The following is a 72,089-nucleotide window of genomic DNA, read 5'->3' as shown; positions in this document are numbered from 1 at the left end:
TGAAGATAGCAATATCTATCTAAAATCAAAAGGAGACCAGATTCTGATCTGTGAAGTGTTTGCTGATGACATAATTTTTGGTGGAGATGACAAGATGAGTCATGCATTTGCAGATGAGATGAAGAAGGAATTTGAGATGTCACTAATTAGAGAGATTAAGTTCTTCATTGGACTACAGATTCAACAAATGAAAGATGATATCTTTATCACTTAGTTCAAGTATGTCAAAGAGGTGTTGAAGACCTTTGGCATGGAAGAAAGCAAACTGGTTGGTACATTGATGGTGACTAGTTATAAATTGTCAAAAGAAGATGACTCAGCGTTGGTAAATGAGAAGGAATACCAATCAATGATTGGTAATTTGCACTATGTAGTACACAATAGACCAGACATTGCACATGCAGTGGGCATTGTTGCACATTTCCAGAAAAGTCCAAGAGAATCCCACTTGGTAGTAGTCAAGGGGATTCTTAGATATCCAAAGGGAACTATAGACTATAGATTGTGGTATCCATGTAGTAATGATTTCAACCTCAAAGTGTTTACGGATGCCGATTTGGCTGGTAATGTGGATGATCGGAAGAGCACAACTGGTGGTGTATTCTTTCTTGGTGGTAGACTAGTCTCATGGATGAGTAAGAAGAAGAGTTGTATCTCTTAGTCTATAGTAGAAGCAGAATATGTAGCAGCATTTATGAACTGTACTCAGACAATTTGGATGAAGCATGTATTAAGTGGTTTCAAAGTCCCTGTATCTGAACCTGTGAGCATATTTTGTGATAACACAAGTGCAATTAATATCTCCAAGAATCTGGTATTGCATGCTAGAACTAAGCAGTTTGAGCTCAAGTATCATTTCTTGAGGGCAAAATTTTAGAACAAAGAGGTTGTATTGGAACATGTTTCCAGTAACGAGCAATTAGCAGACATATTCACCAAGCCTCTACCGAGGGCTACATTTACCTATTTAAGAGGTAAATTAGGGGTGTTTCCCCTTCAAGAGGTGAACTAAAGGTATGTGCTCCACATCAATTAGGTATTGCATTGTCAAAACTTTTCAGGATTGGTGTGTTGAAGGATGCTACTCCTCATGGGGAGCAACATAGTGGAACTTGGATGTCTATGCCTCCACTTTGGAATTGTTGTCAAAGGGGGAGAAGATGTGAAGTAGAGAAGATATCTACAGTATTGGGGGAGAAGATGTGAAGCATTGGGGGAGAAGATGTGAAGCAGAGAAGATATCTTTGTATATTGCCATCAATGCCAAAGGGGGAGATTGTTGGGATATGTACAGAGTGTGATAGCATGATGATATTGTATGTTGTCATTGATGTCAATATGCTGAAGTATGAACCAGTACATTAAAGTAAGCAAACTAGCAAGAGAACCGGTATGATGATGTGAACCGGTTTATGTAAAAAAGTGAAGTGGTATGATGGAATGTGAACCGGTATATGGAAAGTTTTGTATCGGGGTTTTCATTTGGTATGACTACCGGTTGGTAGTCTTAGCTTCAAGGTTTTCGGTTAATGCATTTCAATTTTGTGTGATTTGACTGAACACATTCGGTGATGGGTTAGCATTGAAATGAAGACCAAATCATGTTGCCACATCAGCCTTCTGTGCATGAAGGATTTCCTTGAGGATCTTGCATGAAGAAGATTGATCCTATCTACATCGATAATTTGCAAAGTCTCAATAAATGGTGGAGAGCGCATGATGGGTTATCAGCTTCCAGAAGTGGCAAGGAACAAGCGATGGAGAATGTCTTGAGATTTGTTCAAGATTATTTTACACTATGCAAAGTGATTGAATGGTCAGGATTTGACCGACTATGTTGATAACCTAAATGTTTAGGGTTTATGGTTTATGCTACCGACCTATCTATTTCCTATAAGGTCGATGATGATTTGCATTGTGAAGTTGTTGGCAAATGTTATATGTGTGTATCCAAGTGAAGAGATACTTGATTCTTGCCAGACCAGAAAAGTGTGTTGATACCTACAGAGTGTGATTGTAGAAGCAAAGGAACTAAAGAGGATCTACATTGGCATTGAGTGTTGTTATTAGATCAGTGTTTTACCTGTTGACTTCTAACCATTTTAGGAGTGGGAAAATCCCTTAACCGGGTAGCTTTAACAGGTTTTCTATAAATCCTTTAACAAGGTGACTCAAATTCATTGAGTTCTTCAAATCCTCTTGTGAGGTAACCTTTAACAAGGTTCTAACCTTTAACCGGGTATTTAGCCATTCCTTAACCACGTGATCCCTAGCAAGATCAATTCCTAGTAGAACCTATTGTAAAGTCCTTAATCAGACTAGGCTTCTAACAGAGTAGACTTCACAAGAGTTCAAGAACAACTTGTGGGTATTCATCCCCACTGTGGTTTTTCCCTGTTGGGTTTCCACATGAAAAATAAGTGGGTCATGTGTGATGCTTTTTCATGTGATGATTAGTGTTTTCTGTTAAGTGGTAAAAGCATGCTGATCTAGTGGTCTTTATATTTTTGATGTATTACTTTCTTATACATATGGGTGAAGTGGGAATGAGTTATTAGGTTTTATGAATATCTAAGTGTTACCGGTTTTTGTGTTTCCTAGTCTCACTATATTTTATTGGTAATGCCCTAATTTAGATCGGTGATATTGTTTACCAATTAGTGCAGTCTTTGCAGTCAAAGTGGTTTAAGGAATTTTTTGTCTATATTGATTCACCCCCCATCTCAGTATCTATTGAGTACTCATTGTTCATCATTATTCATCATTTATATAGGGTTAGCTAGGTCAATTACCAATTAGGTCCACCTCAAATGATCATGTAGAGCTGAAAACTTCATTCCCTACTGGAGAGATAGGGCCTCTATGACACTTTAAAATAGGGCCTAGCTAAGGGGGGCCAAGGCACTAGGTAGTTTGGCCCTAGGACCAGGGCACCCAATGCCCTAGTCCTCCTTAGTTAGGGACAATAGTTTAGCCCAAGAGAGAAGGATATCCATCTAGGAAATCAGTTAGCAAGAATACATGGTATCATAATTAGATTTAAGGCATTGAACAAACCCAAATAGGTGATGAGAGGGGGACACACTAAGGTAAGGGCACAAACATGAGGTGTAAATTAGCCTGGTGACAATTTAAAATGATAGAGTTTCCTTTGTCATTCACACCTACTACAAATATGACATTATTATCAATAAAGTCTTGAATCCAACTCCTTAAATAATAATACTTTCTAGAGTCGTGACTAGGTTGACGATGATATTCACAAAAAAAAATTGAATCAGGAAAAGGTGGCAAAGGTTTGGATGTATCAATTGGGTTGATGGGAGGAAGTTTCAACATACTTTTGTTCAAAAATCATGTTATAATATTGTGCAAAGATTCATAAAGAGGAGTAAATTATTTTCTAAAGTATATGGATAAAGGAGGCACACTTGATGTCGTAGCTACCATTCGGGTATTGATGTTGTCATTGAACTTTATGTATTCCTTGTTCAGTTTAAACTTCAGAAAAGATTGTTGAGCACTTTCACTCTTATCAACTAGAGCCATTGAAGGATATTGTTCAAAGTGACTCATTTGAAGCTGATAGTTATGAACTACTACGCACAACTGCGTAAAGGAAGTAAACTTAGAAAATCGAAGCTTATCACTAATTTCTCTTTGTAAATTAGCAATAAAAATTATTTGAAAATCTTGATTAGGCATAAGCAATGTGAGAGTGTAAATTTTTATATCTACCAATAAAATTAGTCACTTTTTCTATAAAAACTTGCTTACAATGAATCAAAATAGTCAAAGTAATCTTAGGACCAATATTATTTTGAAAGTGTTGAATGAAAGAATTAGCTAATTGTTGAAATTATGTAATAGAATAAAGATGCAAATAATAATACCATTTTAATGATTTATCCCTAAAGGTTTGAGTAAACAATTTATCCATAAGTCTTTGTTAATGAGAAAAGTCACTACACAATGTTTGAAATATTTTCACATGAGCCAGGGGATCAATTTTTCCATTCAAAATCTCCAATTAAGAGACTTCCATATGTTTAGAAGGTATAACATGGACAATTCCATCCAATAATGAGCTCTCTACATCAAATGTGGCCACATTAAACTTAGATTGCCTAATGGAAGCTATTTTTTGTTGTAAAGATGAAAAAAATTGGGCTAAGTTATTGATGATTTCTCTAGTGGATGGATTGAAATTGGACATATTAGATTGAGATGAAGGAATAAAAATTTTGTATGAAGGAAGAGTTTAGAATAAGGAGGTGGAACACTATGATATGTAGGCATGGGAGATGATTGGGTCACAAATGGAAGACTCATGCAAGGAGGTATGAAAGAGTTTTGATTAGAAAAATTTTCCTCTTGACTAACTTGTGTAGGATTAACATTTTATGTGGAAGTATCCATGATTGAAGATGTGAATGTAGGAACACTAGATATGGATGTAATCATAGGAATGGAATGATTAACTTAGCTAGGAGCTTTAGTATAACCAAGGACTTTGGAATAACTTTTCATAGGCATGATATTGGCATCAACAATATGAGAAAGGCCATGCAACAAATCAACATCAATTTTATCACTTTGAACCATTCTTTTTACTCCTTGAATCAATGGGATTTCCTCACTTTTTAGGTATTGTTGACTCATTATTTGTTGAAGATTTTTAAATTTATTGTAAATATTCTCCAATTGATCAACTAAACTTATATAGTGATTCATCGACATCATGAGAATTATGGAAAGAATGAGGATAAATAACATCATTTGTTGGATTAGAGGAACCGCCAATATTCTCATGAAATAATTTATCCAAATTAGGCTCCATATCCTTAGTAATTAAACCTTGGGAAGCCTTAATTATACAACTTCTCCTTATGGGAATATTGTAGGTAAGACTAATGGTAGTAAAACTCATTCACAAAGGGGCAAATTTAGAATTTAAAATTTGAAAATTATGATTAAGAGTACTAAAGTTTATAAAAATTATTGATTAACCAATTAATTAAGTGATTTGATTTATGAATTTGAAATATAAATTAATTTACATCATAACATATTATATCATAAAGAGAAGATCTGAAAATTGATTTGGAAAATTATGCAACCCACAAGTAAAGCTTAGAATAATTAATTAGGGTTTTTGTAAAGTCAACCACTAAATTTATGTAATTCAATTAAAAATTAGAATTATGAGTGCAAATTTGATTGTTAAATTACATGAATAACTAGATCTAAAATAATTAATCCAAATTAGGCAACCCACAAGCTCAATTTCAAAATAAAAAAGTAGGGTTTTTGTCAATTTATCCTCTAAATTTTTGAATTTCAATTCAAAATTAAACTTGTAACTATAAATTTAAATTTTAAATGCATAAAACTTATATTTCAGAACATAAATTATAAAATAAAAGTGTAAGATGTTAGATTCACCTAAATGTCATGGTGAAAAATTAGGGTTTATGCCATTAGATGTATGAAGAACACTAATTTTTTCTTTGGGTTCACTACATTAAAAGAGTGGTGAACCTATTAGATCTAGCCACAAATCAACAAGAATAGGGCTCAAAATTATTATTAGATTCACCTTTGGGGGGTTCATAGTATTTTCTTTTAAGTTAAATTGTGAAAATATTGAAATTAGGGTAAATATGTTGGAATTGAAGTAATTTTACACAAATAGTGAGCTACATTTGTTGGGTAGAGTTGTAAACCTAGATTTGAGTAATATGAGGACTAATATGCCTGTCACTTTGGTCCTCTAAAATTTTTGCCATCGAAAGGGGATCTTGTTCATCTTTGTGAATGATGTTGATCCTGAAAATCACAGCTCCATACCTTCTCCTACACACAATAGAGAAGGGAAAAAGGTTGGGAATAGGGATTTGCCTTAGGTCAAACCCCCATTTTGGAATGAACCATGAAGTAGAAATGAAATGTAATTGAATTGTTGTAATGAAAGTAATCTCCTTTTGAGGGAAATGATGAATAATTTCTAAAACACTAATGATATTCCATTTTATTAATTTTATTTGTCTCTACATGGAATCAGGGTTTCATGTAATTTTTATAAACATAGAACATGAATCTCAACTCCAATGCTTGAATCTTGACCTTACTTCTTCTACAATGCTTGAAGGAAGACTAATTTCTTGCTCACTTAAATTCAAATACTTGATTGCTTGATGTCAGATTGATTTTATGTGTAGGGATTGTTAAAATGAGATGGGTAGACCTCCTTTTATACTTTTCATTAAACAACTTAATGTTTCTATTGGACATTGTTGTTGCTAGGATATGTTGTTGTCCTTGATGTCAACATATTTCTGTGGTTTATTGCTCTGGTGGTTACAGATTGGTTTATTGGGATCACGGGTCTATATATGAAATATTTCTTGTATCATTATATTGTTATGTATTATTTTCAGTGATCTGAGAGCTTAATTTATCATATCATATGATCTGGTTTATAGTTTGGTTATTTTGATCAGTGCTTTGCAGAGTTTGATATTTCCTCTAGTATATTTTGGTGTCATTAGATCTTGAGTTGATATTTTGGGAGATTGTTTGGGATGTTCTTGTGTATCTTCATTTCATATGGTTTGTGATTTGGTGATCTACAAGTTATCTTTCCTTGTGGCAGATGCTATTGTTTGAGTGTTCTTGAGTTTCAGATGTTGATCGATGAAGATTTGATAAGTAGTGTTGGTGCAGTTGTTACAGATGATTCTAACATGCTTGTTGGTATTTCCTAATTATATTCTATTTGTTTTGATGATCTACATTGATTGTTGTGCATGGTTTTGGTGTTTTATTTATCCGGTAGTGTTGTTCATGCTATATGAGATCTATTTGGTGGTGTAGCATGTTATGATTGATCTTGACATGATTTCTAGTGGTGTTGGATGTTTGATCTTCTCGTTTAGGTATATTTTATGTCATGTATATCATAATATTGGTCTGGTGGTCGATCTTTGTATCATGCAATGCAATTTTGTAATTGTGAGTTTGAGGGTTTGGTCGACCTTGTAGTCAAGGTTGATGATTTGTATAAATAGGTGATAAAGTCATGTAAATTTTATAATCGATGTTATGTCTGCATTAGCAGAGAATGGTAAAGGTATAGAAAACAGAATACATCCTTTGACATTGTGATTGAGAAGAGATTATAGTGTTGCAGAGAAAACAAATGTACTTAACTGGAACTGTCATTAGGAATTTGGAGATGCTATTCTTTCAATTCATTTGATTCTGAATTGTTGTCTAAATATTTTGTAAGTTAGTGAGACTTCCTTGTAAGGTAGTGAACCTTTCCTAAGGGTTATAGCCTTTTGGGTTATTGTATTTTGAGCAGTGAGCTCTAGGCAGTGAGCCTGAATGCATGTGCATTTCCCATTGTAATTATTTTCACATACTACTATAGAGTATCATCTTATTGTGGGTAGGTTCCCACTATGTTTTTTCCCTTAACAGGGTTTTCCACATCAAAATCTTGGTGTTGTGTGTTGTGGTATCAATTTGCTTATCTTTTTTGTTGTTGTAGTTAATCAAATTTGTATTTGAGGTTAAGTTTGTTAATTCGGTGAAAACTGATTCAGCTCCCCCCCATCTCAGTTTTCCTTCATTGTTGTTGCCAACAATTGGTATCAAAGCTAGATCCTTTGAAAGAAGCTTGACCACTTGAGGTGATCTAGGATGGCAACTAGAGGTGTTATTTTTAAGAAGGAGAGTCAGAGAATCATTGGAAGTAACTATGCTATATGGATGAACCGAATGGAGATGCACCTAAGATGTCTTGGAGAGGATTACTGGAAGATTACGAAGGATGCCTATTCTATTCCTCAAAATGGACTGGTTACTGCTGTCAAGATCAAGGATGCTTAAAATAACATTAGAGATAAGGAAGCATTATGGAGTGCCCTAAATGATTCAGAGATGACTAATGGAATCCACTACTGCATAAAATATTATATGGTTTGTGACCCAATGTGATGCCCAAAATTTTGGACAAAAACACAACAACAATTTTTATTTTAAATAACACTAATTTACTTGTGATCTACGTTCAGTTAGATGTGATAGTTCAATTAGTTTCACTAAAAAGATATCCTAAATGTCAATTGAATTGGGTCTCTAAAGCGAGCGATAAATTATTTTATTTAACTACGAGGTTTAGAAATTTTCCCAAGCTCCTAAGCGATTTAGTAATAAAATTAATTAAATTCTATCTAAGAGTTGAAATCCATCCAATTTATCTTAAATATAATTCCTAATAAATTATATTTCAATTACTTAACATTTACTAATAATTCCCATTAACTAAAGCTGAATAAAATATTCCTATAAAGTCAACACAACTTTATTATTAATTAGTTCGCCCAATAACAATCTTCAATTTTTACCACGCTTAACAAATCATGTCGGGAGTGGGAGCAGGAGTGGGAGCTCAAAATTCAAATTTCCAGCAAGGCAGGAACCCTAGTTCCAATGGTGAGAGAGGCCAGATCAATGGCGCTGGTCCTATTGACAATAAGGACAAGCCCCCGGACTTCCTAGTTCCTGTTGTTGACTGACAGTCCGATGGTACTCTGTTTACCATGACAACAGATTCTTCTAGGCATCTGGGGGAGGGGTCCAATGGGGGGCCCATGCCACTAGTTGACCTCATGGATAACGGGAGGGAGGGAAAAAAATGGTCTTCCCCTTTTGGAACTAGACCAACTGGTAAATCCTCCCTTCCTCCTATTAAGAACATTTCTGACACTTCTGGTGGTAAGTTTGCTATCTCCATCCCTGACCAGGTTCTGGACCATAATATCAATAGTATGTCGAACTCCTTGGTAGGGAAATTTATGGGTCCGTGCCCAAACATTGAAGTTGTTAGGGCCTTTGTTAATCGAAAATGGGCCCTTAAAGGAAACATTGAGGTCTCGGCACTACCCAAAGGTCTTCTGTCTTTCTCTTTTTTGTGCGAAGAAGATAAGGTTAAGATCTTGTGCGGGAGTCCCTGGATGGTGGGAAAGATAGCCCTGGTTCTAAGAAAATGGCATCCAAAGTTGAACATGAATGATTCTCTTCTGGCGCAGGTTCCAATTTGGATAAAACTCCCAGGATTGCCTCTTGAGTACTGGGCAAAAAGCATCTTCTCTTGAATAGCAAGTTCTTTTGGTGAGTTGCTCTCTATAGACCTAGTCACTACCTCAAAAAGAAGATTAACCCATGCAAGGTTTTGTGTTGGAGTAGCCCCTAAGGCAGATATGCCAGAATAGATTGATCTAGTTTCAAAATTGGGAACTTGGAAGCAACATATAGAATATGAAACTATTCCTTTTGCATGTTTCCACTGTAAAAAGGTAGGTCATTGGGCAAAATCTTTCCCAAAAAAGAAAAAGGTGGAGCCTAATCAGTTAAAACCTCAGATTGAAAGCCAGAATGTGCGAGAGAAACGGGTGTGGCAAGTTAAAAACACAAAAAATAAGGAAGAAAATTCCAATCGTTTTTCTCCTTTGGGGGAATAGAAGGAAGCCTCAAACTCTATCTTCAGTCCCACGGTACAGAAAGCAGATAGAAATGAAACAACCAAAGCTAGTCCCATAAAAACAACTCAGAAAAAGGATTTGAATGATTAGAATGATCCTCCAAATGCGAAAGATGAAGTGGTTGATGACACATATGAAAACAAGGCAGTGGAAGCTAGAGACTATCAACCTAAGGAAGGTGAAATCCCAGATCCACAAGTGGAAAGGATAGACTCTTCTGTAGCAATACCTAGTTCTAAAATTCAAGAAGCCCAAAAGTGTGCAATTTTGGGATTGAGTCTTTTGGATTTGGATCAGAATTCAATAACAATAAACATTATTTCAATTGAGTCCAGAACTCCTAAATGGGGTAATGAAGATGAAATTTCCAAAATCCTCATCAATCCGGAAGTGGCTCCTGTGTCAGAAATGGAATGGAAGCAGCCTAAACACAGGAGTAAGAAAGCAGCAACACCCTCGACATCCTTGATTAGGAAATCTAGCAGAATAGCTCAAGTTGATGTGGGATATGTCTCCTCTTCCCTAGGATGACCCTCTAACCACAAAGTTAGAGATATAGAGGCTAGCAAGAACATAGCAGATGGAAATCAAAAGACTCTCAAGGAGCTGGGAATTCGTAAGTAGCTATGAAGATAATTTCTTGGAACATAAGGGGTCTAAACAATCCCCATAAACATGATATTATTAGGAATATGATAAGAGATAGCAATCCTGACATTTTTCTTATTCAAGAAACCAAAATGAGTAGAGAAAAAGTTGAATCTTTGAAGTTCTTCAAAAATGGTAATATTAGTGGGGGAAGTTCTGAGGGTGCTTCTGGAGGCATTGCAACCATCTGGAATCTCAACACTGTTAAAGGCCAGGTCATTATTCAAGAAAGTAATTTTTCTTGTATTAAATTTGAGAATCTTAAAGATGGCTTTTCATGGGTTCTCACAAACATTTATGCTCCTAATACCTTAAAGGCTAGAAACTCTTTTTGGAAAAGGATTAGACAAGCTAGGGAAAGTTTGAAAAATCTAAGCTGGATGGTTATGGGGGATTTCAATATGCCTTTGAAAGAGGAGGAAAAATTTGGAGGCAGTCCTCCTTAGCTGGAAAGTAGGATGGCTCTTATGGATTTTATTTATTCCTTAGCTCTTAATGATTTGGAGATATAGGGTTGTAATTACACTTGGACTAATAGAAGAAATGGTAATGACCTTATTCAAGTGTGCCTTGATCAAGCTCTAATTTCTGATGATTGGTATAGTCAGTATTTCTGTTCCTTGTCTGCACATATTTGGGTTGGTTCTGATCACTTTCCAATCACTTTCAATGCTGATCCGATCAATAGAAGAAAAAACTATCCCTTTAGATTTGAAAAAATGTGGACTCTTCACCCCGACATTAAAAAATATTTTCAAAAATGGTGGAGTATCCAAGTTGAGGGAACGACAATGTTCAAAGTTGTTAAGAAGCTCAAAAGTGTGAAAGACAACATTCGAATCTAGAATAAGAACAGCTTTGGGAATATATTTGAGGCTAAGAGTAAAATTTAGGAAAACCTTAAAGAAATACAGGACTAGATCCAGAAGGATGGTTTCAGTACTATTTCTATTGCTAACGAGAATGAGATTCTTAAGAAATACCATGACATTATTGCTAAAGAGGAAATGTTCTGGAAGTAGAGATTGAGATGCATGTGGCTCAAAGAAGGAGATAGGAATACAAAATTCTTCCATATGTCAACCATCAAACATAAAGCAGCCAATAGGATTAACAAGTTAGTTGTGGACAGTGGGGAGTTGGTCAAGGAAGATGAAATAAGGAATGAAGCTAAGAGGTATTTCTCAGACCTCCTAACAAGGGATCAAAGTCTGGATGCTGAAGCTCAGTCCTCTTTTCTCTAGAACATTCCTCGTCTCATTGATGCCCAAAATAATGTATTTCTCTCTTCCATTCCTTCCACCTTAGAAATTAAAAATGCTATTTTCTCCTTTGATGGAAACAAAGCTCCTGGTCTTGATGGTTTCCCAATGCTCTTTTTTCAAGAGTTTTGGGACATTATCAGGACTGATGTTGCTAATGGGGTTAAGGAATTATTTGGGGCTAGAAAACTCTTGAAAGAAATCAATGGTACTTTTATTGCTCTCATCCCCAAGACTCAAGGTGTCGACTCTTTGGATAAGTTCAGACCTATTAGCCTCTGCAATTCCTTTTACAAGATCATATCTAAGGTCCTGACTTCTAGACTCTTGTCTATTCTCCCGACTTTAATTAAACACTAGCAGAATAAGTTTGTTCCTGGAAGACAAATTCTCGATTCCATTATTATTGTTCATGAGAATATTCAATCTCTTGATAAAGCAAAGAAGCAGGGCCTCATCCTTAAGCTTGACCTCTCCAAAGCCTATGATAGGGTTGACTAGTCTCTTCTTTAGAAAGTTCTCTCTTCCTTTGGGTTTGCCCCAAGAGTTGTGGATCTTTTCTCCCAACTTACTACTTCTGCGTCCTTTGTTTTCCTTGTCAATGGTTCCCCTTCAACCTTTTTCCAAGCTTCGAGAGGTCTTAGGAAAGGATATCCTATCTCCCCCATCCTTTTCATTATTTTGGCAGAATGCTTTGGTTGGACCATGGAAAACTTGGTGCAGATAGGATCCTTTAAGGGCCTCAAACCTTCTTCTGCTGACCTTATTTGTTCACACCAGCAGTTTGTTGATGATACAATAATTATGGGGGAATCAAGCATTTTAGAAGCTAAAGTTTGGAAGAGTAATTTGTGTAAATATGCTTCTGCTATGGGGCAACTTATTAACTAGGCCAAAAGTGATTTTTTTTCATTAATACTCCGAAGAGAAGACAACAAAGGATCAACAAAATTCTAGAGTGTAAAATTGCTGACCTTCCTACCACCTACCTTGGTCTCCCCATGGGGATTGCCCCTCCTGACTCCTATTGGAGTTCGCTGGTTGATAAATTTCACAAAATACTTGCAGGTTGGAAATGGTCTCTCTTAAGTCAAGCTGGTAAGCTCCTTCTCCTTAAGGCTACTCTTCAAAGTATTCCCATTTATGCTCTGACCTTATTCAGAATTCCAGTCAAGTATGTTGAAGATATTGAGAAAATTCAAAGAAGATTCCTATGGTTTGGGGCTGAGGAAAAGTAAAGAATGTCCTTGGTGGCATGGGATCAGGTCTGCAAGCCAAAAAGCAAAGGTGGTCTGGGGCTCAGGAGGATTCGCACTTTAAATGAAGCTCTCTTGTCTAAACAAGCTTGGAGATGGTTTCACTCTGATTCTGAATGGTGCAAAATTTGGAGAAGTAAGTATTCTCTTCTGTCATCTTCTCTTTCTTCTTTTCTTAATTCGAACATTAGTATAAATGGATCACATATCTAAAACCATGTTTCTAAATGTAAAGATGTGATTGCTAAAGGGGTGACATGGAAAATTGGAAATGGTAGAAAAGTTAGATTTTGGGAGGATCCTTGGCTTTTTGACAAACCCCTTTTGGATTTCTATGAGTGGGCTTCCCATGCCCCCTCCTGTATTGGCTCTTTTGGTACCTTAGTGGTAGATTACTGGAATGGGAACAACTAGCAAAACATTGATAGTATTCATCTGAGTCTCTCTAATCTCAAAACCCAATTGTCTGCTATTTGGCTGAATAAGGAAGAGGATTCCCCGATCTGGAAATATAACCCCAAAGGTATTTTTACTATATCTTTGATTTATTCTATCCTCTCCCCTTCCCCTCCTATGAATCCCTTCTGGTCTAAAGCCTGGTTAAAAGGTCTCACTCCCAAAATCAATTTGTTCTTCTGGACTATTCTCTAGAATAAGATCCTTACTATTGACAACCTTAAATGAAGAGGTTTTGCCCTTCCAAACAAGTGTGTGTTGTGCTTTCAAGAGGAAGAGTCAGTGGACCATCTTGCCCTCCACTGTTCTTTCTCAACCTTTGTTTGGGAAAGCTTCCTCAAGAGCTTTAGTCTAGCTTGGGTGTTTCCCAGTAACATTAGAGATTTGTTCTCCTCCTGGAAATTTCATTGGACCAACTCTTTTCTGAGATGTATGTGGCAGCTCTCTCTTCCACACATTTTGTGGGGTCTTTGGAAGGAAAGAAACAACCAAATATTCAGGGATGTGTCCTTAAATCAAGACATTGTTTTTCAGAAAATTTAGAGGGCTATTTAGGAAAATATGGGAACTATGGAGGTCTCTTGTTACTCTAACAACTCCTTGGAGTCAAATATCTTAAGATCTTGGAATATGAAGATCATTGATGGTCATAATATCAGTTATAATAAAAGGCTTGAAGTTAAATGGCAAACCCCTCCCCAAGGTTGGCTCAAAATCAATTTTGATGGAGCAGCCAAAGGAAACCCAAGTCCCTCAGGCTGTGGAGCTATTCTTAGAGATGACAGAGGCATTTGCAAAGGTATGATTGCTGTCCCTATTGGCATTCAAACCAATCATAAAGCGGAAGCTATGGCAGCCCTTCAAGGCATTATTCTAGCCAAAAAATGGAACTGTCCCTATCTCTGGATAGAAGGGGATTCCAATAATATAATTAAGTGTCTCAATGGGACATCAAAGCCCTCTTGGTTGATTCACAATATAATTTTTTCTGCCATTGATATCATTAGAACCTTCAAAAAATGCCACATATTCCATATTTATCAAGAGGCCAACTGTTCTGCTGATTGGGCTACAAACGTGGTGATTAAGAATGAGACGATTACCACATGGATAGGTGAGAGCAGTCTCCCCAAAGATGTCAGACAAATCATAATTAATGAAAGATATCAAAGTACCCCAAAGTCTCTTGATTGATAGGGCAATTATGATAAGTACTGAAGTAAGCACTTTGAGTTACTTCTATAATGAGGGAAGTACTCATTATAATATCAAAGCCAACAGAACATGTGTTATAACCCATCAAATCATAATTGCTACGCATGCTTTCCAGGTTTTTGTTTTAACTTAGAAAAGCTTTCTTTTTCACCAGTTCTGTAATCTAAACTTGACTATGAGAAATGACACCATGGGTGAAAACAAAAGAGGATATGAGCCAAGCAGTTGCAAGGAGTGGAAACAGAAAGAAGAGGTGTGGGAAATTTTGTAGAAGGGTGGTCTTTCGAGCTTCATTGAGAGACTCCATGGTCAGGATGGAAAGATAACTAGCTTCTTCAACAAAAATTGGAAGAAGGGCATGCTTAAAATGGGCGACCGACTGGTGGAAATTGATGAAGACTTAATAGCTAAAGCCACGGGGCTCAAAAGGGAGGGCTACAACTTCTACAGAGATAGGAAGGTCAGCAGGGAGGCCATTGAAAGGTACCTGGTCATAGAGAAAGAGAAGAAAAGACTGGTAAAGTTGAGTAAAACCTATTACTCGCCTAGGGCTTTTGCAAAACCCTGGCGGGAAATTATCTTTGTTTTAAAGAGGTATAACGCTAGATGGTAGGTTTACGAAAGTGTATGGGCATCATTTTGTCCTCTTAAATCATTTTAGGCATAATGATAAGGTGAATTTCCCTTACTTCTTGCTCTATTCTATGAATGCCTCCCTAAAAGCCTATAAAGAAAATCCTCAGGGTGATACTGCAATGCACTAGGGACTTATGGTCCTCATTTATGACCATTTAAAGGCTAGTAAAATCAACCAAATGCAGCTCTTTGTGGATTCAGAAGATGATTTGTTTGATTCTGATTTCTTGGAGGAGGAGGAATCAGACAATGATTTCTTGACTAATAATGAGGAAAGCTCTGATGATTCAGAGTATGAGAGTAGTAAGAAGAGGAAATCAAGACCCTCTTCTCCTAAGAGCAAAAAACCCCAAAGCAAACCCTTGATTAGTATTTCTTTAGAAGAAGAGTACTCTGATGTCCTCGAGGAGAAGAAGAACCCTAAGGGGGTGCTGAAGGAAAAAAGTAAGAACCAAGCCCAGCCAAGGAAGAAGCAAAAGAAAATAGAGGAGACTGGAAAAGAACCGAAGGAGACCAGCAAGGAATCGGAAGAGGACAAGCAAACGAGGGCCCTAGAAGCTGAACAAAGCATGGATATGGAGACTATGGAGGAGACTCTCAGGGCCACTGATAATATTTCTGCCCTCCATATCTCTAAAGATGAATAGAAAACCCTTGGAAATGTGACTCCTTCTCCTGGTCCACCTCCCGAGGCCTTGAAGGGTTTTATGAAAACCATAGAATGGCTTATTGATGGGAATAAGAAAACTGTGGATGAGTACAAAAAACTCTGCAACAGAGTCCTGATACTGGAGACTATTAACATTGGAGAGGGGAACACTATGGCTGATTATATTGAAGATCTGAAGAACATAATTGCTAAAGTAGAAGACATCAGAGATGCCTTTAATCCCCGGTTTGAGAAAATTGAAAAGGAGATACAGGATAGAAAGACCCTGGAGGAAACAAGTGACAAGATAGAGGAGTGCCTCAAGAACATTGTGGAGCAGAGCCTCAGCATTCTGAAAATCTCAGCCAACAACACCCATACCCTCATCAGCAAACTTGATGACGAAAACGAAACCCAGGAAATTGACCTGGATGTAGAAGGAACAAGGGAAGCCCAAGGTCCTAGAACCCGTACCCCAACCTAGGCTACAAAAGGCCACCCCCAAGCTAGGAGAACCAAGAAACACACTCAAAACACAAATACAAGGAAAACATATTTTACAAGAAAATATCTTAACAAAGAACTCCCAACTCAAGGCTTGCACATAGTCACCAAGTGACTCAAAACAATGGGGTGAAGGTAGACCAAGTATCTAAAGGGAGAAACTGCATTTCAACCATTGATAACCAAATGCCTTCACAAGGCTAAAAATATCCATCTACTTGGTCTCTCACATGACCAAAACAATCCTTATGACCCCCAAGGCTTCAAGACAAACACCCCTCAAGACAAACACCCCTTATGACCCCCATATGTTATCTATGTTGGTATTTTGGTATGGTTTTGTCATTGATGTCAATACTTACTGAAAACAAGCACTTTGGAGATCCAGCAACATTCACCAGCAAGCAAGTAACTATTGCACAGTTACTGGTATATAATTCACCGACAGGATATAATGTTCACCGGTATTTGGAATGATATGGAAGACACTTGGTAATGTCAAAAACATTCTGTGGACACTTTGTTTTGAAGAATTAGTCATTGGTATATTCATATTTGCATATTTGATTTTACCGACAAATAGGTCCAGGTTATCTAGGGTTACACTGGCAGGTTTATCTTTTCCAGATCAGCATGGCATGCTATGGAGATGATTTAATATTGATGTAAATGCATTAAGCTAACATGTTTAATTGGTTATTGCATCGGATATTATATTGTTTGTAAAATGATTTTATTGTAATATCTTGTAGAGCCGACCTACTAAAATTGGTCTTAGTGTATGGTATAAATGTAAGATCTTATTTGTAAAATCAAGTGGGGAATGCAAAAAAGAATTGAGTGAAGGAATATGCGAGATTAAGCACAGGTATACACAAAGACATCATTTGAAGGTGAAGCTAGGTTTTTGTATAAGCATACCAGCATTACACCAGTACTGAATCCAGCATATGAAGATGCTATTTTGTGCAGTACATTCTTATTGGATTTAACCATCCAACTGTAGTCAGTGTGACTCCCATTTTGTGATTGAGCAGTGAGCTCTATGCTATTGGCCTTTGTGCATGTGCAGACCACATTTATGTACACTTACTATCTACAGTAGTATCATCTGATTGTGGGTAAGGTTTCCCATCATGGTTTTTCCCCTTACAGGGTTTCCGCGTACAAATATTGGTGTTATGTGTTGTGGATGACTTTATGTTTGTGTTTCATGCATTAATCTTTACCGATATAGCAATTTACTATTAACACTATCTACTGGCATACTTAACTGGTTTACCAGTATTAAGCATTAAGTTGGTTAGTTGGTTTTTGGTTTGAATTGATTAGACAACTAATTCACCCCCCCCCCCCTCTAAGTTGTCTACAAATTACTTCAGGAAGGATAGTCCTAAACTTGATGGAACCAACTATGGAATATGGAAGATCAAAATGGAGACACATCTGAATTACATTGGTAAAGATATCTGGGAAGTTACAAAGAATGGTTGTACTGCTGCTATAGCTGGTCAGACTGCTCCAACTACCTTAGCCAAAGATGAAGAAAATGATTGCAAAGCAAGAGAAGCACTTTTGAGCGCATTATTAGATGAACAAATCATGGGATTATCAGATAGGTCTACTGCTAAAGATATTTGGGATCATTTGGAAACACTGAATGAAGGAGATTCTAGAGTCAAGAGTACAAAACTTGAAAGCTTTCGAGTCAGGTATGAACATTTGAAAATGGAAGAAGATGAAAGGATTTCTGCTTTTATGGAAAGAGTAAATGAAATTGTTTTGGGTATTAAATGTTGTGGAGGAACTCTGAGTGAGGATGAAATTGTTTCAAAAATCTTAAGAGGTTTGCCACCAGCATATAAAATGAAGGTTACTGCTATAAATGAGTTGAGAACAATGCCTAATACATCAGTAACTAGGGATACATTGATTGGAAAACTTTCAGCCTTTGAAATTGAGGAATTTGGTTTTGTTGCTACTATAAAAACTGATTTAGCCTTTAAAGCATCAACATCATCTACTCCATCATTTGACAAATTAGGCTGGAGATCCTTTTATGCAAGAGAACTTGAAGAATCCAGAAAGGAGAATGAAAAGCATGAAGAACTTGAAGCACTATTTGCAAGAAAAATGCCAAAAGGTCCAACTGGAAGTAAGTATGAAGATAAAGCACCCTTTAAATGTTTTAACTACAATAATATTGGTCATATGGCTTCAAGATGCCCTGATAGACATGCTAGACTAAGAGAAGAAGCTAGAAGAACATACAAGCCTAATATTGAATATCAGAGATATAGATTTAAGAAGAACAAAGACAAATCTTGTTACATTGTTGATGAAGGTGTGACTTATGATTGTGATGAGGATCCAATAGAAAATGGATGGGTTTTTTTTGCTATAACAGAAGATCAACCGGCACCTACTGCTCAACTGGTAGAACAAGCCCTAGAAGCTAAAGTTGAAACAAAGGATGAATGGATAATTGATTCAGGATGCTCACATCATATGACTAGAGACAAAGGTAAATTCTTAAACTTTCAAGAATACAATGGAGGTTTAGTAAGATTTGGAGATGACAAAGCCTGTTCAATCAAAGGTAAGGGTTCAATATCTCTTGATGGTAAGCATAACACTGACAATGTCTACTATGTTGAAGGATTAAACCATAATCTTTTAAGTGTTGGTCAATTAGTTGAGAAGGGATTTCAGTTACAATTTAAAAATGGAAAATGCAAAATCATGAATAGAATTGGTTTGGAAATTGCAACTGGTAATTAGACTAGAGGCAATATCTTTCATTTGAATAACAGTGAAAAGGCATGCTTGATTGCAAATATGGATGAAAGTTGGTTATGGCATAAGAGACTATGTCATGTAAACTTTGATTGCATTGTAAAAATCAGTACTTCTAAGGCAGTTAGAGATCTACCTAAAATTGTGAAACCTTGGAATACAATTTGTAAGGAATATCAATTTGGAAAACAAGTTAGAGCTAGTTTCAAAAGTATTCCATAAAAATCCAATAATGCTCTTGATTGAATTCACATTGATTTATGTGGTCCAGCTAGAACTAAAAGGTTACAAGGTGATAGATATTTCATGCTAATTATTGATGATTATTCTAGATTGTGTTGGGTTACTTTTCTCAGAGAAAAATCAAAAGCACTTGAGAAGTTCAAACTGTTCAAAGCAATGGTTGAAAATGAAACCGATAAGAAAATCAAATGTTTAAGATCAGATCAAGGAGGAGAATTCACATCTAAGGACTTTAATACATTTTGTGAAGTGAATGGAATCAGAAGACAATTATCAGCACCTCGGACACCACAATAGAATGGAGTTGTTGAAAGGAAAAACAGAACTATCTTGGATGTAGCAAGAAGTATGTTATCAGAAGAAAATCTATGACGTGTATTGGAGAGAGGCAGTTAGCACTACTATCTATACATTCAACAAAGTTCACATCAAAGGTGAAACCAGTAAGACCCCTCATGAACTATGGTTTGGTAATACTCCTACTCTTAAGTATTTCAGAAATTTGGGAAGTAAATGTTATATTAGAAGAGATGAGTATGTTGGAAAATTTGATCCTAGAAGTGATGAAGGAATATTACTTGGTTATTCATCTAAGAGCAAGGCATATAGATGTTTTAATAAGAAATTGCAGAAAATTGTTGAGAGTACAAATGTAAAGATTGATGAACAATTCAGAGGAACTTCAAGGTATATAGACTCTGAACCGGCAACAGAAATTATGACAAATGAACCTATACTGAATCCACCGGTATAGAATGAAGATCTAGTTACTCCGGTATCATCGGAGGATTCCACAGTAATTGAAGAACAACAGCAAACTAAGACACTCTGGTATGTAAGACTGAATCATTCTGAAGATCAGATAATTGGAAACAAATTTAAAGGAGTTATGATAAGAGGAAGATTATCAAATGAAGAGGTATGTCTTATTTCTCAAATTGAACCATCATCTATCAATGAGGCATGTGAAGATAAATTTTGGATTAAAGCTATTGAAGAAGAATTAGGACAAATTGAGAAAAATAATACTTGGACATTAGTTCCTTGGCCTAAAGATAAAAATGTAATTGGAACCAAATGGGTATTTAGAAACAAACTTAATGAAGATGGTAAGGTTGTCAGAAATAAAGCAAGACTAGTGTGTAAGGGATATTCTGAGAAAGAAGGAGTTGATTACAATGAAACCTTTGCACCGGTAGCCAAAATTGAGGCAGTTAGATTATTCTTGGCTTTGCAGCTCACAAGGACTACAAAGTTTATCAAATGGATATTAAATGTGCATTTTTGAATGAAGATCTTGAAGAAGAAGTATATATTGAACAACCTGATAGATTTTCTTTAATAGATGACAATGATATGGTTTGCAAGTTAAGAAAAGCTCTGTATGGATTGAAACAAGCCCCAAGAGCTTGGTATGCAAGGTTGGAAAAGTATCTTTTACAGATTGGTTTTACTAAAGGAAATGCAGATAGCAATTTATATTACAAAATAACTAATGATGGCATCTTGATTATTGAAGTATTTGTTGATGATATAAACTTTGGAGGAGAAGATGGATTATGCAAGGAATTTTCTATTAAAATGCAGCAAGAATTTGAAATGTCTATGATTGGAGAAATAAAATTCTTTTTAGGTTTGTAGATTTCACAGACTGATAAAGGTATATTTTTGAGTCAATCCAAGTACTTGAGAGAATTGCTAAAGAAATTTGGGATGAAGAACTCTAAACCAGTAAGCACACCTATGACTACAAATCACAAATTATCTCAAAGGGATGAATCTACACCTGTTAATCCAACTATATACAAATCTATGATAGGAGGTTTACTGTATTTGACACAAACCAGGCCTGATATTATGAATGCAGTATGTATTGTTTCTAGATTTCAGAGTAATCCTAGCGAAAATCATGAATCAGCAATGAAAAGGATTTTCCAGTACTTACAAGGCACAACAAATCTTGGATTATGGTATCCTAAAGATGAAAATTTTGACCTATGTGCATACACAGATGCAAATTAGGTAGGAGATGTGGATGATAGAAAGAGAACCACTGGAGGAGCATTCTTTCTTGGAAAGAGATTAGTTTCTTGGTTGAGTAAGAAACAGAGTTGTACATCTTTATCAATAGAAGAATCAGAATATGTTGTAGTAGCAACTAACTGTACATAGGTATTATGGCTTAAGAAAATGTTGAAAGACATAAAGGTAAAATGCAAGGAACCCATTACTATATATTTTGATAACACTACAGCAATTGATATATCTAAGAATCTGGTATTACATTCTAAAACTAAACATGTTTCTATCAAACTGAATTTCTAAGGGAAAAAGTTGAAGAAAAGGAGATAAAACTAGTTTATGTGAATACTAAAGAACAACTTGCAGATATTTTCGCAAAACCTTTACCTAAGGAGACTTTTGAATATATCAGAGATCAACTTGGAGTCATACCACCACCGGTAGAGACTTAGACAGTTGATGATTGTCATCAACCAACAGAATTAAAAAAAAGACAAATCTTTATTCCGGTATTTGATGAGGAAGCTACTTCTCAGGCGGAGTAGTTGGTATTTTTGTATGGACTTGAATTTTGTAGCTTTGGCATTTGATGTCAAAGGGGGAGAGATATCTATGGAAAAACACATTATCTTTTAAGGAGATTTGGTATTGAAAATAAATCTCTGGATAAACACATGTTTCTCCTAGGGGGAGAAATGGAGATTGTTGGTTTTTGGTATTTGGCATTTCTGTTTTGGCACTTTGATGGTTTTTCCATCTCGTATTGCCATTAATGTCAAAGGGGGAGATTGTTGGTATTCTGGTATGGTTTTGTCATTGATGTCAACACCTACTAAAAACAAACACTTTGGAGATCCAGCAACATTCACCGGAAAGCAAGTAACTATTGCACAGTTACTGGTATATGGTTCACCGGCAGGATATAATGTTCACCGGTATTTGGAATGATATGGAAGACACTTGGTAATGTCAAAAACATCGTGTGGACACTTTGTTTTGAATAATTAATCATTGGTATATTCATATTTGCATATTTGATTTTACCAAAAAATAGGTCCAGTTTATCTAGGGTTACACCGGCAGGTTTATCTTTTCCAGATCAGGATGACATGCTATGGAGATGATTTATTATTGATGTAAATGCATTAAGCTGACATGTTTAATCGGTTATTGCATTGGATATTATATTGTTTGTAAAATGATTTTATTGTAATATCTTGTAGAGCCGACCTACTAAAATTGGTCTTAGGGTATGGTATAAATGTAAGATCTTATTTGAAAGATCAAGTGGGGAATGCGAAAAAGAATTGAGTGAAGGAATATGCGAGATTAAGTAGAGGTATACATGAAGACATCATTTGAAGGTGAAGCTAGGTTTTTGTATTAGCATATCAGCATTACACCAGTACTAAATCTAGCATATGAAGATGCTATTTTGTGTAGTACATTCTTATTGGATTTAACCATCTAACTGTAGTCAGTGTGACTCCCATTTTTTGATTGAGCAGTGAGCTCTAGGCTGTTGGCTTTCTGCATGTGCAGACCCCATTTATGTACAATTACTATCTGCAATAGTATCATCTAATTGTGGGTAAGGTTTCCCATCATGGTTTTTCCCCTTACAAGGTTTCCACATACAAATATTGGTGTTATGTGTTGTGGATGACTTTATGTTTGTGTTTCATGCATTAATCTTTACCAGTATAGAAATTTATTGTTAACACTGTCTACCGGCATACTTAACTGGTTTACCGGTATTAAGCATTAAGCTGGTTAATTGGTTTTTGGTTTGAATTTATTAGACAACTAATTCACCCCCCTCCCCTCTTAGTTTTCTCCAGGACCTAACAATATATAAAAATAAATAGTAGCAAGGCACTTAAACATTGTTTATCCCTCTCTTCCAAGAAGTGAAACTCTACACCCTTAGACTGTCCTAAAACCCTCCAACCCAAGACTACTCTTCCCTCCCAAGGGTGAGTTTAGTCTTGACTCCCATGTATAAACACAATTAAAAACCAAAGGAAAACAACTAAAAAAAATTCCAAAAACATGGTTTTAAGAACATAGAAACATATTCATTTCACAACAAATTTAGATTTTACCATTTCACAACATGAATGAAACTAACTACTAGAAAGGATTAACACCAAACATTACTCCTACTATGGAATGTATGTTTTAGAAGAGCTTACCAATTCCCTTACAATCTTCTTACTTAGCAAAAATTCTACTCTAAAAATTCCAAATCCAATACTAGAACTTGTCTCCAAGATTGGAGAGTGGGTGATCAAATTCTCAAGTTTGAAAATCTCCCCTATGTAGGCTCTCCTCACACTTTCAAACTTCCTTGGGAAGGATGTGAGCTCTAATAGGTTTTTCTTCCGAACCTTTTACATGGTTTCTACAAATGAAAACTGAAAATGATGGTTGCAAGATGGGGAAGTGCACCTAAACACTAAATAGAAGGTTGTCTACCCAAGAGTCAATCTTCTAGAAGTTGATTTTCGTCCATCTTGGAAAACCCACTTTTGAAGTGACTCCACAATCACATGTGAGTAGGAACATGGCTAAAAATGATCCTTACCCATAGGTATATCATATGGGCCCTTCAAAAGTTACCTAAACTCAACCCTAGGAGTTAGTTTGACCCCCAAAAAACCCACCTAAAGTTTGTGTATGGGTCAAATTTAATTTGACCAAACTAATGGCTCTCTAACCAAGTTATCTTTTGGGTCCAAAAAAAGATATTTGAAAATACATTAGGTTACACACTTTCCCTCCTAAGGACATGTCATTAGCCAACTTACACACATCACAAGTGTCAAGTGACACCATAAAATACACATCACAAAATACACTTGGCATTTTCTTTTTTGAAGAATAAAATTAGCAATTAAAAATATGAACTTACACTCAAGCATCACTATTACGAAATTAAACACATCACATACGAGGTATTATCTCTCCAAATAGACAACCCTTGGCTTTACTATTTCACATTGGTTTGGCCTTAGTTCTTTGTGTATTTCCATGGTAATGTGGATTAATTTCCTACACATCTCATTTCACACATTAGTAATTTAAAACCACATGCATATGTAAGAATATGAAAGAAATACACATCAGACACATAACATAAATTTCACAACATCTCATCAATTGTTCCAAATCAAAGAGCAATAGAGATAGTATCCAATTAACAATTTTTTCCTAGCCAATCCATATGAAATCAATTTCTAAATTGCATCATCATAAGCATCATATAAATCAATTTTCCATAAGACATGTATAAATTATCATATAATCATCACAATAAGTACTGAAATCAATGTAATATGGAATACATCATATCCAATGATATCAAATCACCTGTCAAATAGTATCTAAATCCATAATGTATCAAGATAGTGTATCAAATAATAAGTCTAACATGAAAAATGAAAGTAGTTCTATGACGAGCTTGGGGTAGGACTTGACACCCTCCCCCTCTAGGCATGAACTTCCTCCTTGAGTTCATAAAAAAAATGGGGATACTGAGATCTCATCCATGTTCCATCCTCCCTTGATGCTCTAACCTCGTCATAACAATCTCATTGGACACTAGCCTGGTCCATCTCTCAGCCTCAAAGAGCCATCGTCCGATGAGCCAAAATATGAATGGGCTCCAAAGCGAGCTGCTTGTCTGACTCCACCTGCAAGGCATCACAATATAGAATATGAGACACATCATAAATATACTTCCTTAGTATAGACACATGAAATACATTGTGGATGCATGATAGGCTAGGTGGCAAAGCTAGACGATATGGAACTGGTCCTATCCTCTCAAGGATCTCAAATGGTCCAACAAAGCATTGTGAGAGCTTAGAAACCTTTCCATAATGGATTAGACTCTTATGCGGTTGCACTCTCAAAAAGATTGTCTCCACCCATGTAGCTACAATCTATCCTCTTCGCATCCGCATACTTTTTATGTCTATCCTGTGCCCCTATGAGGTGTTGTCTAATAGAATCCACCTACTGCTCTATATCTTTAACTAACTCAAGACCAATGGCTACTATATCCTCAATATAGTCCTAACACAAAGTTGTCCTACAAGGTCTACCTTACAATGCCTAATAAGGTGGCATCCCCAAGGAAGTGTGATGCTCGTTATTATAGGCATACTCTACCAAGTGAAGATACTCTTCCCATCTAATTTGATGATCCATGACATACATATGGAGCATATCTTCCATTACCTGGTTCAGCCTCTTTGTCTATCCATCTATTTTTCGGATGATAGGTCATGCTAAAGTTGAGTTTGGTACCCAACGCTGCTTGTAATGCTTTTCAAAAGGAAGAAGTAAAGAGGGAATCCCTATCTAAAAAGATCTTGCATGGATTGCCATGAAGTCTGACAATATCCCACAAGAACACTAGTGCCAATGTTGGTGCTATGAAAGTGGTTCGGACTAGTGAGAAGTGAGCTACTTTGGTCAACTTGTCAACTATCACCATGATGGCATCATGATGGTGAGATGACATAGGGAGACCAATGATGAAATCCATCAAAATCGTATCCCACTTCCACTTTGGTATCTCATGAGACTAGAGAAACCCACCTAGATGGTGATGCTCTACCTTAACTCTCTAGCACTCAAGGCATCAGGCTACTAATTGTGCAATGAGTTGCCACATACCCAACCAATGATACAACTGTCTCAAATATGCATGCACCTTCTTAACCCCAAGGTGTGATGCATAAGGATATCTATGAGCCTCTATTACAATGAATACAGGCAATTTCTCGGAAGAAGGTACATAAATGTGCCCTCTATGGTGTAGTAGTCCATCAGACTCCAATGAATAATCTGCATATTTCCCTTCTAGGGCCTTTTGACATCATACTACCTGACACACCTCTAAATACCACTCATCCTTAGGCAAGTGCTGCAATATGTAATCTCTCAAATCTATATCTATAGACATGGAGTATATCTCATGACGTCTCCTACTCAAGGCATCTACAACTAAGTTCTCTTTCTCCTTGATGTAGTGAACATCAAAATAATACTCACACAAGAACTCCATCCATCTCCTCTAACGAGCATTAACGTTAAGCTGAGTAAAAGTATACTACAAGCTCTAATGATTAGAATGAAGGTCAAAATGATGTCCTAAAAGAATGTGTCTCCATCTCACTAGAGCATGTACCACTGCTGCAAGCTCAAGGTCATGAGTATGGTAGTTAAGATCATGAGTCTTAATTTTCCTCGACTCATATGTAATAGCTCAACCATCCTGCATAAGTACTTATCCCAAACCATCAAAGGAAGCATCTATGGATACCACAAATTTGGCTGAGGTATTAGGCACAACAAGAATAGGTGTGCTAGTAAGTTCTTTTTTGAGATCCTGAAAGGCCCTCTCACACTTTTCTATCCACTCAAATTTCTTTCCCTTTTGCTGAAGAGATGTGATAGGGTGTGCAACCATAGAGAATCCATCAATGAAGCATCTATAATATCATGCTAAGCCTGTTATGTGCCTATTTCTCCAAGAGAAGATAAAGTAATGAAATACCCCTTTTAGAATTAAAAATAGAGATAAAAATAAAGGATATTATAATCCTTTGGTTTAAATTAATATTTATAAATAATGTTTATGACAAACTCTCTTAAGAGAGAGAGGAATAATTATAATTATTAAAGGACAACTAAAGGTGACCTTTTCGAAAGGGGGTGATGGTTTGGTAACTACCCTTGAAAAGGTTATATACATCATTTATGTGAGATTTGGGAGAGGGGATGGAGATCACTCAAGGAAGAAGAAGAAGGTGGCTTGGTGGGTTATGGGTATCAGAGGAAATATAGGAATTTAGAGGGCACAAAGGAATGAAGGTTAATGTCATTGGTTGGCATGAGCATTGGAGAAGGGACACACAACTTGTGTCCAACTCGAGGTATGGTGTACACTCGGGAGCGCCATGGCCAAGGCTGTGTTTATTTCGTTTTGTGAAGGCATGTGAGGTTCTGTGTAAGAACATGTCCTCTTGGAGAGCTTACTGCCATAAAAGAGCCTAGACCTGTGACTATTCCTTTGAATTGTAGATAATATGGTTGGTTCTGTGTAAGAACCGGTTTCCTTCATGGGGTGTCATAGACATAAAGGACCCAAGGCCACTAGAATCTTCTAAGAGTTAGAATGACTATTCCAAGTGCTCAAGATTAAGATAAGTATTGGAAAACCTTGATGCAATAAGATATTGAGAATGCTTTATATACAATTTTCCAATAATATGGTTGAATTAAGTGTCTATGTTATTCCATTTATTATATTATTAATTTACTTTGTAATTATTATCTTTTATATATAATTTAATAAAATTTATATTAACATTTAATCTATTAAGTCCGCTACAAATAATTAATTAAGGTTGGTTGAAAAGTGTCATTACATTTGGTATCATAGCCTAACATTGATCAATCCTTCCTACCTTAAATTTTCTTTAGGTTTTGAAATTTTATATTAACCAATCTTAAAAATGCTCCTTGTAGATATATTAACCTTTGAAGTATAATATTTGGCTCTATAAGACCTAGTTTATAAAAAATTTCCATACATTAATTTTTGTTTCTCTTTTTTATTCATTGGCATTATTAGAAATATTAGATCATACATGTTTCTTCATATTCATAATATTGAGAACTTCCTATTTATACCTAGAATCAATTTAAGACATCATATCCATAACTCATGAATAAGATCTATATATAAATCAATAAATAAATTATTCACCTATAAATACATAATATTTTAAACATATAAATCATTCTAAATTTCCTTGGTATTGCTATTTATGTTCTATTATATATCATGCGGTAATTGATTTCTAAACCATGACGGACTATGAGCCATCCACACTTTGATATCCAAAGATTTGTACAGGAGTACATAGAATATGTGACCCTCATTGAAACAACATAATGAAAAAGTTTGAGACCTTTTGTGTCAAGAGTCACATCTCTAGATGACACTCGGTTATCAATGTTGGCTATAAAGTGATTAATAGTAAGAGGGGGGGTGAATTAGTATGCCAAAAATCTCTGCACTTAAACACTTTACAAGACTAGCAGTAAACCAGTAAAATAGTTTAGCAAACAAACCGGTTAGCACACATGCAAACCAAATAGAAAATAATGCATTCACCCACAAAAGCACAAACACCATAACACATGAGATTTTGACGTGCAAACCCAAATGGGAAAAACCATGGTGAGATGGAACTCACAAGTAACTATCGGCAGAATAGGAACCAGACTGGTTAAGGTCAGACCGGTTAAGGTCTTACAATGTTCTTTACCAGAATAGATCCTGTTAGGAATCTCAATCTCTGTTAGGAGATAAGTCTGATTAAAGACTACCTTGCTAGAGGATTTTAGATCCACAGATGTGAACCACCTTGTTAGAGGATTTACAAAAGGCTTTTGGGCCTACCCAGTTAAGGGCTACAAACTTGTCAAAGATGTGAGTAATCAACAAATGATTGATCTAGCTAATAGTACAGATTGCTTGATTAGATCCTTGATAGCTCATTCCTAATGCATTCCAGCATTACTTCAGTCTTCTACACATTCATACTCTCTCTAACTCCTCAACCACCTTAAACCCTAGCCACACTATCCACTGTCGTGGCAACAACATTATCAACAACCTAAAACCCTAGACATGATATGCTTATAAAGGACTCCGATTTCATGTCAGTCCAATAGGATTACATTACAACTTCCTAGGTTCAATGAACCTGGACATACTTTATAAAATGACACAAAAAGCAACGTTAAAGTGTCGACACCATCAAACAATCGGTGGATCGTAACTCATCACAGAGTATTACTGGTTCATACAAAATGCTGGTTCAAGCAAAATGTCGGTTGCCGGTTTGACAAAACTGAAGACTGGTAAAAATGTGTTATGCCACTTTAATCCCTCGTACTACTTGGGATCCACAAACCTCTTGGGGTCAACATACCGCTTTAGACTGGGAAACACATTCTACAAAACACCAATAGTCTAAAGACTATAATACAACATACCAGTTGGAACAAATACTGGTTGTACTCTAACTCATACATATAAAGGGGATCTCAATGCAAGTGCGTGTCCATCAATGACAATCACAACATAACATAAAATATGCCAACAATCTCCCTCTTTGGCATTGATGGCAACACTTAGGAAAATAAAATTTGACATCTAAGTGTTTTACAACAAAATCATGGCATTAGCAAAATTGCTCCCCCTAAGCATATACACTATCCCTTTGACAATTCAATGTATAACAATTTTGCATATAGAGCATAAACATTGAGATACTCAGAGCATATATCAAAATTTTGATTACCAGATACTTCACCCCTATACATCTCCCAGGTAGAATTATTCTCCCCCTTTGCCAACAATGACAAAGCATAGTTGAACAACCCTATTTTCATTTGATATTAAAATAATAAAAATTTATGACAATAAGGAATAATACTTGTCAAAAATAGATTTAAAGTCCTACAAGAATTGTTTCATCAATAAAGACCAAGACTCAAGTAGGGAGGTGGCTATTTCTTTCTCTGTCTGCATCTGGGAGACCTGTTCTTCCATGGCATCAATTGTGCTCATCTCCTGTGTCACTATTAAGGCATCCAGGTTTAGATAGCACTTCTGAAGAAATTGCAATCATGGGAGTAGAACCAGTTGTAGCTCCTGCAAATCTCTAGACCGAGTGTTGATCTCTTGCTCCATTTTTGCTGACTAGATGTGAAACCGATGAACGGTTCACCCATAAGTTTTAAAGGAATCATAAGGTGGCTTGAATGTGCTCATGTAGGACTACAAGTCTGTTTGAAGCTTTTGCTTCTGAGCTAGCACATCATCATAAAACAAATGGGGTTGGCAGATCTTGCTGAGTAGCAGATTCCCCTCATCCAGAGCATCCAATATATCCTTTTGTTCTTTTTGCAATTCAGATTGGAGCTCATTCAACTTGTTTACCAGAGTTGTATTAAGAGCTTTTTGATCCTCTTTCTTGACATTTGCCTCTACTGCCTCTTCTCGGCTCTACACCTGATCATCCACTACTATACATAGGAGCTTAAGTTTAGCCAGTGATGATTCAGTGTTGGGAAGGCTAGTACCGGGTATCAAACTGGTAAGAGTGTCCATAGTCACTTGAATTACATCCTGCTCCTTCTTCCTTGTATGTTTTCAAGTCATTCTTGGGCAACTTTGATGCTCTGCATCAGCTCCATTTCACTTGCAAACTGGAGGTCGATAGGACTAGTGAGGTCAGCCGGTTTGGCTTGACTACCAGTTGCCTTCGGAGTCTCCATCTGAGTTCTCTTTGCTGCTTCTCTTTCCTTATCCTCTTCTTCTTTTTTCTTCTCTACTTCTCTCCTCTTCTCCTCTACTTTTTCTTCCTCATCCTTTTTCCTCTCAGCTTCTATCCTCTTCTTCTCTTCTTTGTCTTCCTCTATCTTCTTCCTTTCTGCTTCCTTCTACTTCTCCTCTTCTTTCTCTTCCTCTTCCTTCTTCTTTTTCTTTGCTTCTCTCCTCTTCTCTTCTTCCTTATCTTCCTCTTCCTTCTTCTTCCTCTCTACTTCCTTCTTCTTCTCTTATTCCTTGTCTTCCTCTTCTTTCTTTTTTTGTTTCATCTTCTTGCTTTTTTTTCTCTTCATCTTCTTTTCTTTTCTCCTCTTCCTCTTTTCTCTTTTCCTCCTCTTCATCCTTTTTCCTCTGCTCTGCCTATTCCTTTGCCGCTTCCTGTCTGTCCTCGACTTGCTTATCAACCTGTTTAGCCTGTTGCTCCTATCCTATTGCCTCAGATGGTGTTTCCTGAGTAACATCCTCTACATCCATAGCATCGACATCAATGGTGTCGATCAGCTCAACAACCGGGTTTCCTTCAACATCAAATGCTTCATCCAGTTTTGTTATTACTGGTTCTTGCTTAGCCTTCCGGTTGGCTTCAGCCACTTGATGCATTTTTAGAGCTTCTAGAGGAAGGGTGTGTGTATTCTTGAACACTTCTCTACCCTTCCCTTCAAGTAATAGGAGTCTTCTTCTTCTCATGAAGAAGAGGCCTTTGTATTTGTTCATCAGTTCAAATAGTTCTGAATTTGATACATCCGGAAAATGTTCAGCAAAAACTTTTTCTCTCATTTCCTGTTCCTGCTCTATGACAATGCAGCATTTATTGTCTAAGGATATATACAAAGAATTCAGTGTCTCAGATCTAATTTTTGAAGGCGACTGGTCATTAACACATAAATACTAAATTATTTTGTTTTCAACCGCTTCCTTTTCATTATCATTAAAGTCATCAAAACAATCAATTAAATCATTCAATACTTTTCTCCTAATGTTTTTGATAGTTCTTTAACAATGTGTCAAAGGTTTATAGGAGGAGATGTCAATATTTACCGGTGCCGATGATGCCAGTTCATTCTTTGTCTTTTTCTTTGCTTGACGTGTCTTCTTTGGTTTTTCCTTAGACATACTTTCTTTTGAGTCTGGAGAGGTATTCCTTGTCTTCCTCTTTCTCTTGAACACTTTAGCAAGTGTCGCTTCAGGTTTCTTTTTAGCTAATGACTGCTTGGTCACTACAAGACTAGTTGTAGTAGCCAGTGCCAATGCTAAAGGCACTATTTTTTCCTTCTTCACTGAAGGTTCTTTTCCTTTCTTTGTTGAGGGTTCCTCAACTGGTGTTATCCTTTCTAGGTAGGTGCTGGTTCTTTTTGCCTTTGGATCAAGCGGTGAGGCAATAAGGGTAGAGGCATATCCTTCCAGCATATCATTCATTACCTCATAGCCCATAGGCTCCACTTCCTCCTGTATGGGCTCAACAGCCTCCATTATGCATTGATCCACTTTAATGGTGAAACGGATATCATCTTCATATTTCTTGACAATATCCCCTGATATTCTCACCCTCTGACTCATTTTGCATCTAAACTCATCAAATTACTTGTTCAGAACTTTTGGGTAACCGGTTCCAACTACTTGAATGCTTTGCTTGATTTTCTTGGTTACCGATTGGTCAGCAGACCACTGGACATCACCTACTCCTAAAAAGTAGCCTTGGAAGTAAAAGAATAGCCCAACCAGTAGTTGTCCAAACTTGAACCTTAAAGCATTATCTTATTTGATAGGTTTCAAATTCAATAGGAGTTGCCTTTGCATATCGGTGCATAGGTCAAATGATGCATCCTCCTTGATCATCCGGTAAGCGGCATTTACCGCTGCAACAGATATAGAGTTAATTCTGCTGGCTAAGAATGTCTGATATCCAATCACCATACATGCATACTTCACCATATTATCCTTGATATAATTGATGGTCATACCTTGTGAGTCGCTCACTGAACTAGTGAGCTTGGACATTTCAGTTTTTCTTATTGTCCTTAGGGCTGGCAAATCCCTTATATTGCATAAACCAGTGACGGTATGAATTGCTTGTGGTGTTATATCATGCGTTCTTTCCAGGTAAATCTTGTCACCATGAACTCTGCTCAGAATGATCCTAATGTGATCATCTGTGAAATCCTCTAGGAAATAAACAACATTGTGGAGCTTCTTCTTCTCCAAGATACTATACTCTGGTTTGATCTTTTTATCTTGTCCACAGAACAAACTTAGCTAGGAGTGGATAGCTAGAGACCCTAGGTCTTCAATCTTACAATCTATGTAATCAGAAATCCCTTCTTCTACTATAACACCAGCCAGAACTTGTGATAGGGCATTATACTTAGACTTGCATTGAGTAAAACTTGCAGACTCAACAGATGCACTAGAACTGGTATGAGATGCGGAAGCCATGATAGAAACTTAAAAACTCAAGAAATACCTTTTGAAACACGTGAATTTAGGGCTTTCAGATTCTCCTTCACTTCACACTCCGTCGGTTGCAGAAACACCGCTTCGCATTCTTCACTTGGTTGTTTGCAATTTGAATTTGAATCTCCTTCATGGTTTCTCAATTTCTCAAAATCTCAGCACAAATCACCTTTTCTTTGCCCGAAAACTGATAGTGTGAAATGATTTGAAAAATCCTTTTAAACATATTCCTCACCTACTGCCATTAATGCTCCTCCATTAGGGCATAAACCCTAATTTGCCTTTTACCATTTTCGGTCTTCTGCCAATTGACAGGTATCATATACTGGTTAAGGTCTTTTATCGATGTAAACTGGGGGTTCGAAACATTTCGCCGTTTTCTCCCCCTAAGCTTTTCTAAAGCTTAGTTTGTCAGTTTTGTGATTTCCACACTAGGTGCAAAAATCGGTTCCTCTTGTAACACCGCTAGTTTCTTCTTCCAAGTTTTGTTCATGTCTGCTTGAACAATGTCAAAATCAATGTTTCCTTCTGGAGTGACCGATATATCATCAGATATGTTCTTTCTTCATCTACAAAATCTAGCAATGTGACCCGGTTTGTTGCAATGATAGTAGACCAATCCAGGTGCTCTCCAAGGTCCATTGTTCATGTTTCCATTCTTCCTTCTGCATGTTGCAGCAGTGTGACCATGACAATGACAAATCAAATAGTTTTCTCTCCATCTAGTTGCTGCTTGATAGCCACTGCTTCTTGACTGATTATTGAAAGCATTAAACTGGTTGTGGTTCTGGTTCACAAAAGGTTCAGGACCAACTCCTTGGGTTCTCTGAGGATATCTTCCAGTAATGTTCATAACTGACCTGCATTCAGATGCTCTATGCCCATACTTGTTGCATGCATAATAGTTACCATTAAATCTATAGGATCTAGGCTTATCATTTAGGGAATAAGGAAAATTGTTGTAAGCCTTACTCCTACACACATTTGCAGTATGTCCTTTAAGACAGTTAAAGCAAACAGGTTTAAACTTTTGCTTACCTTTATCCTTTGATGTCGGTTGTTTCTTTGATGTTCTAGCATTTGTACCAGAGGTCTCACCTTCGTCATGACCAGAATAACCAAGTCCATTGGTATTCTTTGCCAGTTTGGCAGATTCAAGCTTTTGCTCTAGCTTGACAGTACTCTTGTTGAACTTAGCAAGTATTTCCTTTGACTCAGAGAGTTCTTTGGAAATATCAGCATTTGTTTCCATCGATTTTTCATTCTTAGAGATGGCAATGTTCAGTTCTCCTTGCATGTCTTCCTTATCCACTTTGCTTGCATGGAGTTGAGCAGTTAGGGCACTGATCTCTTGTTTCAGCTTGGAGATCTCACGATCTCTATCCTTCACTAGATCTTCAGCTTTCCTCCAGTTCTCAAGCTATTGACACATCTGGATAGTCAGTCCTTCCAACTCCTTTCTCAGGTTGGAGTTTGATTCATTCAACTTATTTACTTCTGCAATTAGGGCTTCCATAACCACTTCGTCTGAAGAAATATTTTCAGATAGCTCCATCAGCTTTTCAGCATGTTCTCTCCTTTTTGCTTGAGAGACCTTATATTTTTCCATAAGTTCATCATAGGCTTGCTCAGTCTGAATGAGCCGGTGAGTAAGTTCCCTTATAGAGTGTTCCCCCATATCTCTTTCCAAGTGGTTAAACTTATAGAAAGGTAGGCTTTGATACCAATTTATGAATACTAAGAGGGGGGGTGAATTAGTATGCCAAAAATCTCTGCACTTAAACACTTTACAAGACTGATAGTAAACTGGTAAAACAGTTTAGCAGACAAACCGGTTAGCACACATGCAAACCAAATAGAAAATAATGCATTCACCCACAAAAGAACAAACACCATAACACATGAGATTTTGACATGGAAACCCAAATGGGAAAAACCACGGTGAAATGGAACTCACAAGTAACTATCTGCAGAATAGGAACCAAACCGGTTAAGGTCTTACAATGTTCTTTACCAGAACAAATCCTGTTAGGAATCTCAGTCACTGTTAGGAGATAAGTCTGATTAAAGACTACCTTGCTAGAGGATTTTAGATCCATAGATGTGAACCACCTTGTTAGAGGATTTACAAAAGGCTTTTGGGCCTACCCGATTAAGGGCTACAGACTTGTCAAAGATGTGAGTAATCAACAGGTGATTGATCTAGCTAACAGCACAGATTGCTTGATTAGATCCTTGATAGTTCATTCCTAATGCATTCCAGCATTACTTCAGTCTTCTACACATGCATACTCTCTCTAACTCCTCAACCACCTTAAACCCTAGCCACACTATCCACTGTTGCAGCAATAGCATTACCAACAACCTAAAACCCTAGACATGATGTCCTTATAAAGGAATCTGATTTCATGTCAGTCCAATAGGATTACATTACAATTTCCTAGGTTCAATGAACCTTGACATACTTGGTAACATGACACAAAAAGAACTGTTAAAGTGTCGGCACCGTCAAATAATTGGTGGTTGGTATCTCATCACAAAATGTTAGTTGGTAACTCATTACAGAGTATTACTAGTTCATACAAAATGCCGGTTCAAGCAAAATGCTGGTTGTCGGTTTGACAAAAATGAAGACTGGTAAAAATGTGTTATGTTGCTTTAATCCCTTGTATGGCTTGGGATCCATGAACTACTTGGGGTCAACATGCCGCTTCAGACCAGGAAACACATTCTACAAAACACCAATAGTCTAAAGACTATAATACAACACACCGGTTGGAACAAATGCCGGTTGTGCTCTAACTCATACATATAAAGGGGATCTCAATGCAAGTGTGTGTCCGTCAATGACAATCACAACATAAACATAAATAATGCCAACATAAAGATCTCATGATTCAAATTTTCTTATAAGTTGACAATTCAGTGAATTAAAATTCATAAACAATATTGTCACCAATGCCTCTTGGAATATGGCATGTATTCATACAATATGAAAAACGTTTTTTTTTTCTTCCACTAGTAGCCTCTGATTTGAACAAGTTTGTAGTGTAGTAAATGTTGGATACTTGAAATTTCTTCTTGAAAGTCCTTTAGAGATTGAGTGCTCTCTAAAGATGGGTTTCACAGTAACTTATTTTTTTAGTAAGAGGAGGAACTCCTTTGTACACTTGGTTGAAAACATCCAAGGAAGTGAGATGTAGACTCTATTCCACACTACTATTTATGGTATATAATATTCAATAAAAACATTTGAGATTGAGACAAAGGTTTCAAAATATACATTTGGAGAAATATTTATTCATACTAGTTACATACTTTACCAAAGTGAGAAATTTCTTGCCTCTATAAGAATATATCATGAATTAGAGATTTATGTCATTGTCTTGGTCTAGAAGAGTGACACTAATATCCCATCTCTAACACTTTTTATACCTTAAGACTATCTTCATATTTTGACATACAATATATCTAATGTAGATTAAAGCTCTCAACTTAATTACTTTCTACAAAAAAAAAATGTGTCTTAGAATATTGAGTTAGTAAGTTAGTGTTTCTGATGATCAATTTTATAAATCTATGCCAATTCTTATTTAATTTATAGAAAGAAGTATTATTACAAATTTGTCTATAGTTAAAAGGATCAACTTGACATATAAATTTGTTTAATACAAGTTCTTTTGTGGGTCCATAACTCACATGTCCTAGAATCAATTTCATAGCTAGAAAATAAGATGTCTAAATAAGTTAAAATATTTTAGGAGGAAACATGTGGACATGTTGAACTTTATAAGGGGAGAGATGACCTTTAAATTTTATCTAATTTTTATTTTTTATGTATAGATAGTTATCATTGAATTAAAATTTAAATACCATAGTAACTTAAACAAAAGAAAGGCTAGAACCATTTTTAATGAAGTACTTTGTGAGTGTTCATAAAATGCATTATTATTTTCCTTTAAGATGATAGTAACATTTTATTAGTACTACCTTTATATATTGTACTTTGTTATTGGACTTGATCAACCCAATAACCTTGTACATGTGCTTTATTTTATAGTAAAATAAGATACTCATGTAATCTAGAATGCATGATTATCATCTTGCAATATCCGTTAAATATATAATGATGAGTGACTACATAGTATGAGATATGCATGTCATTCACTAGTTAAATATTATGTCAAAATATAATTATACCTTTAAATTTAATGTTAAGTTACATGTTAAACTATCTATACCAAAGAAAATAGATTGAATAGCAAGACAAAATGATGAAGTTGAAATATACAAGATTAAGCATCATTGATATTTGTAATTGTATTTAAAATTAGTATATATATAGTTTTCATGATAATTTTATTTGGAAAAATGATTCTCTTGAAATTATTTGTTAATATAAAATAGATAAATAAAGGTAAATATAGCTATGAATTAAAATAAGAAAAGAATGTAGATGAACTAAAACAAAATAGAAATATTATGAAGTATAAATACTTAATGTTGGCATCTTCAATTATTGATTATGTATTTGTTTGAGTTGTGATGTATATATAGTTCATGCTACTAAGGACAACAGTTAAAATACAGGGGGAGAATTGTTATGTGACTATTTCTCCAAGAGAACATAAAGTAATTAAATACCCCTTTTAGAATTAAAAAGGGAGATAAAAATAAAGGTTATTATAATCCTTTGGTTTAAATAAATATTAATAAATAATGTTTATGACAAACTTTGTTAAGAGAGAGGAATAATTATAATTATTAAAGGACAACTAAAGGTGACCTTTTTGAAAGGGGGTGATGGTTTGGTAACTACCCTTGAAAAGGTTATATAAGTCATTTATGTGAGACTTGGGAGAGGGGATGGAGATTACCCAAGGAAGAAGAAGAAGGTGGCTTGGTGGGCTATGGGCATGGGAGGAAATATAGAAATTTAGAGGGCACAAAGGAATGAATGTTAAGGTCATTGGTTGGAATGAGCATTGGAGAAGGGGCACACAGTGTGTCCAACTTGGGGCACGGTGTACACTCGGGAGTGTCCTAGCCAGGGCTATGTTTATATCATGTCGTGAAGGCATGCGAGGTTCTATGTAAGAACCTGTCCTCCTAGAGTGCTTACTTTCCATAAAAGAGCCTTGACCTATGACTATTCCTTTGAATTGTAGATAATATGGTTGGTTCTGTGTAAGAACCGGTTTCCTTCGTGGGGTACCATAGCCATAAAGGACCGAAGGCCACTATAATCTTCTAGGAGAGAGAATGACTATTCCAAGTGCTCAAGATTAAGATAAGTATTTAAAAATCTTGATACTATAAGATATTGAGAATGATTTATATATGATTTGCTAATAATATGGTTGAATTAAGTGGCTATGTTATTCCATTTATTATGTTATTAATTTACTTTGTAATTATTATCCTTTACATATAATTTAATAATATTTACCTTTAATTAATAAACTTTACATTAACATTTAATCTATTAATTCTGTTGCAAATAATTAATTAATTTTGGTTGAAAAGTATCATTACAAAGCCCATGAAACTCTTGACCTCTATCACACTAGTTGGCACTGGCCAATCTAAAATAGCTCTAATCTTTGATGGGTCAATTGAGATCCCATCTCTTGATATGACATGTCCCAAATATCAAACCTTTGAATGGAAGAAGGAATACTTAGAAAAACTGCCATACAATTGATTCTCTCTCAAACATTGCAATACCTGTCACAAGTGCTCTTCATGCTCTCCCTCATTCTGAGAATATATCAATATATCATTGAGGAACACAATCACAAATTTGTCTAGGAAGGTGCAAAATACACCATTCATGAGACTCATGAACACTATTGGAGCATTCCTATGGCCAAAAGGTATCATTGTGAACTCATAGTGGCCATATCTAGCTCGGAAAGAGGTTTTATGAATATCACTCTCTACTATCCTCGACTAATGATATCCTGACTTGAGAGCTATCTTTGAGAACACTTTGGCACCCTGTAACTAATCAAATAGGTCATCGATCTTGGGCAATGGATACCAGTTCTTAATGGTTACTTTATTTAACTATTGGTGGTCCATACATAATTGCAGGGATTTGTCCTTCTTCTTTATGAAGATGACCGGTGCGCCCCAAGGGGAGACACTAGGATGAATGTGCCCTTTCTCTAAAAGTTCCTCAAGCTAACTCTTAAGCTCAATTAGTTCATTAGTGGTCATTCTATATGGTGCTTTGGAAACTTGCTCAGCTCCTGGTACAATATCTATATAAAAATCAATCTCTCTACAAGGTGGCATACCGAGTAGCTCGAAATGAAACACATCTGTAAATCCCTTAAGAATAGGATTATTAGCAAGTGAGGGTTCTTTCCCATCTTCTTGTTCTTTGTCACTAATAGTGATGACAAATAACTAACATCCCTTTGGCATGCTCTGCTTAAGCTGCATAGTAGAGATCATACTAAGTGATATGGGTTTCTAAATTCCTGAAATCACTATGGAAGTACCATGATCATCAACACACTCGATCTTTTTCCTATTGACAATCCATCTTGGCTCTCTTGGCATATAGCCAATCCATGCCAAGAACAATGTCATACGATCCTAGTGGTGTAACTCAAAGGTTTGTTATGGTGGTCATATTTCCAATCTGAAGCTAACAATCCCTAACCATAGATTCATGGGACATCTAGCTCCTAAAGCTAACTCAATTTCCCAAATAACGTCTTTCCTAGTTACCACTATCTTGCAATGCTCCACAACCAATGGAGATATAAAAGAATTCGTAGCTCCTGAATCAAATAGGATAGTAACACTACTACCTCTGATCATACATGTGGCCTTTATAACTGTGGCATGATGCTCATCTTGGCAGTTATCAACCACTAGGAAGAATCTGTGGGACTTACCCATGTCCCCAACTATAGGTTTTGAACTTGCCATACGCTGACTACCACAAGTAAAGAAAGCTCCAAGTGTCTAAATCTGAACACCCAGTGGCCTAAAGTACTATTGTCCTCCTATACTATTGAAATCCTAGGGCTTGGGAGGAAGGTACAGACCTTGTCAATGCACAAAATGACATTGAACATACCTGCACAACATAACCACAATCTTTAAACATGTTGTTAGAGTGAAGATCCTTGGTGGAGGTCTTTGGAGCCTAGTTGGAGCTCTGGGAACCTAGTAGGAGACCATCTCAAAATCAGAGATTTGGGTCAGAACCAACAAAAAACCTCAAGAGGCTATACCTAGGAGGCAAGCCAATAGATTTTAGGCCTTAGAGGTCTATAGACTGTACCCTAACAAGTTAGCTTGGAGGAGCTTGAGTAGAAGGGTGAGTTGAGGAGTTGGGGTGAGTAAGGGTGAATTGGAGAGCTAGGCACAAGATCTCTACATCAGGAAGATGACCCTCTCAAAAGATAAATAGCAAAGCATGATTTCAAATTGTTGTTATAGGGATGCAATCCAAAGCACCTCTCTAATCTCAAAATCCATGACTTGGCTTCTACCCCATAGGTAGATCCTACCAATGATGGTGACTAAAGGCATAGAAGCTCTCTAATCTGATCTCCCAGATCACGGGGTTCTCTCTCTATAATCATAGGTGCTATAATAGGTGGTGGTTCTGGGTGGTAAACTAACTCAGGCTCATACTCATCCTATCCCTCTATATGGGTAGGAGGTGGACTCCTACTCCATTCCCTAGCTGTTGATCTATGACTCTCAGAAATCTGATGTTCTGCCTGATGACCTATCGAAGGTAGCCTATCCTATACTATCCCTATCAATTTTTGTAGTTTATTCAAAATTTCTTGGTTTGCGTCAATAGGTTGTTTGAGAGGAGTTTCTTGATTCCCTTCAGGAACTGAATCTTCTTGCCCAACATCTTCGTGTGTCATACGAGCACATCTAGAACCCCTACTGCATCTACGAGCTTGCCGCGTAGTCGGAGGTATCCTACATGAGTAATTTAAAGAAAATAAATAAATAATTTAAAAAGAAAATAATAATTTAAGAAAAATGTAATGGAGAAAGGTTCCTAGTGTTGGAAACCTTTCTCTGATACCAAAATGTGATGCCCAAAAGTTTGGGCAAAAATACAACAACAAAATTATTTTAAATAATGCTAATTTACTTGTGATATACGTTCAGTTAGATGTGATAGTTCAATTAGTTTCACTAAAAAAAATCCTAAATGTCAATTTAATTGGGTCTCTAAAGTGAGCGATAAATTATTTTATTTAACTAGGAGGTTTATAACTTTTCCCAAGCTCCTAAGTGATTTAATAATCAAATTAATTAAATTATATCTAAGAGTTGAAAGCCATACAATTTATCTTAAATATAATTCCTAATAGATTATATTTCAATTACTTAACATTTACTAATAATTCCCATTAACTAAAGGTGATTAAAATTTATGGAAGTTTTCCTTTCTATCTTATGGGGTATCTGGAAAGAAAGGAACAATAAAATTTTTCAGGAATGATATTAACCCCTCCGAGGTGCTTTGAGCTAAGATAAAACACAATTTCATTGAGAATGTGATGGCTAGGGGAGCTCATTACTCCAATAGTAAGGAGGATTTTGATATACTAAAGTGTTGGAACATCCCAGCCCACATGGACATCAATACTAACCAAATCAAAAGAAGGATGTGCTGCTGGTCTTTTCCTCCTAATGACTGGATTGAAGCTAACTTCGATGGAGCTGCTAAAGGGAACCCAGGGCCAACTGGTTATGGTGGAGTTATGTAAAACTATGCTGGCTTTTGCATAGGGGTGGTGACCCTCCCCTTGGGGAACCAGACTAATCATCTGGCTGAAGCTATACGCGCCCTCCAAGCTATCAAATTAGCACACAATCTGGGAGTCAAATTTTTATGGCTGGAGGGGGATTCTAAAAATATTATCAATTTCCTCCTTGGTATGAATCAACCCTCGTGGATGTTTAAAAATATCATTGTCAAGGCCAGGGAGATGCTTGAGGGATTCGACCAGTGTTACATTTCTTATGATTATAGAGAGGCCAATAAGAGTGTTGATTGGGCCACCAATGAGGCAATATGGAGTGGGCAAATGAAGATTTGGAATAGTGAGGGAGAGCTCCCATGTGTGGAACAACATTTTAAACTATGAAAGATATCATGGTAAACAAGGCATGATTTTATATCATTTTCCGAGATGGTAGGGGTGGTCGTGGCATCATGAAACTATATCGTATGAAGCCGAGAAGGAGGTACATTAGAAATTTCCATATCATCTCGCATGCTTTGTGGGTGGTTTTTTCCTTTTGGTGTGGAAGCTTAAGAATTATCCATTGGCTTCTAGAGGCTTCTTCCCTGCTAAAAAGAAAGTCCACAATGAAGAGTGGTATTTGCAGGAAATTACAAATGACAAAAATCAATAAGAATATGGGGGAAAATCACAAGCAAATGGAGGAAACTAAAATTTATAAATAGAGGGACCATCCCCAGGTTTGGGTTGTGCTACAAGAAGCAAAAATAATAGAATACATGGAGAGAATGCAAGAAAGATGGTTGGAAATCACAAGGATTTTCAAAAAGGGGTGGAATAAGGGCACATTGACCATTGGCAGTAGGAAGGTAAAGGTGAATGAGACCATGATCGCTAAGGCTACAGGGCTGCCGATGGATGTATCAAATTCTATAGGGATAGGAAGCTATCGGATGCTGCTGTGAAGAAATTCCCTAAGGAAGAGGAGGAGAAAGACAAGCTAGTGAAAGGAAGAGAAACTGACTACATCCCTAAGATAATCAAGATGATCTGGCGATGGGTTTTGGTTGCAATTATGGAAGTTTTTACTTTAGATGGTAGATATACCAGGGTTTATAGCTATCATTTTGTTATTCTCAGCCATTTCTGATACAAGGAGAAAATTTTCATTCCCTTATACTTGTTTTGTTCCCTAAATATTGGGATTATGGATGCTATCTCTAATCCCAAAACCAATCCTACTATGCATGAGGAGATTATGGTGTTTTTGTACAACCACATCAAGAATACCATGAATCAACTGAATATTGCAGAGGTTTCTGAGTTAGATGAGGAATTGGTTGAGTTTGATGATGATGATGGTGAAGGTTATGACATAGACGCTGAGGTTGAGGATGACCCCCATATTATTGGGTTGAGCAAGCAAAAAAGGAACACAGGATAAGAGGATCAGGGTAAAGGGTTAGCTAGAAGGTAGTAGAAGGGGGAGGATGATGATAGTTGGTATGAGGAAGAAGACAAGATTGAAGATGATATGGAGATAGACATTGAGGAGGTTGAAATCCTCTCTAGCCAGAAGCATAAGGGGAAGACTCTAATAAGTGAGGATTTGGGGGCTAAGAGTCGTTCACCCTTCCCTATTGGTTCTAAGGATAATGACCTAGCTGGGGAGGACACCCCCATGAAGGAAAATAAGAATGCAGAGTCAAAGGAGGTGGGTCTAGAGTTGAACTTGGATCCTGCGGGAGACAAGGCCAAGGATGGCTCCCATCTGGATATTGACCTCTATTTCAAAAATGGCACAGACTTCTTCAACAAGGTTTTTATTTGGGGTCAAAAGAAAATAACAAGCATAAAAGAAAAACAAATCCAGGAGGCTAGCGAAATTGAAACTTTAGAAGCTATTGGCACTAGTAAATTTAGTTCTCTCCTTGATTGTTTAAGTGAGCTTACCAAGGCTACCAGTAACATAGAGAAAATCATAAATGCTCAATGCAATAGCTTCCAAAGCTTGGAAAATAGAGCTGGGGCTACTGAAAAAGGCTAGAAGTGGTTAAGAATACTCTCAAAAGGATTGGGGAGTAGGGTCATAAGATTTTAAAGGGCGCCTATGACAGGACTATGGTTCTTATTAGCAATCTTGAAAGTAACCAAGGGGAAAAGGCCATCAAGGATACCACTAAGATGAAAAAAGATACCCCTGAAGATAAGGAGACTGATCATGGTAGAAGATGTTAGACACAATGCACCACTGAGAGGGGGGTGAATTAGGGTAAGTGCACAAAGATGGTGGTAAAAAAGGGGGGTATAAGTGGACACTTTTTCCTAAAATCAGGTGAACCTGAACTTGGAGGCAAAATTTGAAAGTCATCCACTCAAGATATGAAGATAATCAAAGAACAAATATTGTAGTACTTTAATCTAGTTTCCAAACTACTAAAAATTTTCAAAATTGGATAAGATTAAGGGGGTCAAATCCTTCGCGTAAAAAATTAGACCCTGATTTTTTCTGAAAAACATAACATAGTGTCTGACGTGTGCATCAAAAAAGTCATAGTTAGATTTAGTATTTTGACAAATACTTTGGCAGAAAGATAGTTATGATTGAGCACTCTCCCCCTACTCTCTCTCTAACTGCCTTTCTCACACCCTCTCCTTATCCTATTCTCCCCCTCTCTTCATATCCCCTTCTCTCTCTCAATGCTATTCTCACCCTCTCTCCCTTCTCTTTCTTTCCCTATCTCTCTCCCTCTCTTCCTATCCTCTTCTCTCTTTGTCTCTAACTCTCTCCCTCAACATCTCTCTCTCTCTCTCTCTCTCTCTCTCTCTCTCTCTCTCTCTCTCTCTCTCTCTCTCTCTCTCTCTCTCTCTCTCTCTCTCTCTCTCTTTCCCTCCCTCTAACTCTCCCTCCCTCCCCCCCTCTCTCTCTCCCTCTCTCCCTCTCCCTCCTTCCCTCCTTCTCTCTCCCTCCCCATACTCTCCCTCTCCCTTCCTCCATACCCCTTCTTCTTGTTACTACTTATTAAGTTGCCATTAGTTCTATATCCAAATTCATTCTATATACTCTAGTCAGTACTACTACCAAAATATTTAGTCGGTAAGCACAATGCAATCGGTTATAGAAGGAAGCAGTCACAGAGCCTAGTATACACCGAGCTATCTACCAAGTAACATTCTATGTCTACCGAGCAGAAATAATGATACACCAAGTGAAACGTTTTACCAGATTCATTGAACTTAGACACACATGTGGAAACGTGTTACAAGATCAAGGAACAAAGAATCGTTATCACATTGGAAATTGCACTTAAGGATTGTGTATGATTTTGAGGTCATCTAACTAATGAAATATTTTGTATAGTTATTCATTCGGTAAATCATGTTTGTAAGATCGAAGAAATGAACCAGATCACTGACATAAGAGATCTATTTATATAGCATGGATTGAGATCAGATAGAGAGATATAGAGCTATGTGTGTATGAGTGTGAAGATAGACATGTGTGATACATAAGAAGGCACTAAGTGTTATGACTATTATAGAGACACAGAGGTCACCAAGAAGGATTTTAGAGAACAGTCAAAGAACAGAGTAAACAGAAGGGTTTATCGAGTTACTTTATGGGTTACCAAGGTATGCTATAAGCAAGGTAATCTCATTTTGAGCACATAGAGTCTGCTATAACATTCCAGATGTAAAGTTGTAGATATTTGTAAAGATTTTGTTGTAATATTTTGAAGTTGTAAGAGAAACCTTTAACAAGGTAAAAGACTCTAACAAAGTCTATAAATTGTAAAGCCTTTAACCAGGTGCAACAATTAGTTTAAGTGTTGTAAAATCCTTTAGCAAGGTAGATATAACGATCTTGATACTCCTAATAGGATAAGCTATCAAAAATAGTTGAACATGTAGCTCTAACCGAGCACTCTTTATTATTGCAGTAGTGAAGTTGTGGGTGCCATCCCCACTGCAGTTTTTCTCTCTAATCAAGAGTTTCTGCGTAACCAAAATATATGTGTTATGGAGTGAATCATGTATGATTGTTATTTATTTGTTTTAGCTGTATGTTATGTTACAATAGTTTTTGGTTTATGCATAACAGTAAAGTTATTGTTCAGGAAAGGATTTGAAGTATTGATTCACCCCTCCCCTCTCAGTACATTAGCTTTCCATATTGGGCCTAACACTTCTCTCCCTCCCTCCGCCCTCTTCTCTCCCTCTCTCCCTCCATCTACCTCTCTCCCTCTCTCTACCTTCCCTCCCCCCTCTCTCTCTCCCTCCCCTCTCTCTCTCTTCCTCTCCCTCTCTCTCTCTCTCTCTCTCTCTCTCTCTCTCTCTCTCTCTCTCTCTCTCTCTCTCTCTCTCTCTCTCTCTCTCTCTCTCTCTCTACCTCTCGCTCCCTCCCCCTCTCTCTCTCTCTCCCTCTCTCCCTCTCCCTCCTTCCCTACCTATCTATCCCTCTCCCTCCCCTCTCTCTCTCTCTCCCTCCCTCCCCACTCTCCCTCTCTCCCTCTCCCTCTTTCCCTCCTTCTCTCTCACTCCCCCTACTCTCCCACCTCTCTCTCTCTCTATCCCTATCCCTTCATCCATACCCCTCTCTCTCTCTCTCTCTCTCTCTCTCTCTCTCTCTCTCTCTCTCTCTCTCTCCCCTCTCTCTTCCTCTCTCTCTCTCTCTCTCTCTCTCTCTCTCTCTCTCTCTCTCTCTCTCTTCCTCTCTCTTCCTCTCTCCCTCTCCCTCCTTCCCTCCTTCTCTCTCCCCCTCTACTCTCCCTCTCCCTTCCTCCATACCCCTTCTTCTCTCCCTCCCTCCCCCCTCTTCTCTCCCTCTCTACCTCCCTCTACCTCTCTCCCCTCTCTCTCTCTCTCCCTCTCCCTCCTTCCCTCTCTCTCTCTTCCTCTCCCTCCTCCCCTCCTTTCTCTCTCCCTCTCCCTCCTTCCCTCTCTCTCTTCCTCTCACTCCCTCCCCCCTCTCCTCTCCCTCCCCCCTCCTTCTTCTCTCCTTCTCTCCCTCCTTCCCTTGTGCCCCCCCCTCCTCTCTCCCTCCCCCTACTCTCCCCCCTCTCCCTCTCTCTCTCTCCATCCCTCTCTTTTCATTCACATTTTTTCTACTACAAATAGCACATACGAGGTATTGAACCTATTAGCCACTACCCTACCATAACTTTTTTAAGTTGTATGAGTGCATACATGGTACTCATTACTTGTAAGCATGTATGGGGTACTTAGCCCATTATTTTCTACCCAGCGATAACATTTTTTAGGCTTAGGAGCACGTACGCACTACTTATTAGTACAAAATGGGAAAAAAATATTGTTGGGCTTGCCAACATTTTATGGACTAACAACACACATACAGTTATTAATGTAGTGCATACATGGTACATAGACATAGTTTTAGTTTCCCAAGAGCCTCAACGGCTTCAAAATAAGTTTTTGAGGTCGTTGAAGGCCCCACTGGAACTGTGTCTGCACTTCTATCACTATTTTATACATAGAAGTAAGTGATTTTTTTGTTTTTGCATGATTTCAAATGATTGAATTATTGATCTTATTAGTTTTGTCAATAGTATTATGATTGATTAATAGTTTGATTCCAAAAAATAGTGATAAGATGCATATTATGGTTATTTGTTTGTTTATGAACTTTTGTTTACATATATATGTAATATGATTCTATTTAGGACAACTGATATCAACCATGGGAAAGAACAAGCGAGGAATGATGGAACAATGAGAGGTTGAAAAGGAAAGACAAAGGCACCATATGAAGAAATTATGTGACATAAGAACAATGGGAGAAGAAGATATGTCATCCTCAACATCTCAATTCGATTTACCAAATGAGACAAATGGTATGTTTTTGCTCTCCATGCATGTATTGTTTGTGGGAAGAATGTGAATCACAAGAGTGGGTTGGCAAATGGTCTTGTAGACTATTGGTTCCCATTGATTCATATCAAATTCCCAAATCACTACAATTAAGCTAGATGGAGACATCAGTGGATTTTGGCCATGTATCTGACCTAGTGGATTCAGGTGATTTTTTGAGTTAATTTTTTTGCAAGTATTCTTTTTGTTTCATTTTGTTGTACATCATACTTTATTTTTGGTATTAATTAACACTTTATAAAATTAAGGTCATGTGTATGTAGTTGTTGCAGAAAAGAACAATTAAGAAGGAATGGATTACTATTTGTGTTGTTGTTTTGAGCCAAAAGAAAATTGACAACCACAATCATTGACGGAGAGGGTATTGAGTACCCAATAGGGTCTATTGTCATGACAGGAACATGGCTTTAGAGATACCCTATCAAGAATTATGATGTTTGGTTGTTCAAGGACTTTGAAACACAAAGACATATTCTTCATTTATCTAACCTTGTTGTTGCAACAAATATTCATTTGATGGAGTATCATGGTAGACATCATAACAATATTTTATGGAATGTTCATGAATCTAACCACGAGGAAATACTTGACACAATATGGGTTAGAGTCGATCTTGAAGGCTCACTTGATTGATTTTACAGTTCAGAGTAGAATGATTTTGAGAATTTTGAATAAATCATCGATTAATTGTTCTATATTCATTTTTTGTATATATAAATGCCCATGAGATGATTTTTACATGTTTAGGGGCATAATTTTGTATATTTCAATGGCAATGAGCTGATTTGTACATATGTACATGCCAAATTTTGTATATTAAAATGGCAATGAGCTGCATCACACATATTGTAATGCCAAATTTTGTATAAAATCTCATGAGATGATTTGTAAGACATTTTTTTTGTATAATCAAATAGCCAAGAGCTGATTTGACCATATTTAGAGGTGAAATTTTGAATAATATGTGACAATGTTTTGTGACTATTTCGTGTGTCAATGTTTTGTGACTATGTTTTGAGTATATGTGATGTGTCCCTGGTCAATCATGAGAATTATTGATTCTTGTATAATCATGGAGATTTATTTGAGTCATTATTAGGTTATATGGGTCATAGATTGAGACTAGATACAATTTGAGGAAAAATTGTCATTGTTGTCAAAAAAATTGTCAAAAAAGTTGTCAAGCAACTTCTACATTGCATCGGTAGGGTATGACTCTCGATGTTCCAATGCTTTGGGATGCACAACAAGGGAATGCCTACCATAAAACTACCCACCTAGATGCGCTCATGATGTTGGTTTGTGCACATGACAAACCGAATCAATTCTAGCCAATCCTGCAACTTTGCATTACATGCAACTGACGGTTTTCATAGTAGGAAAAAAATTCTACCAATTGAAAATGGCTCTAATTCATCAAAAACCGAGATAGACATTGTAGAGGACCCTCACATGACCCCACAAGTTCAAACTGATCGACCATATGTGTCCTAGATTTGAAGATACAGTTCGTCAAATTTTGATAATTTTTTGGACTTAGGGCACTTGAGAGATCGCCCCCATACGGTATGACTCTTGACATTCTAGTGCTTTGGGATGCATGAGAGGAGCATGCATAGCATAAACCTACCCACCCAAATGTTCTCCTCATGTCAAATTGTGCACACAATGAACCGAATCAATTCTAGCCAATCCTGCAACTTTGCATTGCATGCAACTGATGGTTTTTGCAGCAAGCGAAAAAATGCTACCAATTGAAAATGGCTTCGATTCATCAAAAAATGAGATAGGCCATTGTAGAGGAGCCTCATGTGACCCCATAGGTTTAAATGGATCAACCATATGTGTTCTGGATTGGAAGAAATAGTCTGTCAAATTTTGACAATTTTTTGACTCATGGCACTTGAGAGATCGCCCCAGTACGGTATGACTCTCAATGTTCCAGTGCTTTGGGATGCATGAGAAGTGTATTCCTAGCATAAACCTACCCACCCGAACACACTCGTAACATCATTTTATGAACACGACAAACCAAATCAATTCTAGTCAATCTTGCAACTTTGCATTGCATGCAACTGACAATTTTTGCAGCAGGCGAAAAAATTCTACCAATTTAAAAGGGCTTCGATTCATCAAAATCCAAGATAGGCCACAATAGAGGATCCTCACATGACCCCATAGGTTCAAACAGATTGACCATATGTGTCCTGGATTGGAAGAAACAATCCGTCAAATTTTGACAATTTTGTGGACTCATGGCACTTGAGAGATCGTCCTGGTACGGTATGACTCTCGACGTTCTAGTGCTTTGGGATACATGATAGGAGAATTCCTAGTGTAAATCTACCCACCTAGATGTGCTTGTGACGTCGGTTTGTGCACACGATGAACCGAATCAATTCTAGCCAATCTTGCAACTTTGCATTACATGCAACTAATGGTTTTTACAACAGGCGAAAAAATGCTACCAATTGAAAATGGCTATGAGTCATCAAAAACCAAGAGAGGCTATTATAGAGGAGCCTCATGCAACCCAACATTTCAAATGGATCAACCATATGTGTCCTAGATTGGAAGAAACAATCCGTCAAATTTTGACAATTTTTTGGACTCAGGGCACTTGAAAGATTGCACTGCTACGGTATGACTCTTGACATTCTGACACTTTAGGATGCATAATAGGGGAAAGCCTAGCATAAACCTTCCCACCTGGACATGCTCATGACATTGGTTTGTGCACACAACAAGCCGAATCAATTATAGCCAATCTTGCAACTTTGCATTACATGCAACTGACAGCTTTTGCAGCAGGCAAAAAAATGCTACCAATTGAAAATGGCTTCGAGTTGTCAAAAACCAAGATATTCCATTGTAGAGAGGCCTCACACGACCCCATGGGTTGAAATTAATCAACCATATGTGTCCTGGATTTGAAGAAATAGTCCATCAAATTTTGACAATTTTTTGGACTCAGGGCACTTGAGAGATTGCATCGGTATGGTATGACTCTCGACGTTCCAGTGCTTTGGGATGCATGATAGGGGCATGCCTAGCGTAAACCTGCCCATCTGAACATGCTCATAATGTTGGTTTGTGCATGTGATGAAAAAAATTTGACCATTGCTAGCATGAGGGTGATCTCGCACCAAACACATTGTTGTTTATATTCATATTGTTGATTTTTGTTGTTTGTATTCATATTGTTGATTACATATGCAAATATTAATTTGAATTTATAAAAGGGGAGCCACCAAATATAGAGAATACACAGTAATAAACTGAATACAAGGAGTTTGGTAGGGTTAATTCAACATTTTAGAAATTTTATCAAATCATATTTCATGATTGCAAAGTTTTCTATCATATATTTTTGTTGTTTATATTCATATTATTTATTACATAGGCAAATGATCAATTAAATTTATAAAAGGACAACCACAAAATACAACAAATACAAAATAATGAACTCAGTACACATTTATTGGATCAAATATTGACATTTATATATATAAAAGGGCATGTCTGTCAAGTCAATACAAGTATTACAAAAATGTGGCATATGCCATGTCCAAATCGATATACAATAAAAATGTAGAATATATCTACATGCATTGGTCATTCTATGAGCAAAACTAACACTATGATCCTAAACTTGTGGTGGATCATCAAAATCAAGCCTCTTCGATGTAGTACACGGCTCTATAGATGGCTGCAAAACCACAATTCAAAAGCCAAGTTAGAATTCTTTTATAGAAAATAGTTCACAATTAACAACATAACTATACATTTAACTATAATTCCTTTGCAATTGAAATGTAGATTACCTCATCGGCTTATCTAGGAGCTAATGTCTTCGCTCTCCTCTCCTTGTCACTCTTAGGAGTTTTATTGAAGACATACTAAAATGGATCCATATTATGGCCGTACTGCGAAGGGGTCTATTGTAGATTAAATTTACAATTAATACAATGTACTAACATAAATATATCAAAAACACTTAAAAGTTATAATATAGAGACCAATGATGTACCTATGCCTGAGATGCTTCTCTAATGGACTAAGGATGGCTCACCATCGATGGAGAAACTGTCGCTATTACCTATACAAAAAATGTTCAAATATTAAATACAATTAATATAATGGTAAGTATTGTAGGTTAAAAACAATTAATTTTACATATCAAACAAAAGTCTACCAGATCCTAAGATGCTTCTCTAGTGCACGGAGGAGGGTTCGCCATTGATGAAATAGGTATGGATATTTCCTGTATGAAAAAATTATAAGATTATAATGTATCACAAGTTCACATGTACGTGTGCATATAATCATAAAATTAAGAAAATAAAGTAGAGATACATACCTCTGCCCTCTCTTTATCCATAGGTGAATCAGGTGCATTCAACAAATCCACATAGCTCAATGGCTATTGTGCATGTAAAATAGACAAAAACAACTAATCAATCTACAAATAAAAACTAATACTTGATTTCAACATTTTCAAACAATTTTACAACTAAAAATGTGTTAAATTACCTTCTTCCCACGTTTTGGCGTCTTCAAGGAATTATTTTTCTTAGGACGAGTCCTAGATGTGGAGGGGGTACCCTAAAAAAACAAAATTAACATGAGATATTAATACAGATAATAATTTAAACAAAATTTTAAAAATCTAAAATGAAATGACTTGCATATTCCATCAAAACAATACATAAAAAGAGTTGTACAAAATATGATACCGTATAGCCTTGTAGGCCAAAATCGATCACTGCGAGCATGATGTCATCAATCTGGGACATTTGGTCCCCTGTCAACACCTACAAACCAAAAATTGGACCAAGCATTAAAGATAGTTGGTATATCTTGTATTTTTTTGAATTCAAAGTGTACTGTTCTATTTTAACATGTTACAAAATTTATACCTCAGGCATCAAAGTTGCAGTTGTAGTAACTGGGGGAGGAGTATGAGATACCACTGCTGCATCCTGAAATGCACATTATTTGTCTCAATTTAAATCGATGTACAAATGAAAATTCATTTACGTAATTACAAATTTAAGGTGATTGATAAATAAAATTCTATGAGTTCAAATCAACACACCTGTGTCTGTTGCTCATGGGCAAACACCATGTCCATCAACTCATCTATTAGCATGAAATCCTTAGCCATACGGGCCTGACATCTACTCCCGCAAATCATGCACAGATGAGATGTGGATCCATCTATTGGTATTTTGGATATGTTGATATGGTTTTATCATTGATGTCAACACATGTCATCACTTGTCAACACTTATTAGCACCTGGAGATTTTGGTTATGTTCACTAGCAAGCTACATACTTATACACAGTCACCGGTATTTGGTTCACCGACAGATTATATTGTTCAATGGCACTTAGAATGACTTGGAGACTACTTGGTTATGTCGAAGACATTATTCAATCACTTGGTTTTGGCGATTTGGTTAACTGTTTATTCGGGTTTGCATATTTGTTGTTACCAAAAAAAAGGTCCAGGATAAGCACTGGCAGACACATCCATTCCAAATTAGCACGACATGTTATGGAGATGAATTATTATTATTGTAAATGCTTTGAGCTGACATCATGCATCGCATAATGATTTATTTGTAATTGATTTTATTGTAATATCTTTTAGTGAGCCGACCTATTCAAATTGGTCTTAGGTTATGGTATATATGTAAGATCTTATTTGTAAGATCAGTGAGTAGAATGTGAATGCGGAAAAGATTGCAAATAAGGTATATGCAAAAATAAGTAGAGCTATACAAGCATACATCATTTGAAGGTTGAAGGAAGGTTTTTGTGAAGGCAACCAGAACTTAACCGGTACTGAATCCAACATATGAAGATGTTATTTTGTGTAGTACATTATCATTGGATTTAACCATCCAATTGTGGTCAGTGTGACTCTCATTTTGTGATTGAGTAGTGAGCTCAGGCAGCTGGCCTTTCTGCATGTGCAGAATCCATATTGTACACACATACTATCTGCAGTAGTATCATTTGATTGTGGGTAAGGCTTCCCACCATGGTTTTTCCCCTTATAGGGTTTCCACGTACAAATATTTGGGTTATGTGTTGTGGATGTTATTGTCTTTTTGTTTCATGCATTGATCTTTACTGGTATTGTAATTAACTGTTAAAACTATCTACCGACATAAAGTTTGGTTTAATGGTATTAAGCATTAAGTTTTGGTTAAGTTAATTTTGGTTGAATTTATTGGACAATTGGTTCACCCCCCCCCCCTCTTAGTTGTCTCTGAGACCTAACACCAACTGCATCACCTATCCCTGAGCATATCCCTGAGCAACTAAAACACATATGGTAGATGGGCTTTCTATCACCACCTGGAGTAACTAATGGCTCACCATTCAATACAATAGGGTGTGCTAATGACGTCCCATGCTAGATGATGGCACTAGTCAATGTTGTGTCTGCTTGAAGAGTCTGTAGGTCCATCGACTCTTTCAGCTCTACTGGGATAGCTTGATGCACCTTGGGTTTGGGTGCTAGGGGGTGGCTACTCTCCATGGGTAATCGCCTACAGGCTCTAGGTCTATCTTGGGCAGAGCCACCACCTCTACCATGGAACTCTCTCATGTCAAAATAGTTTGGGCACATATTAAGCACAAACTCATTAAAGACCATCCACAACCTCTACCAAAAAGTATTCTTCATCTGCACATTGGTACACCAATGTATGGGAAACCTCTTTGCATTAAGAGGTAATGACTGACCAGTTTTGGGATCAACAAAAAGGGCACATATTTGTTGTTTACTAATATTTTTATTTTTTACTCCCTCATATGATAGCCCATCGACATAGAATTGATGACACCTATCCCTAAAGCTTCCCCATTTGGTAATTTGTGTGGAAATAGTTATGGCACCACTAGCTAATGTTTCTAGGTTAGTAGCGAGGGATTGATGATGCTCAAGTCCGGATGTTTTCAATTTAACAATCAGTCTACTGATTTTAGATGTATTTTGTCCTAACTGATTAATTAATTGCTCCTATGTTTCAAGTGTGCAGTCAAAAGGAGGAATTGGGGGTGTATCTTGTGGGTTTTCAGGAGGTGCATTTGGTTGTTCTTGTTGTGGATTAGAAGAATCTCATTTTTTAAACAAAAAATGAAAAAACCTAATCAAAATTAATGAAATTAAATTCAAAATGTAAAACAAATTGAACAAACGAGAAAGAAAGACAAAAATAAACAAAAACTAACCTTGATCCATAGTGTCTAGAGGAGAAATCTAGCACCCAGTTCATGGTTTAGGAGAGAAAATGAAGAAAAAACAAACTAAAAATGCTCTATTCATGGGAAAATAACACCCTTTTTTTTAGAAATTTTTTTGACAAGCACTACATATGCGGTTCTTTTGGGATTATTAGCGCGTATGCACTCATTTTCCTAGAGGTAGATTGTACGTGCTACTTTCCCTAAAAGCAGTGCGTACACACTACCTTCTCTAGGCTCGGGAACAACAAACCTAAGCGCGTACACGGTCATTTCAAATTTTAGTACCGCGTACGCACTGCGTGTCTTTCCATGTTTTTTTGGGTAGTGTCCACTTTTCTGACCACCATCTTTGTGCACATACCCATCAGTGGCTCTCAAACTTTTCTCTTTTGCCATCCTCAGTGAGCATACTGATTAACAGATCTAACTCTATGCAGGCTTATCGATTAGTAGGGAGACCTACACAAGAGAAATCACACAAGGGACATCACATAACACCAATATATACGAGGAAAAACCAAGATGGGACAAACCTTGGTGAGCAATGTTGTTGGAGTCTACTACTCCAATCCAGCCTCACAATGGAAACGTTGTTACAAAGTTTAGGGCACCAACCCAAGGAGCACCAACCCCTGCACTGAGCTACAACTCAGTGTTCTTAAAGTAAACTTCAAATACAAAAGTAGTTATCTTGTTACAAGTGAATCTTGCAAACATTTCATATACCTTACTCTACCAGTGAGATACCTTCTCTGCAACACCGACTCACTTCTCTTGCTGCTCTTCATGTGTTGCTTCTCTCTTAGTAAGCTCTACCGGTACACCTTTTCTTCTCTTCTACTATGCACTTTACCGGTGCTAAACTTTGTCGGTCCACTATCTGCCTTCTCTACAGCTCTCTTCCCTCTTGCTCTACCGGTATAACCACTACCGGTTCTACTCTTCACTCTCCCTCTTATCTCAGATACTCTTTGAGTACTTGGCTGATTTTCTCTCACATGCAGAAGAAACACTTAATCACTTTGCAATAGCACAAAATATTTCTTCTCTTCAGCGGTAGCAACTAATAATGTCTTTTTCCTTCATATTTATAGATTTGTTTCCTGCCAATAGATAATTCAAAATTCAAGCAGTTAGCGTTTCTTCACCATTCTCAAGGCAAACCAAATCCAATCAGATCCTATCTGATATGATCTTCCAGGCTGCCAACTGCACAACTCCACCATTTACGCACCTCCTAGATCATGCTTTCCATCTCTGGCAATCTCCTTTTTACCCTATCAGCTGGTCTCTTGGTCAAACACCAAGACTTGGTTATACTATTTCCTTCATCTGCCTCGATCTCCTTAATCACTCTTAGCTAGCTCATAGTTTTCCTCTAAAACCTCGAGCCTCAAACCCCTGCAAAAGCTCTGCAACATGTCCTGTGATTTGTGGGACCTTCCATTAATGTCGACCAACCCTGCACCTACCCTATTGGTGTACATTCCATCTTTATCCAAATGCAAGTTCGCCACCTTGACTCCAAGTGGCATCCATGTCGACCAACTATCAGCTTGGCTCTTCATGTTGGTCCAGATAGGATCACTAACCAAACACTTCTACTAGTTTCTCTTCTTTGCCGGTATCTCACACTCTACCAATTGACTCATCATGTCTACTCTTTTTTGAACTGCCAGTGGAACACCTTGATCGGATGTCAGACATGACTCTCTTGAGCATGCTCATTCCCACAAGGTGGGAAGACATCTGCATCTACACCTTGCACATATTACCAGTGGACTTACATACCGATAAACCTTCTTGATGACACTCTATCATCAACCTTCACTAGACACCATCTTCAGTCAGGCCACTTCCTCTATTTGCATTTGCTCAGCCTTGCCTTCTCCTTGATCAGCTAGGACCATATCACAACCGATTTGTCAAGATGACAAACACATCACTCTTCTCCTATATCAACATCTCAACATGCCTTTACCTCTTCTCTCTTATCTCAAAGAATCTTGATGCACACCATGCATACCTGGAGATAAGTTCCACTTACCGGTTGACTGACACCTTGACATCTACATTCTACAATGTACTCATGTGACTTCCCTATTTGTGCCACATATCTTCAAACAGGCGCATGTGATTCGGTGTGGCCACATTCACTATCAGTCATCTCTTCATATGGTCACTGCACCTTCATCAGGTGGGAGTCCTGTTGTCCAACAAACCTTATAGCATAATACCTATTCATTCTTCTCCTATAGTGTTAATGTGATTCAGGTAACATTCTGCCTCTTCATCACAAACAACTGCTCAAATGCATTGATCATCCTGCTTGTACACTAGTCATGACCTTTGCTGGCTGACAACCACTCACTTGGTTGATCTGACTTCCTCATGTCAACACATCACTTACCAATTGACATCCTTTCCTTACCAATGATATAGTGTACTAGTATTGATCACGTTACCATCTCATCTACACAAGACATGCACTAACCCATGTACCAGGGACTCATAAGGTCATCTTCCTTGCCTTACCAATGTTCTACAGCACAAGGTGATATCCAAGATATCTCAAACTGTACTCCTTATTGACAGTGTTGCACATACATCTCTCATGTCGGTAGGTACTCCTATATTGGTTGACATAAATGACAACACAATACCAATAGAGGAACCCGTGCAAGCACCAGAAAGAAGCAAATCCAAAGCAGAGAGATTGAGGAAATCAAGTGGACTATTGAGAACATGGAGCAATGGGAGCTAGAAGCTGCCAATTTGCTAAAGAACTTTACCTAGCCTTGGCTTTTTTCTATTTTTACTATTGTCTTATCTTTAGGTCTTGTGTGTTTTGTTGCTGGCTTTTTGATTTCTGCTCAACTGTCTTTTCTATGTTTGTTGTCCCTTTCTTTTTCGATGTGATCTAATGGCTATCTTTTCATCTAATGTTGTAAAGGGTTTCAGGGGCCCTTCAAAACCTGTTTTCCTCTAGTAAAAAACTAAAGCTGAATAAACTATTCTTATAACATCAACACAACTTTGTTATTAATTAATTCGCCCAATTGCAATGTTCAATTTTAATTATATTTTATGTTAATGTTGTTTCCTTATAATATTTAAATAATTCTAAAAGCCATTAAATTAATATTAATATTAATTCATTGTACTAATATTAATTAATAGAGAAAAAGAATATAAAGCTCCAAAACATCATTATAATATTTAAATCATTAATAATGTTGCATAGTAAATAAATCTTCCATAATTGAAAACTAATCCCCCTTAAATTTTTAAATAATCATCTACAATTAAACCCCCCCCCCCATTACATAATAAACAATCCATCTAATAATTTTCTACAAATAATTTCCCTATTAAAACAAATATCCTTTTTGAAAAAATAAATTGCCTTCTTAGATTAAAATGAACCCTAAAAGCATTATCAAAACTTTATTAAAAAAATAGAGTCCCCCCCCTAATAACTTTATTTTAAATTTCAAACCCCTCTTTTAATGTTTTATTTCATATTGGGTTAATCGTATTTAGGGTTCCTCTTTTTAAAACAAAATTATATGTCTCCTCCTCCTTTCCTTTTTATCCCTAATCAAAGTTAGGGTTTGATATTTTTTATTTTTTTTATGCAGGGTTTTCTTCATGGCGGAGGGCCTATAGGGGAAGTGGATAATGCACAGGCGGCAGAGAGGAGTGAAGGCCTAATATCGGTGGCGAAGGGAAGGAAGGCGGTGTGGAAGAAATGCGACGGGGAAGAGGGGAGTTAGCAAAGGTTGAGCCCCTACTACTGGTGGTCCGCAACCACTAGTGGGTCACGGCCCACATAGTGGTTCATAGATGCGACACACGCAGTGGGTCAAGATTGTGGCGCACTGTGTGGTTTGTGGCACACTGTGTGTGTTGCTTCCCACGTGGGTGAGGTGGAGCCTTTAGCTCCCCCATCCTCGAGTCGTCTTATTGCTGAGCAGGTTATTTATCAATCCATAATTTGGAGCAGCATTTTTTTTTATTAATATCTAATGCATTTATATATATTGTTAGTAAGATGGTAGAGGGGGGCTGAATCATAAAAACTCAATAATCAATGTATTCATCAAATTCAATCTCGGTAGCCTTTACTGATATGCAACTATGATTGTAAATCATTCAAACTCATAAACAGATACACTTAAAACATCATAACACATTTAAGACTAGATTTAACGTGGAAACCCAAATAGGGAAAAACCACTATGAGATTTCGGACCCACTAAGAAATATACCCTTCTAGAGTATGCTCGATTAAAAACAAATCCTATTACAGATTACATAAACACATTGCTAGATGTGACCCGGTTAAGAGATTTCCCTCAGACTTGTTAGAATCTTACACTTTGTTAGAAGTGACCTTGTCAAAGGATTTCAAACACTCATTTAGAATGTTACCTTGCTAGAGGATTTACAAATAAGACTGTTAGGTCCACTTGGTTAAGAGATTTCTTGTCACTTACAAAATAAATAACAGTATAAAATATATCTGCAACTTCACATCTGAAATGCTAAAGCAGACTATATGTGGTCAAAATAATCTTATCATAAGACTTATTTTCCTCCTTGTTGGGCTTCTCAATCTGTTCATTAATAAGATATTCAATCTTCTATGCTCGGTGATCACTACTGTAGTATTACTATTCTTCTATTTGCTTGCTTATTTTGTTCATTAACAATTTCTTATTTATAAACAATTCCTAACCGTTTAATCTCCTTGATCCCATTTCCCATGATCAATCTTAGCCATCAGATCTTCAAACTTGACTAGGTTTATTGTGTCCTTTGATCTGAAAATGTTTTATCTCGCCTTGGAACTTGTATTCCTTCCTTGGAACTTGTGCTAGGTTATGATCGTTCAATCTGTGCTATAGATCTAACTCCTGCATTTTCGTTGTCGTAGATCTTCAACAAACTTCTGTCATGACATACCAATCATCTATACATCTCCAGCTCATTGGAATTCTTCATTCAATAATGCTTTTATCCATCCAATGCATTCTGTTATTACTCGGTTGTTACTCATAAATACTAAACCTTTACTTGGTAGATATTCTACCTTCTTTAACCGATATCGATAACCTTAGTGTTTATCGACTAGCTTCATGCTCAGTAACATAGAACAATATCAAACCTTAACTCATCTAATGAATGAAATCTTTTCTCATTCTTAGAATACTCATATATATAGGATATCAAAATAATCAAAACAACAAAATCTCATCATTGTCTAACTTGGTAATAGTTACCCATTGAATAACTTATTACTCCCCTTCATTTTCATTCATTCTGTGTCACTTACCCACATCTTTATACTTATCAAAACATACTCATTAAGATATGGCAACATCATACTGAATCAGAAAATCAATTGCTTGACATCAATGACAAAATAATATTATTAAGACAGTAATCATCCTTTCTCAGTTATATCCACAATCTTTAACAACCTTCTAAATATCCTCATACCAACAAACTTACTGGAATGCCAACAATCTCCCTTTGTGAAATGCTAACAATCTCCCCCTTTGGCATTGATGGCAAAACCAACTTTTAATGGCAATACCAACTTGATTTTATTTCAATTTGATTCAGATTCGGATTGCTATTAATCTTCTCCTATTATCCTTGAATTCTCCCCTAGTCATTAGTCTTCTCCCAACTACACCTATTATTCTTCACTAATTAGTCTTCTCCCCCTTTGACAACAATGCCAAAAAGTAAAACTAATTCATGATTCCGTCCACTATGAAGTAATTTTCTTGCTGAAAATACAAATGTATCATCTCAGTCTTGGTCAGAGCAACTTATCTTCAATCACTATTGCCTACACAACTTTAGGTAGCCTCCTAAAGTGTGTAAATCAGCATCAACTCCTAAATAGTTAATCTATAGATTCATAGAATTGATGGTTTCACCGAACTCTGTCAGTGAGTACTAGATAGGGATAGGGCCCCTAACTTACTTCTGAGATACTCAAAAGTGTCCCTTGGCAGTGGCTTTGGGAAAATGTCTGCTATTTGTTCCTTTGAACTAATATATTCCAACTCAACTTTCTTCTCTTGAACTTCTCTGAGATAATGATACTTTATAGAGATATGCTTTGTCTTAGAATGCATTACTAGATTCTTTGAAATGTTAATGGCACTAGTATTATCACAGAATATAGTTACTAGCTTGGTAACTTTCTCATTCATACCTTCCAATAGTTGTTTGATCCATGCTATATTCGTACAATTCAATGCTGCAACAACATATTCAGCTTCAGCTATTGACTGTGAAATGCATCTTTGTTTCTTGCTAAGCCAACTTACTAGTCTATCTCCCGGAAAGAAAGCTCCACCGCTTGTGCTTTTCCTATCATCAATGTTCCCTGCCCAATCAGCATCAGTGTAGACTTTTAAGTCAAAATCATTCCTCTTTATATACACTAAACCATAATCTTCAGTGCCTCTTAAGTATCTGAAAATTCTCTTGATTGCTGTCATATGGGTTTCTTTGGGATCTGTAGAAAATCTTGCGACTATACCTACTACATGTGCTATATCCGGCCTGCTATGAACCACATATTGCAACTTTCCAATCATAGATCGGTAAAGTGTCTCATCAACAAATGTAGATTCATCACTCTTTGATAGTTTACAATTGGTAGTCATAGGAGTACTTACAGGTTTAGTATCCTCCATTCCAAATTTCTTCAAGATTTCCTTTATATACTTGGATTGAGTAATGAAAATCTCATTTTTCATTTGTAGTATCTATAAACCTATAAAATACTTTATTTCACTAATTAATGACATCTCAAATTCTTTGCACATTTCATTTCCAAAGTTCTTGCATAAAGAGTTATTTCCACAAAAAATAATATCATCAACAAATATGGCTGAAAGCAGTATTCCATTGTCTTCATCATTCTTCATATACATGTTGCTATTTTCACTTGTCCTTATAAATCCAATCTTGATTAAGTAAGAGTGTAGTCTTTCATACCATGCTCTAGGTGCTTGCTTTAGACCATATAAATCTTTGTTCAACTTGCATACCTGATCTTTATTCTTGTCTTCAATAAATCCTTTATCAATATAAACTTCTTCTTCTAGTATACCATTTAAAAATGCAGATTTAACATCCATTTGATATACCTTAAAATTTTTGTAAGCAACATATGCCAACAATGTTCTCACTCCTTCAAGTCTTGCCACAGGTGCAAAAGTCTCACCATAATCTATTCCTTCTTCTTGAGCATAACCTTTGCAAAGTAGTCTTGCTTTATTCCGAATGACCTCTCCTTTTTCATTTAGCTTGTTTCTAAAAAAGCCACTTTGTACCGATCACATTTTTCTCTTTTGGTCTTGGGACCAGTGTCCACGTTTCATTCTTCTTGATTTGTTCAATCTCTTCTATCATAGCATTTACCCAATCATCATTACTAAATGCCTCTTTTACTAATCTCAGTTCAATTTCAGATATCAGACATGTGTTTTATCTCAGTTTGTTCCTTGTCATCACTAGATCATCCTTATCTCCTATAATTTGACCTGATGCATGATTTCTTCTGACATACTTGGCTAATATAGGCTCGATAGGCTGTGTATGATCTTCTTCATCACTCGGTAACTAAGTATTTTCTTCATTTTCTTCATCAATTTTCTCGTTAGAACTTCTCGATTGAACATATACAAACTCTTCATAATCTTCTGGTTCTTTGGAATTTCCTTCATCATTTCTTTTTGCAAATTCATCAATTTTCACATTTTCACTTTCCACTATTTTGTTAGATGATTTGATCAGACATTTAAATGCTTTACTTCTAGAAGAGTAACCAAGAAATGTTCCTTCCTCGCTTTTCTGATCAAACTTTCCATTTCTGTCATCTTTGTGAACATAGCATCTACTTCCAAATATTTTAAAGTAACTTACATTAGGTTTCTTGTCATACCAGATTTCATACGGTGTCTTCAAAGTTCCTTTCTTTAGTTGTACTCGGTTCAGGGTGTAAACTGCAGTGCTAATCGCTTCTCTCCAAAATGTTTGAGGTACCCTCTTTTCTATCATCAAGGTTCTGGCACAATCTACAATTGATCTATTTCTTCTTTTAGCTATCCCATTTTGTTGAGGTGTTCTCGGTGCAGATACTTGTCTCTTTATACCATGATCATTGCAAAATTTAAATTCATCATAAATGAACTCTCCTCCCATGTCAGATCTTAGACATTTCAACTGTCTTCCTATTTCTTTTTCAACTCTACCCTTGTACCGTTTGAACATTTTAAAAGCTTCTGATTTCTCTTTTAAAAACATAACTGACATCATCCTTGAGTAATCATCCACAAATAATATAAAGTATTTATCACCATAATAACTTTGAACATTCATAGGACTATAGAGATCATTGTGCAAGAGATCTAAAATTCCTTTGTAGGACTTACTTGTAAAGCTTGACTTTGTCATCTTACCCATCTGGCATCCTTGACATATTATAGCCAGTTTTCCATGTTTGTCATGAACTTTGACACTTTCCTTTCTGAAATTCTATTCGATATCCTATATTGTTTAGTTGTGCTACACTCAACAAATTGTATTTCAAACCTTCAACCCAATATACATCATCACATTTAGCATTGTCAAGAAGTGTGATAGAACCTTTACCTTTCACCGGACATGGTGCATCATTACCAAATCTTACATAACCTCCATCATAGTCTTCTAATTTAACAAACTTGTGTTTATCACCTATCATGTGATGTGAACATCCACTATCTATGATCCAAGAATCATTTTTATTTATGTGAGATATCAAGGCTTTTTCCTCATACCTTTCTTCATCTGATCCATCTTTGATAGCCACATATACAACTTCCTCTGTCTCGGTCCCATCAGATTTGTCATCGTTGAATTCTTGATTAGCTACTAGGCATGTCTTTCTATCTCTCCTTCTGAAGTCTCGGTGTCCTCTGTATTGGTTGTCTTTCTGTCTGTCATCTCGGTATTCTCTCTTTTCACTAGATTCATTGTCAGGACAGTTAGAAGCCATATGTCCTATTCCATCATAGTTAAAACATTTTAAAGGTAACTTTCCTTTATACTTACCTTTGCCTCTTGGTAACCTTCTAGCTAATAATTCTTCAAACTCTTCTTGCTTTCTGATTTCCTCATATAGTTTGTATACCTCTTCCATGTTTTTGCAAAATCTCTCACTTGCTCCACTATGATTTCCTTCAGTATACTTATACATTCTATCATTGTAATCATCAAATTCACCAAGATGAAAAGAACTGAATGCAAATTCAACTTTATTTACCGAAGACCCACTGTTATCAAAATTACTTAACTCAAATGCATGTAGCTTATCGATAGTAGCATCCAAAGAGATTGGCATGTTTGGTACAGACCTTAATTCATTGATTACAGAGACTCAAATGGCATAAGCAAGTAGAAGTGTTCTAAGAAACTTACTTGTTACATCCTTTTCTTCAATAGTTCCTCCTGCTCCTTTGATTTGATTAATAGTTTCCTTTAACCTTATACTATATTGGGTTATGTTCTCACCTTCATTCATTCTCATGGATTCAATTTGACCTCTTAGACTGTCTACTTTTCCTCTCTGAACATGTTCATCACCACCATACATAGATATAAGCTTGTTACACATTGCTTTGGCATCAGTCTAGCCTTCTAGATCATTAAACTCTGAGTTAGTTAATGCTAATGTTATTTCAATCATTGCTTGAATATGGTCTTTCTTTGCCTTTATCTCTTCCATTGTCATCGAGTAGGTGCTAGGTGCATTGTAATCATTCTCCAGATAATATATTGCATATTCTCCGATTCCTGATAAGTGCAGCTTCATCATTTTCTGCCATGTGGAGAAACTAGACTTGTTCAGCTTTGGTGCATCCCTTTTATACATCTTCGGATCTTTCCTCAAGTATCTTTAAACTTTTCTTCTGGAGTCCAAAGCTCTGATACTAATTTTTAGTAAGATGAGGGGGGGGGGGGGGGGTGAATCATAAAAACTCAATAATCAATGTATTCATTAGATTCAACCTTGGTAGCCTTTACTGATATGCAACTATGATTGTAAATCATTCAAACTCATAAACAGATACACTTAAAACATCATAACACATTTAACACTAGATTTAACATGGAAACCCAAATAGGGAAAAAACACTATGGGATTTCAAACCCACTAAGAAACATACCCTTCTAGAGTATGCTCAGTTAAAATCCAATCCTGTTACAGATTACATAAACACATTGCTAGATGTGACCCAGTTAAGGGATTTCCCTCAGACTTGTTAGAATCTTGCACTTTGTTAGGAGTGACCTTGTCAAAGGATTTCAAACACTCATTTAGAATGTTACCTTGCGAGAGGATTTACAAATAAGAATGTTAGGTCCACTCGGTTAAGAGATTTCCTATCACTTACAAAATAAATAACAGTATAAAATATATCTACAACTTCACATTTGAATTGCTAAACTAGACTCTATGTGCTCAAAATAATCTTGTCATAAGACTTATCTTGCTCCTTGTTGGGCTTCTCAATCTATTCTTTAATCAAATATTCAATCTTCTATGCTTAGTGATCACTACTGTAGTATCACTATTCTTCTATTTGCCCACTTATATTGTTCATCAACAATTTCTTATTTATAAACAATTCCTAACCACTTAATCTCCTTGATCACATTTCCCATGATCAATCTTAGCCATCAGATCTTCAAACTTGACTAGGTTCATTGTGTCCTTCAATCTGAAAACATTTTATCTCGCCTTGGAACTTGTATTCCTTCCTTGGAACTTGTGCTAGGTTATGACCGTTCAATCTGCGTTGTAGATCTAACTCATGTATTTCCGTTGTCGTAGATCTTCAACAAACTTCTTTCAGGCATACCAATCATCTATACATCTCCAGCTCATTGGAATTCTTCATTTAATAATGCTTTTATCCATCCAATGCATTTTGTTATTACTCAGTTGTTACTCGGTAAATACTGAACCTTTGCTTGGTAGATATTCTACCTTCTTTAACTGATATCGATAACCTTAGTGTTTACCAACTAGCTTCATGCTCGGTAACATAGAACAATATCAAACCTTAACTCATCTAATGAATGAAATCTTTTCTCATTCTTAGAATACTCATATATATAGGATATCAAATTAATCAAAACAACAAAATCTCATCATTGTCTAACTCGGTAATAGTTCCCCATTGAATAACTTATTACTCCTCTTCATTTTCATTCTTTCTGTGTCACTTATTGACATCTTTATACTTATCAAAACATACTCATTAAGATATGGCAACATCATACTGAATTAGAAAATCAATTGCTTGACATCAATGACAAAATAATATTATTAAGATAGTAATCATCCTTTCTCAGTTATATCCACAATCTTCAACAACCTTCTCAATATCCTCGTACCAACAAACTTACTGGAATTCCAACAATCTCCCTTTGTAAAATGCTCATACCAACAAACTAATATCCTCATACCAATAAACTAACCAGAAAGCAACAAACAAATTGAAATAACAATGAATGTGTTATAATATGAGTATTTCCCATTTTCTTTTAAAATTGAAACTAATTTCCAATATCATATTAATTTAACCTTTTACAAACTTGGAATGAAATAAACAACTAGCAACCATAATTCTCTTTACAACAACAAATAGGAATATTATTTGAATGCTTCTTTTATTTCAATCTACTAGATAAAAAAAACAAATACATCTTTATTTTTTTCTTCTTGAAATGCATTGCTCACAAGGAAATATATGAGTCTTTCCTTCTTTACATTTTTATTGAAAATGACAAAATACAATAGGATGATTTAAATTTAGGAGTTCACTTTCAACACACTTTAAACACCGCTTTAGGAAGGTATCTTTTCTCCATTCTATAAATAAGTTGCAGACTTGCAAATAAAACTTTGGATGTGACCATGGAGGCTGACCTCCCAGCCTAAGCCTGCAAGAGGCAACCCCCGAGCTAGGAGAACCAAGAACCAAATGGGTAACACACACACACTCAAAAAACAAATACAAGGGAAACATATTTTACAAGAAAACATCTTAACAAAGAACTTCCACCCCAAGGCTTGCACATAGTCACCAAGTGACTCAAAACAATGGGGTGAAGGTGGACCAAGTATCTAAATGGAGAAACTACGTTTAAACCATTGATAACCAAATGCCTTCACAAGGCTAAAAAGATCAATCTACTTGGTCTCCCATATGACCAAAAAAATCCTTATGACCCTCAAGGCTTCAAGCCAAACTCCCCTTATGACCCCCATATGTTATATATAAAAATAAACAACAAGGCACTTAAACCTTGTTTATCCCTCTCTTCCAAGAAGATAGAATCTACACTCTTAGATTGTCCTCAAACCCTCCACCCCAAGACTATTCTTCCCTCCCAAGGGTGAGTTTAGTCTTGACTCCCATTTACAAACACAAGAAAAAAACAAAGGAAAACAACTAAAAACAATTCCAAAAACATAGTTTCAAGAACATAGAAACATATTCATTTGAAAAAATGAATGCAACTAGCTACTTGGAAGGATTAACACCAACCTTTACTCCTGCTATGGAATGTATGTTGTAGAAGAGCTGCCCAACTCCCTTAAAATCTTCTTACTTAGCCAAAATTATAATCTAAAAATTCCAAATCCAATACTATAACTTGTCTCCAAGATTGGAGAGTGGGTGATCAAAGTCTCAAGTTTGAAAATCTCCCCTATGTAGGCTCTCCTCACACTTTCTAACTTCCTTGGAAAGGATGTGAGTTCCCATAGGTTGATCTTCCCAACCTCTTAAATGGTTTCTAAAAATGGAAACTGAAAAAGGTGGTTGCAAGATGGAGAAGTGCACCTAAACACCGAAAGGAAGGTTGTCTACCCAAGAGTCAATCTTCTAGAAGTTGATTTTCGTCCATCTTGGAAAACCCACTTTTGAAGTGACTCCACAAGCACATGTGAGTGGTCACATGGCTAAAAATGACCCTTACCCATACGTATATCATATGGGCCTTCAAAAGTGACCTAAACTCAACCCTAGGAGTTAGTTTGACCCCTGAAAAACCCACCTAAAGTTTGTCTACGGCTCAAACTTGATTTGACCAAACTAATGGCTCTCTAACCAAGTTATCCTTTGGCTCCACAACAAGATATTTGAAAATGCATTGGGTTAATCACTTTCCCTCCTAAGGACATGTCATTAGCCAACTCACACACATCACAAGTGTCAAGTGACACCATAAAATACACATCGCAAAATACACTTGGCATGTCTATTTTGGTAATAATAAAATTAACAATTACAAATATGAACTTACACTCAAGCATGATACTATTACAAAATTAAACACATCACATACGAAGTATTGTCTCTCCAAATAGACAAACCTTGGCTTTACTATTTCACATAGGTTTGGCCTTAGTTCTCTATGTATTTCCATGGTCACATGGATTAATTTCTTGCACATCTCATTTCACAGATTAGTAATCCAAAACCACATGCATATGTAAGTATATGAAAGGAAATACATATCAAACACATAACATCAATTTCACAACATCTCATCAATTGATCCAAATCAACGAGCAATAGAGATAGTATCCAATTAATATTTTGTCCTAGCAAATCCATATGAAATCAATTTCTAAATTGCATCATCATAAGCATCATATAAATCAATTTTCCATAAGACATGTATAAATGTATCATATCATCATCACAATAAGTACTGAAATCAATATAAGATGGAATGCATCATATCCAATGATATCAAATCACCTGTCAAATAGTATCTAAATCCATAATGCATCAAGATAATGTATCAAATAATAAGTCTAACATGAAAATTAAAGAAGTTCTATGATAGTCTCGGGGTAGGGCCTCACACCCTATTATACTATCTCTATCCTAGATGGTATCCTTTTAATCTCATTCTCTATGGAGTCCTTGTAGAAAGATGTAGTAGGATTTTTCTTGACTATGTCTAAACTACTATACTTTCCTTCCAACAATGTTGATGATGATCCTATAAATGTTATAACATCAAATGATAAAAAATAAGAAAAAAAATTACTTCAATTGTATTTGATAATGTCAAATTCCTGAGCTCTATAGACTTTCATTGGTTGATCATTAGAATGCTATAATTAATAAGATTTCTTGGCTAGAATAGATAGTCTTTCAGATGAGATATGGACTCACCTTTATATGTGACTTACACCTTTTCATTAATAATTATCTAGAGAGAGACTTACAAAAAAATGCCATCATTAAGAGCTTAACGCCGCCATTTAAACATTTGAATTTTGAGCCAAATTGGGAGAACAAGGGTGCTAGCCACACATATCTAGCCCAATTAGATTACACAAAAGTGAAGGAACTAGGGGTGAGACTAGTGCTACCAATCTGGACCTGAATTAGGTCTATTTGTACTTGATTAAACATTACTTCCAAAATGAGTGCCAAACATAACGTAAAATTGTAGGAGATATACAATTTATGACATTACACCATTTAATAAAGATAATTTCTAAATGGGTACGTAACACGACCTCATAGTCGGTATCCACCTTTGCATCATTGCAACATTTATATTCTTCTTTCAATCCTTAAGTGGCACTTAAGGAGGGGATGTTGATGTGAATTAGGTTTTTAACTTTACTAATTTACTATTAACTCATATCCACATGTTAAGTTAAATACTTAGTTCTAGGAATATTTCTACTAGTCTTACTTGTTAATGGGATATTATCTTACTTATTTCTTGTGTCCTAGATCATTTAAGATTTTTTTATGGTAGTTGTCTTATGTTATAGGATTAAGATGCATGCCATTATCTTTTCTATTCCTATCTCTCATTATTGTCTATATAAGAAAGGCCTCTTGTATTATAAGAACAAAAGATCATATTATCATAGATCTTAATATGAAGCAAGCTCTTAATTTATCGTACCCTCTTGTGGAAGGTTATCTTTTCTTTAACAAGTGAATTTAGGGTTTGTGAGATAATATAATCTCTAACATCATATCAAATCATTCTAAGCCAACACTAACATTTTCTAGAATAGGAATTGGATGAAAGACAAGGTTTAGTTGTTACATTAAGTAACTAAATTCCCTCTTAATCACAAGCAACGTTCTTAAGCACATGACTTTGTTATTTACAAGTTTCATTTTGGTAAAAAGCTTTCTCTCTTTTTATCATTTATTTACATACATTTTCTCAATTGTAAGTGTGCTTAGGTATAACGTAGGATAAATTCATGCATTATTCTTATTATAAACTATTATTACCACTAAAATGATTAAATGCAAGTTTTAAAAATAACTTAAGTGGACAATGAATTATTGGCATTGCATGAAGATTTCATTGGAGAAGTATAGTATTGTCATTAACGCCATTTGCAACTAGTAATGAAGCAAGTATAGCTACCGGTAATGATGCAGTAACGCAATTGGTGTTGATGCAGTGAAGATCAATCGGTAACCTTAACCAGTTGAGAAGAAAAACCCTAACCGATGAAGTTTGGAGACCGGTTGTAATGATCTATGACCGAATGATGATCGGTGATGAAGATGTCACACAAGCATGTTGCACGTGATGAGTTTTGAAATGGTTTTGGTGCATAAAGATAACTATTTATCTTGGGAATGTTCAAATTCATAGTATGAAGTGAAAAACATGTGATGTCTTACAAGATTCAAAGTGTGGTGATTGAGGAGCGGTTATAGATTTCTAGAAGAATGTGAAGTTGATTGCATGTAATCTAATGGTCAAGATTGTACTGAGGTGTTTGTAATCTCTATGAGATTTGTAGGGTTTGTGTTTTGTAACTGACCTAATGTATTTTCTTATAAGGTTAATGATTTGTTTCAATGTAGTGTTGGAAATTTGATTAAGTGTTAGAGAGATTGTTGTCAAACCAGGAGGTGTATCTACAAAATGATGTGAAGGCAGATAGGAGCAGTAAAGGATCTGATTCAACAAGGAAGTGTTATTTCCAAATTAGTTAAAAACTTGTTGTTCTCTAACCATTACAACAGTTAAATCCCTTAACCGGGTAATCTTTAACAGGGTATTGCCTTTAATAGGGTATTTGTAGTCAATCCCTTAACCGGGTGGTCCTTAACCAGATATGTTCCTAGAATAGGACATCATTTTATAAGCTTTTAACAAGGCTTGGCTCCTAATAGGGCAAACTTCAAAAGAGTTCAAAATACTTGTGGGTATTCATCCCCACTGTGCTTTTTCCCATTTGGGTTTCCACGTGAAAAATCATTGTGTCAAGTGGTGAATAATTTTTTGGATGTGTGTTTGATATGGTTGATTTTAGTGACTGGTAAATCTACACATATATATTTGAATGACTGGAAGTGATCTGAAACATGTTTTTACTAGTATTAGCGAAGTGATTAAAGAATTTTTCAAATGTTATTTAAGTTTCAAGATCTGTTGCATTGTGTCACTAAGTATTAGGACAACTGGTAAAGTTTAACAGTGCAGTTGCAAGTTTGTCTAAGTGTCTAAACCGGTATACTGTGCAAGTTGGTTTTGAGGTGAAAGTTTGTTTAGTGAAAGTTTAGTTAATTTTCTATCTACTGATTCACCCCCCCCCCCCCTTTCTTAGTAGTTGACCAAATCTTTATAGTTTCATCATATTATCAGAATTTAAACTGTAATAATTATTTTTCTTAAGAAATTTTTCAAAAATTAATGACTTCAATTTTTATTGTAATGCTAGATGGTGCTAGTATGTAGTCGGTAACTACTTTACAATAGAAAAATACCGCGAAGGGAAATGCAAAGTTCATCCAAAAAAAGGGAGCAGAACAAAACCAAGAAGCGATCTAACACAATCATTAGAATATCCAACACAGGAACCAAATCAAATCTTGACTTTGTCAACTTGAATTTTTCTTTTCCCCTTCTGACAGGCTTGACGTATAGAGAAAGACAGATAAGTTAATGAAAATAGTCAGTATAGTTGAGTACAATGGTGATTACTCTATTT

Source organism: Cryptomeria japonica, chromosome 7 (genome assembly GCF_030272615.1).
Source record: "Cryptomeria japonica chromosome 7, Sugi_1.0, whole genome shotgun sequence".
NCBI classification, from domain to species: domain Eukaryota; kingdom Viridiplantae; phylum Streptophyta; class Pinopsida; order Cupressales; family Cupressaceae; genus Cryptomeria; species Cryptomeria japonica.
Note: the sequence above shows the minus strand (reverse complement) of the source record.